This window comes from Aquarana catesbeiana, linkage group LG03 (genome assembly GCF_042186555.1).
Source record: "Aquarana catesbeiana isolate 2022-GZ linkage group LG03, ASM4218655v1, whole genome shotgun sequence".
NCBI lineage: Eukaryota > Metazoa > Chordata > Amphibia > Anura > Ranidae > Aquarana > Aquarana catesbeiana.
The window spans coordinates 450,794,891-450,866,979 of record NC_133326.1 but is presented as its reverse complement, the minus strand read 5'-3'; positions in this window follow the sequence as shown (position 1 = coordinate 450,866,979).

Below are 72,089 nucleotides of genomic sequence, written 5' to 3'. Positions count from 1 at the left end.
GGGCATGTGGCCTGGTATGGTTATGATGGGATGCACACTAACTGCCCCCCTCTTTTCCTTAACCGGCCAGGCTCCATATTCGACTAAGGGTCTGGTATGAATTTTGGGTGTTTATACTTTTGTGAAAAAGATACACAAAATGAAAAAATATGCTTTATTTGTAAACAAGTTTGAGGAGCAGACTATTCAAAATGGCATATGGATATTATGATACTGTATATGGATTTTGCAAAAAGTATGCACGCATGCAGAGATTTTAACTTGGAATTTCAGAGTGTTTGCCTTAAAACAATTTCTTAATTCTGCTTTTAATTAAAAAATCTATAAAAACATAAAAACATAAAAACCATTTAAAAAGTTCATACACGGTAATCAGAGTCACAGAGAAAAGATTGGATGTGGGTGCGGCGCTGTTCTGGTGATTTGGCAGTGTGTTGTGACAATGTAATTACATGGTGTTGCAGCCTCTAGTGAGTAAAGGAGGTGAAAATATGTAGAATAACTAATTTCCTAAAAACTTTATCCCGTATAAATGGTTTTACACACAAAAATAGTATATAATGGGACAGATTCTTCAAAAGGTGGTTGGCCCCATGCAGCTCACGTCTACCGCGTGATATTAATATTGGACAAGTATACAATCACAACAAATGTGTCCATTAAGTCATATTGTGCATTACTAAAGTGCATAAGAAAAAAGTGCTGAAGTGAAATAATAAGGGGGGGGGGAGGGGAAAAAACAGGGGGAGAGAAAATAAGTTAATAATAAAGTGACTTGTGTTCAGAACATGTGTTGATTAGAGAGACAATATTGTTTTAAATACTCTTATTGGATGCTGTGCTTGAAAAAAATTGGTCCCCTTTATAAAACAATATTGTTCAAATCAATCTTCTTATTCCAGTGTTCCTTAGTGACAGTGCTGCTTACTCATGCTCCTACTGTGCAAACACTCACCGAATACCATCACCCCTGCAGGGGTAATGCGCGGACACAGTTTTTGCCACTGTGTAGCAGTTCCTGGCAATTCCGGATCGTGTTTTTTAATGTCAACATGAAAAAGAAGGGGTGCCCATAACATAAAAACGTTAAAAAACTTTATTTCAAAAGTAAACAGAATGGTACTCACATTGTAAAAATTCAAGTAAAGCATTCAGGGGAGACAGCGGCCCCTACAGACCACAAAGGGGGTGGAAACCCTTCAGGTTCCCCACCAGGAACCACAACAATGGAGACCCCCGACAAGGGTGGAATCCAAGGGCAACCAGAGACATAGACACAAGACCACAGAACAGAATACAGGAAGAAACACAATGGGAAGAGAGAACAGATCATATATAGCTCTCCAAAAATTGGTAAGAAAATTAAACATCATAAAATTCTTTATAAGGAAAGATAAAGATAAGAGACAAACAGATAAACAAATTTCCTCTTTTAAACATTCAAATTTAAGAAATAACTCTACATTCAATCCTAAAATGCAACAAAATGAAAGCTTCACAGTTTTCAAAAAGATGGTGGAACAAGATCTAAGAAAAATGAAACCAAACAAAATAAAAACTAATATCTGGAATACCATCAAGGAAATTGAGAAAAAAAAGGACATAGTCATCCGGCCGGCTGATAAGGGTGGAGGCCTAGTTATATTAAATAAGAGGGATTACGAATTAGAAATGGAGAAATTACTGAAAACACCAAACACATACAAAAAATTAAAGGGTAACCCGAAAGGTGACTATGAGAAAAAATTGAAATCATATACCCAAAGTGGAGAAAAAAGAGGAATTCTAACTAAAAAGGAAGCAAAGTACCTAGTCCCTGAAGCAGCAAAAACTCCAGTCATCTACTATGTCCCCAAAATTCATAAAAACTAAACAAATCCCCCCGGTAGACCCATAATAAGTGGCATAGATTCACTGTTCTCCAGATTAGGAGCATATTTAGACAGTTACTTACAACAGTGTTTCTCAACTCCAGTCCTCAAGGCGCCCCAACAGGTCATGTTTTCAGGATTTCCCTCAGATAAAACAGCTGTGGTAGTTACTAAGGCAGTGAAACTGATCAAATCACCTGTGCAAAATAATGGAAAGCCTGAAAACACGACCTGTTGGGGCGCCTTGAGGACTGGAGTTGAGAAACACTGACTTACAACCACTGGTGGTGGAGGGTAAATCCTATCTGAAGAATAGCAGGCAATTGATCGCGGAATTGAGCAATTATAAAATACACAAAGAGGACATCCTTGTAACTATTGACGTAAACGCTCTATATACGAACATCATACAAAAAGACGGCCTAAGCAGTGTGGAATGGGCATTACATCTACAAACCGACCTGAAAGGAGAACAAATCAAGTAAATCTTAGACAGACTAGAATTGGCCATGAGCCACAATAATTTTTGGCACAAAGGAGATTTCTACACCCAAGTAAAGGGAGTAGCCATGGGGCTAAGTATGCCCCCAGTGTAGCCAATTTGGTCTTCAACAGGTGGGAGGAAGAACAAATCTATAGTATAAATAGAAAAAATTTGAAGATGTACCGTCAATATATAGACAACATTGTCATAGTCTGGGGCGGCACAGAAGAGGAGTTACAATCTTTTTTCGACTAAATAAATCACAATATCTATGGGCTCACGTTTTCTGGAAACTGGAGTAAGCAAAGCATAGATTACCTTAATTTACAGGTTTATAAAAATAAAGGATATCTAAATACTAGAACGTTCTTCAAGACCACGGATAAAAATGGTTACATTCCAACCAGCAGTTGCCATCATCCACATTGGATTGGGAACATCCCAAAAGGACAACTTATGCGAATATATAGAAATTGTAGCAACCCAAATGATTATGAGGAACAAGCAGATATTATAATTAACAGGTTCATGGAGAAAGGGTATAACAAGAAAGAACTAACGATACTAAAGGAGAAAGTGAAAAGCATGGACAGCAAACGTTAATAGAAGAAAAACCGGACCATCATAGAAAAGAAAAAAATAAGAATTTGGATATGGCATTTCTAACAGGATATAATAGACAATATAAAACAATGGAATCCATAATAAAAAAAACATTGGCCTATTTTGCAATCAGATAAAATTCTAAATTCCGTACTACCAAAAAGACCAATCTTCATTTATAGGAAGGCCCCATCTCTCAGAAATAAGTTAGTGCATAATGCACTTGACCCACCAAAACAGATCAAAATAGTAAAAAATTTAAAAAGATTTTACAAATGTGGGAAGTGCCTACCATGTAGGGTCAGCAAGAGAACTAATAAAAAAATAACAAAATTCAGGTCAACATCTGATGGAAAGGAATATAACATCAAGGAACTAATAACCTGCAAAAACACCCATGTTACCTATATGTTAGAGTGTCCGTGCCATAAACAATATATTGGAAGAACAACTAGACAGTTACACGTCAGAATCAGAGAACACATCACCAATATAAAAAATGGATTCAACAAACAGTGTCTGGAGACATTTTAGAGACTATCATAACAAAGACGCAACCTGTATGGTCTTTTATGCTATTGATAAAATAAAGGGACACTGGAGAGGTGACAACAAAAGAACCAAGATCTCGCAAAATGAATCTAAGTGGATATGCCAGTTAGATACCCTCCAACCAACAGGAATGAACATCGATGTAGACCTAAATTGTTTCCTCACCAATTTCTAGCACTAGCTGTACGTTAGGCAACTATTATACATCACCACAATAACAATTTATCCAATAAACATTTGATATAATATTTTTTGGGGGCTTTATGATTATATCACATTCGACCCACACAACAGTTTCCAGTATATCTTAAGACTGCACACAGAAAACGTCGGGAATAACATCCTTATGGGTCTTATAAATACATCACATTTGATTCTTATGATGGAGTTTATTATATCTCATCGGTATATATTATATGTTATCAATTCCAAACTTATATATTAGTTATCCTGTTTCACTCCTCTAATTATTTGACCCACACAATAATTTTAGTATATCATAAAGCTGAATACAGAAAATGCGGTTATTAACATCTTCTAGGGGCTTATGAATACGTCACATTCGACCCATATAATGAAATGTAGCACATCTCACTGGTGCCTATTATACGTTTTCAACTTCAACTCATACATAATTTTTCTATTATGCTCCACCCTTTTGACTCTTCTCCTCTAACATAATACCTTACAAAAGCCATATAACCCAAAGTAAACTCCAGTACCATCAATAAATTCCATAGATTACATTAACAGGAATGTGAGCAACAATGAGTTATATGCCCTTCGGGACCACGCCTATTGTGGATCACACAGGGGAATGGTTCTGATGGTTTTAACAATATATTACATCTGACCCACTTTTTTGACAAACCCATTAAAATCTGGTCTTAAATATATACCCTTTCTGTGAGGGTTATATATTTTTATGTACCAAGAGAAGATATCTTGGTAAATAAATACCTGTGCAGTGCCCGCATAATACTTGAGGACACAACTCATGATTTTTTGCCCATATTAAATTTGAACAGAAACCGCTAATATTGGCTGACTTTATTATATTTAATATAAACCAGGCAAAATAACTCTCCTTTCATTTTTCCTTTTATCTAATAACACTTTATGCAATACCTCCTTCTCCCTTATATAGAATTCTTATGGATTTAGAATCTCCCAAGTTTAGTACTAACCTCCCATCAGAAGCAATTTAGATATCCACACACCATTCATTTTAGATATAAGTACCTTCATATTTTACATATACTGGTAATTGTAACATTTTATTTTTATTTTTATTTTAACATTACACAAGTATTTAACAATTAAGGTCTTGTATTGGATTTAATGTGATTTTAGTTAATTTTACGTATATTACTTTTTCTTCTTAATTTTATATGTTGTTGTGCAAACCGTTGAAACAATAGATCCTGGTTGTGATATGCGGTAACTTATTCACATCTGCCTTGCGCGAATAAGTATATTATTTTTTGATTATTTTATGATTAAATTAAAAAACAAATTAGCGGTGTCACCAACCCGGATACAAGTAACAAGCTTGCGGTGTCACCAATCCGGACACAAGCCTAAACCACATTTAGGGGAAACGAACTTGGATAACCGCAGTAGATAGTGAATTGGCACAGACTTCGGTCTGCAACAATCACAGGCAAAATGGCCGCCAAGTAGCATGCTCCCGTAGACGTCCAATGATGAAACACATAGGGCGTGGCCTGATCAACGTCTTGCATCACCTCCAAACAAACGAGCACAGGACTTTCTGACGGTTCAAACTTTGGGGACATAGTAGATGACTGGAGTTTTTGCTGCTTCAGGGACTAGGTACTTTGCTTCCTTTTTAGTTAGAATGTGTTTGGTGTTTTCAGTAATTTCTCCATTTCTAATTCGTTATCCCTCTTATTTAATTTAAATAGGCCTCCGCCCTTATCAGCCGGCCGGATGACTGTCCTTTTTTTTCTCAATTTCCTTGATGTTATTCCAGATATTAGTTTTTATTTTGTTTGGTTTCATTTTTCTTAGATCTTGTTCCACCATCTTTTTGAAAACTGTGAGGCTTTCATTTTGTTGCATTTTAGGACTGAATGTAGAGTTATTTCTTAAATTTGAATGTTTAAAAGAGGAAATTTGTTTATCTGATGTGTCTTATCTTTATCTTTAATTATAAAGAATTTTTTGATGTTTAATTTTCTTACGAATTTTTGGAGATCTATATATACTTCAAAGGGGTCTAGATTTTTATCCAGGGCATATTTGAGGCCCAAGTCAAGCACCTTCATTTCTTCTTCATTGAAGGTTGCTTCACTTAGATTAAAAATGCCCCCGCCTAATATTCTCTTCTTCTTTTTCTTGGTCCCTCCTCTCTTCCCTCTTGCTCGTTTCCTCTTGCCCATTTCTGTGGTCTGTATGTTTGATCTGTTCTCTCTTCCCATTGTGTTTCTTCCTGTATTCTGTTCTGTGGTCTTGTGTCTATGTCTCTGGTTGCCCTTGGATTCCACCCTTGTCGGGGGTCTCCATTGTTGCGGTTCCTGGTGGGGAACCTGAAGGGTTTTCACCCCCTTTGTGGTCTGTAGGGGCCGTTGTCTCCCCTGAATGCTTTACTTGAATTTTTACAATGTGAGTACCATTCTGTTTACTTATAATAAAGTTTTTAAACGTTTTTACGCTATGGGCACCCCTTCTTTTTCATGTTGAACGATATTAAAAAACACGATCCGGAATTGCCAGGAACTGCTACACAGTGGCAAAAACTGTGACCGTGCAATACCCCTGCAGGGGTGATGGTATTCGGTGAGTGTTTGCACAGTAGGAGCATGAGTAAGCAGCACTGTCACTAAGGAACACTCGAATAAGAAGATTGATTTGAACAATATTGTGTTATCAAGAGGACCAATTTTTTTCAAGCACAGCACCAATTGTGCACCCAATAAGTTTATTTAAAACAATATTGTCTCTCTAACCAACACTTGTTGTTCTGAGCACAAGTCACTTTATTGTTAACTTATTTTCTCTCCCCCTGTTCCCCCCCCTCCTTATTATTTCACTTCAGCACTTTTTTCTTATGCACTTTAGTAATGCACAATATGACTTAATGGACACATTTGTTATGATTGTATACTTGTCCAATATTAATATCACACGGTAGACGTGAGCTGCATGGTGCCAACCACCTTTTGAAGAATCTATCCCCTTATATACTATTTTTGTGTGTAAAACCATTTATACAGGATAAAGTTTTTAGGAAATTAGTTATTCTAAATATTTTCACCTCCTTTACTCACTAGAGGCTGCAACACCATGTAATTACATTGTCACAACACACTGCCAAATCACCAGAACAGCGCCGCACCCACATCCAACCTTTTCTTTATCCCAGCATTTTCCACTCTGGTGGTGATTGCATCTGTGGAGGCAGCAGTTCTGAACTACATTTGTACCTATGTCCATTTCGTGGATTTATAATCTTTTTATTAATCAGAGTCACAGAGCTATCAATACAACCAGGGAGCTAGTCCACACAAACGGGCAATGAGTAACAGGAAGTGCTGCTATTTATGGGCTGCTTGATTGTGCATTGTCCGCAGCTGGCAGCAGGTGGGGCTAGTGAGTCCAAGGCAATGCATCAGGCTGGGAGAACATTGCAACAACGCCAGAGCTCCCCCATGACACAACAGGTAAGGCTGCAGGTGTGGAACCAGGAACATCCCGGTTCAATGACACACAGGTACATGACAGGGCCCTCTGCCCAGTGGACCCCTCCTGGGTCCTAGTGGGGCTTAGTGGGAAAGGATTCATGGAAGTCTCGAATGAAGAGAAGGGGCATGCAAATCTTTGGAATGGTGTGGTATGAAGAGCACTGTGCCAACGGGAGGTAATGGCGAATTCAGTCAAAGGCAAATAATCAGACCAATTGGAGTGTAACAAGTTGACATAATGTCGAAGATAGGTTTCAAGGGTCTGGTTCATGCATTCGGTTTGACCATCTGTTTGTGGGTGATGTGAGGTAGAGAGTGAGAGCGTTGCTCCCAGTTTCTTACAAAATGTTCTCCAGAATCGGGAAACAAACTGGAATCCGCAGTCTGAGACGATATTGGTAGGTATGCCATGATGTCTCACAATATGGGAAAGGAAGAGGGTAGACAGTGCTTCCGCTGCAGGTAATACAGGGAGCGGTACAAAATTAGACATTTTGGAAAAGCAATCCACTATGACCCATATAGCAGTCATACCATCGGATTTGGGTAACTCTGTAATGAAGTCCATAGTCAAATGGGTTCAAGGCTGACGAGGTGCAATAATTGGTTGTAACAGCTCAGTAGGCAATGTGCAAGGTACTTTATTAGCAGCACAAGTTGGACAGGCAGCCACATAGTCGGTAACATAATTTTTCATGTGAGGCCACCAAACATGATGCTGCCGAGTCTTGGTGACACCAGGATGACTGGCTAACACTCAATCATGTGCCCAGAGGACTACAGGCTTTCTGAGGCTGGGGGCTACGAACAGGCAACCTGGTGGTATCTTCAAGCCTTGAGGAGCACGATTCTGGGTTTCATGTAACTGTTGGGAAAGAGATGTAAAGATCTGTGCAACAATTTTGTGAGGTGGTATTATATACTGCTCGGTGGCTCGATCTTCTTCAAAAGAAGCGAACTGTCTGGAAAAAGCATCGGCTTTCTTGTTCTTATGCCCAGGGACATAAGAAAGAACAAAATTAAAATGGGAGAAGAACAGAGCCCATCGAGCTTGACGTGAATTTAAACGTTTCGCAGTCTGAAGATACAGCAGGTTTTTATGGTCAGTCAGGATTAGGGATGAGCTTCGAGTTGAACATGAGTTTGACTCGAACATCGGCTGTTTGATCGTTCGACGAAGATTCGAGCCAAATTCAAGCGGTGCGTCACGGCCCATAGTGCACTGCATCATCACAGTGGTTTGCTGGCTGATGATTGGCCAAGCATGCACTATGACCTCATGCTTTGGCCAATCACAGCGCTGTAAGCAAATAGAGCCATAATTGGCCAAAGGCAGGGTGCCTTTGGCCAATTATGGCTCAGGGGATTAAGTACACGCCCCACACTATATAAGGCCGCCTGCAGCTAGATCTCGCTGAAGACCATTCCTGTTGTTCTCTTCCTAATATACTACAGGCAGTTCATTCAGTTAGCTGCAGTATATTCAGTACTGTATCCTGTGCAGCTAGATCTCGCTGCAGACTATTCCTGTTGTTCTCTTCCTAATATACTACAGGCAGGCAGTTCATTCAGTTAGCTGCAGTATATTCAGTACTGTATCCTGTGCAACTATATCTCGCTGCAGACCGTTCCTGTTGTTCTCTTCCTAATATACTACAGGCAGGCAGTTCATTCAGTTAGCTGCAGTATATTCAGTACTGTATCCTGTGTGGCTAGATCTCGCTGCAGACCGTTCCTGTTGTTCTCTTCCTAATATACTACAGGCAGGCAGTTCATTCAGTTAGCTGTAGTATATTCAGTACTGTATCCTGTGTAGCTAGATCTCACTGCAGACCGTTCCTGTTGTTCTCTTCCTAATATACTACAGGCAGGCAGTTCATTCAGTTAGCTGCAGTATATTCAGTACTGTATCCGGTGCAGCTAGATCTCGCTGCAGACCGTTCCTGTTGTTCTCTTCCTAATATACTACAGGCAGGCAGTTCATTCAGTTAGCTGCCTGCCTGTAGTATCCTGTGCAGCTAGATCTCACTGCAGACCGTTCCTGTTGTTCTCTTCCTAATATACTACAGGCAGGCAGTTCATTCAGTTAGCTGCAGTATATTCAGTACTGTATCCTGTGGAGCTAGATCTCGCTGCAGACCGTTCCTGTTGTTCTCTTCCTAATATACTACAGGCAGGCAGTTCACTCACTTAGCTGCATTATATTCAGTACTGTATCCTGTGCAGCTAGATCTCGCTGCAGACCGTTCCTGTTGTTCTGTTCCTAATATACTACAGGCAGGCAGTTCATTCAGATAGCTGCAGTATATTTAGTACTGTATCCTGTGCAGCTAGATCTCGCTGCAGACCGTTCCTGTTGTTCTGTTCTTAATATACTACAGGCAGGCAGTTCATTCAGTTAGCTGCAGTATATTCAGTACTGTATCCTGTGCAGCTAGATTTTGCTGCAGACTCTTCCTGTTGTTCTGTTCCTAATATACTACAGGCAGGCAGTTCATTCAGTTAGCTGCAGTATAGTCAGTACTGTATCCTGTGCAGCTAGATCTCACTGCAGACTGTTCCTGTTGTTCTCTTCCTAATATACTACAGACAGGCAGTTAATTCAGTTAGCTGCAGTATATTCAGTATATATATACATCCCAGCAGCTACATATCACTGCAGGCCATTCCTGGTGTACCTATTCAAATACATTACAAATACATCAAATACAGTATGTCTGGAAGCCCAACAAGGAGAGGCAGACACTCACAGGCCAGCAGGCTCTGTGTCTACAGCCAACATTGCAGGTCGTGGACACGGTGCATCCTCAGCACGTGGCTGTGGGGCACGCTTGTTCTTTTTTTCGGCAGCTGGCCATGTTGAGCCACAACATGCAGACGAGTTGGTAGAGTGGATGACCAAGCTGTCCTCATCCTCCTCATCCTCTGTCACCCAGGCTCAGAGTACTTTGGCTGCCAATGCAGCTGCCAAAGCGGCCTCCTCTATCGGCTCAATGTCATCAGTCACTCCTTCCCTAATCCCATCATCATGCCCTGAGGAGTCCTCCGAACTGTTCGACTACAGTGTTGGGTACATGCTGTAGGGGGATGCGCAGCATTTTGAAGGCTCCAATGATGGTACCCAGATTGAGGAAGGCAGTAACGTGAGCCCAGAGAGAGGGGGTGCCCAAGAAGGACAACAAACTAGCAGTCATGTTCCCCCAAATGCAGCATACTGCCAGGTTTGCTCCAGTGATGAGGAGGGAGGGGATGATGGGGTCACTGACTCTATGTGGCTGCCTCATAGGAGAGAGGAGGAGGAGGAGGCACATCTCCAACTAGGCAGGATGCCCTCAAGGGGCCAGCTTAAAGGCAGCCAACCGACTGTATTACACCGCAGAGCTCCACATGTGCAGGGCATTTTTCCAAAAGTTCTTTGGCGTGGGCCTTTTTTGAGACGTATGCAGCTGTTTGCAACATATGTCTGAAGCGTATCGAGCGTGGCCAAAACAGCAGCCGCTTGGGCACCACATGCTTGACCAGACATGTGTCGAACTCCCATGCAGTCCATTGGCAAGCGTACTTAAAAGACCCACACCAAAGAACAAGGCAGATCTATCCTTGCTCCTCATCAGCTGGGATCCCCAACCCCACTATACCTACAGTTCTCTCAGAAACCTGCACTGAGAGGAATGAAGGTGTAGAATTAGGTGTGCCAAGTACTTGCGGGCAATCTGCTATCGCTACACCAATGTCCGATTGTAGCAGGCAAATTTCCCTACCCCAGTTGCTAAACTGGCGAAAGAAATTTGGTCCCAGCCATCCACATGCCCAGCGGCTGAATGCTAGCTAAATTGCTAGCACTCCAACTACTGCCTTTTCAGCTGGTAGACTCTGCCCCCTTTTGTGAATTTGTGAAATGTGCGGTACTTCAGTGGCAGGTTCTCAAGCTCCACTTTTTTTCATGGAAGGCGATTCCGGCTCTCTCCCAGCATGTGGAAGGCAATGTCTTGGCCTTGCTGGACAGGGCAGGCAGCTGCTGACTCATGGTCCATGGACAGGGATGTTACCTATCTTTCATGGCGCACTGGGTGACCCTGCTGGCAGCTGGGAAGGATGCAGGACAGGGTGCAGTATTGTTGGAGCTTGTTCCGCCACCATGCCTCCACAATGCTACTAGTGGTGATTCTGACACACCTCTCTCCTCCACCCCCTCCTCTTCTTCTTCCTCCATGGCCTCTTCCTCTATGGATTTGTCCTCAGAACCAGCGGTGCTCCGTAGGCCTTCAAGGGGCTATGCAAGCACTCAGGCAAAAAGATGCCATGCGGTGCTTGAGCTGGTGTGCTTATGGGACAGGAGCCACACTGGGGCAGAGATTCTGTCAGCTCTGAAGGGGCAGGCTCAGAGGTGGTTGACGCCACGCCAGCTTCAGGCAGGAATGGTGGTTTGCGACAATGGCACCAACCTCCTCTCCGCTCTCCGACATTGACACTTCACCCATGTTCCCTGTTTGGCTCATGTCCTTAATTTGGTGGTGCAGCGGTTCTTGTGCAGGTACCCGGGCTTACAGGATCTCCTGAGGCAGGGCAGGAAAGTCTGTGTGCATTTCCACCGGTCATATAATGCCAGTGCTCGGCTGGTTGACCTCCAAAAGGAATACAACCTGCCCAAGACCCACCTAATCTGTGACATACCCACCAGATGGAACTCAACATTGGCCATGCTGCAGCGGCTGCACATGCAGCAGAGGGCCATCAATGAGTACCTGTGCGACTATAGCACCAGGACAGGGTCAGGGGAGCTTGGCTTTTTTCGCCATGCCAGTGGCTCATGATCAAGGATGCATGCACTGTCCTGTCACCATTTGAGGAGGCCATGTGGATGGTGAGCAGTGACAGTGCATGCATCAGTGATACTGTCCCTCTTGTCTACCTGTTGGAGCACACGCTGCATGGAATAATGGATAGGGCACTTGAGGCAGAACAGAAGGAGGAAGAGGAGGATTGTGTCAGCATGGAGGTGGAGCCTAGCACTCAGCATCAGCAGCAGTCTTCAAGGGACCGTTTACAGTCCCCAGAAACCCATAGACTTCTACGTGGCTGGGAGGAGGTGGTTGCGGATCAGGTCGTCCTTAGTGACCCAGAGGACTCTGGACTGAATGCCTCAGCAAACCTACGCTGCATGGCCTCCCTGATCCTGCAAAGCCTGCGAAAGGACCCTTGGATTCGTGGTATCAAGGAGGGGGATCAGCACTGGCTGGCAACCCTCCTTGATCCACGTTACAAGGGTAAGGTTGCAGAACTTATCCAGCCGTCGCAGAGGGAGCAAAGGATGAAACATCTTCGGGAGGCCTTGCAGAAAGGTTTGTGCAATGCGTTTCCAGAGCCTGGGAGGTTACAAATTCCTGGTCCTGGACAACGTGTATTCAACTAGAGTATCTGTGAGGGGTTGCAGTGTTGTGGCACCCCCCACCAGTGCCTAAGGCCCAATTTTTATGCCCCTGTTCAACAGGGGCATGTAATTACAATTTTTGCTGTAATATTTTGCAGCAGGACTTGTTCCTGCGCTCAACTAGAGTATCTGTGAGGGGTTGCAGTGTTGTGGCACCACCACCAGTTCCTAAGGCCTAATTTGTCTGCCCCTGTTCAACAGGGGCGTGTAATTACAATTTTTGATCTAATATTTCACAGCAGGGCCCGTTCCTGTGCCCACCAAGAGTAGCTGTGAGGGTTTACAGTGTTGTGGCAACACCAGCACACCACCACCAAAGGCCCAATTTTTCTGACCCTGTTCAACAGGGGCATGTAATTACAATTCTTGATATAATATTTCACAGCAGGGCCCGTTCCAGCACCCACCAAGAGTAACTATGAGGGCTTACAGAGTTCTGGTACCACCAACACCTAAGGCCCAAATTTCTGCAGAGTATATAGGGCAGGCCCCTACTTTCAAACATCCGACTTACAAATGACTCCTACTTACAAATGGAGGGAGACAGACAGCAAAACAAATGTTACAGGGGTGATAACCCTTCCCTATGTTTTCCAGAAAGCTTAAAAATAGATTTTTTGGCTGGAGCTACACTTACAAAATATACCTATTCCAATTTACAAACAGATTCAACTTAAGAACAAACCTACAGTCCCTGTGTTTCTTGGGACCGCCTGTATACTGGTGTTCAGAGTATATAGGGCCTGGGGGGACCACGCCTTTTCTTTTTTTAATTTGGGTGCTGGGTTCCCCTTAATATCCATACAAGACCCAAGGGCCTGGTAATGGGCTGGGGGGTTATCCATGCCGTTTTTCTCAATAATTTTCATCCATATTGCTGGGACCCGACATTACATTACAGCTGCAAGCAGTTTTAAGTGACTTTTATTCCTTTAGAAATGTCATTTTGTGCAGGGACTGTTCTAAACACGGGAAACACGTGCCACTTTACAGGCATACTATAGACACCTCCCAGGCACGATATTTAAAGGAATTCACTTTTATTTTTTCACTTCAAGCATCTTTAAAATCACTGCTCCCGAAAAAACTGCAGTTTTAAAAACTTTTTTTGCATTGATACATGTCCCCTGGGGCAGGACCCGGGTCCCCAAACCCTTTTTAGGACAATAACTTGTATATTAGCCTTTAAAATTCGCACTTTTGATTTCTCACGTTCGAGTCCCATAGACTTTAGCGGTGTTCGAAAGTTTGCGCAAACTTTCAGTCCGATCGCGTGTTCTGGATGCGAACTGAACTGGGGGGTGTTTGGCTCATCTCTAGTCAGGATAGAAAAAGGCTTGGGACCCCATTTCAGAAGATTTTGCCATTCAGACAATGCCAATTTGATAGCCAGTAGTTCTCAATTCCCAACATCATAATTCATTTCCGCTGGAGAAAACTTCAAAGAAAAACACCACTGGATGGATTCTAACAGACTTAGGTTGTCTCTGGGACAGCACGGCACCTGCTCCTACTTCAGAGGCATCAACCTCAACTATGTACTGGAGATCTGGGTTTGGATGCTGAAGAACTGGAGCCTCGCTGAACATGCCTTTTTATTGCTGGAAAGCTGATTCTGCTTCTGGTGGCAACACTTTGCAACTTGTACCTTTCCTATTCATAGCAGTAAGAGGGGCAGCAATGGAGGCAAAACCTTTGATGAAGCGCCTGTAGTAATTTGCAAACCCTAGAAAGCTTTGGAGCCCCCTCAAAGTGGTCAGTTGGGACCATTGCAAGACAACAGAAAGTTTTTGTGGGTCCATTTGGAAACTGACAGCACTTAGGATGTATCCAAGGAAAGGTATGTGGTTTTGATGAAAACTGCATTTCTCAATCTTAGTGTAAAGGTGGTTTTCTCTCAGTCGCTGTTGTTCTGTGCACCAGATGTTTATGTTGATTATTTGTACCTGTGTTGTTAAATTTACATGTAAGATGTGTAATTTACATAAGACAATCATATGTGGTGTGCAGGCTCCATCTAGCATTCTTTTTTGGTATTGCTGCAGTTTTCTGTTTATTTGATTTTCTATATGTGCAGTTAAGGAAGTTGTTAGTAAGCAGGGAATTTTGGGTAGAATCTTCACAGGAAGTGATCCAGCCACCATTCTTTACAAGACATTACAGGAAGCAAGACATATCTTTCTCAATCTATCGCCATCACCCCTTAGAGAACTTACAAAGTAAGTTTTTATTATTTCATCTTGTACTGTATATCGTTGTTTCTGAAATGTATGCAATATTGTACTTATTGAGGTCTATGTCTGTTATTTTGTAGTTTCACCTGGCTTGTTCTAATAAAACTGAGATCAAAGAAATATGGTATCTGAAATTATTGGGACAAGAAGGTTTAGCTATCTGCCCTAGAGACAGAACAGCTGTAATGCTTTGCTTTACATGTGAGATGTGCTCTAGGTGAGTCTCGAAAAAGATTAAAATGTCGTCCAAGTAGATAATCACAAGACTGTTGCTGAAATCATGAAGAATGTCATTCGTGAAACGTTGGAAGACAGCAGGGGCGTTACAGAGTCCAAATGGCATAACCAGATACTCAAAATGTCCCTTGCAGGTGTTAAATGCTGTCTTCCACTCATCTCCCTCTCTAATTCGAATCAAATTATAAGCCCCTCGGAGGTCCAGCTTAGTGAAGATAATGACTCCCTTAAGCATTTAACATTTCTAGAATAAGAGGCAAAGGGTAGGAGTCTTTTACGGTGATCTGATTTAACCCTCTATATAAATCCTGTATAATAATAATAATAATAACCCTCGATAGTCTATGCATGGTCGAAGACCTCCATCATTCTTTTCAACAAAGAAAAAACCTGCTCCTAATGGAGAAGGAGAGGGTCAGATAAAATCTCTCTTCAAATTGTCCTTGACATATTCCTCCATGGACTTTTGTTCAGGCAGTGAAAGGGGATAGGTCCTCTCTTTGGGAAGAGGTGCTCCAGGAATAAGATTAATGTATTTTGCTTGCAAAATACATCTGCAAATCCATGTTAATTATGAGGCAAGGTAAGAGGGACGGCCACGGAAGCCAACAGACAACCAGAAAGTCTTTTGGGTCGAGACAGCAGTTCAGATAACACGAAGGCTCCCAAGAGGTTAGTTCTCCATTTACCCGATTAAAGGAAGGGTTGTGTTGTGGTAACCATGGGTAACCAAGGATAACAGGCAGAAGTGGAGAATCAGTAAGATACAGGACGATTTCCTCTTTGTGGAGTGCGCCTACCTGAAGGGTGATTGTTGTAGTCTTAAACTTTACAAGGCCATCTCCCAACAGTTGTCCATTCGGGGTGGTGATGCTCAGACTTGGGAACAAAAGGCATTGTTGTTTTCCTTAGCAAAAGAGTAATCCGGGAATATGCCAGTGGCTCCAGAATCCACAAAAGCCTCACAAGAGACAAGTTTAGAGGCTGAATGGAAGATTGTGGGTACAGTACTCTTGGTCTTGGAAGTACTTGTAAGCTCTAACCCAGCTCCTCCAACACTGGTTACACCCTGCCTTTTACTGGACAGGAAGGGCAAACAGATAACAAATGTCCTTTAAGTCCACAGTACAATATATACAAAACAATTCTGCGCTGCCGTGTAGAAAGCAAGCAGCTAACACAACCAACAAAGCAAAACAGAGAAAAACACAATAAGTGTAGCGCTATTAAAATGAAAAAACGTCCGGTATGGAAAACGTTAAACCAACAGTTCCAAGTATAAATGGTGTGGAGGACTCATCAATATATACATGGATGGGAAATCTTCAAAGAAACACTTCAAGCAAAGATATATCATCTGAGGTGAAGACAGACACACCACCACCAAATATGAAGAGGCTTACCAGATGGAGTGGACCCAAAGGGGCGTGCGCCGGATTGGGTCGGACAGGCTTAGGTGGTGAGTGGCTAGGGATGGCCCAGGAAGGCGATGGTGGTGGATGGACCCACGCGTTGCTATATCCCTCGAGGCGATGCGAGAACCCAGAAGAGTGTGTGGAACAGACCACACATAGTTATATCCCTCGAAGTGATGTTTGAGAGCCACAGGAAGTTGGTAGAGAATGGAAAAAAAGGAATGGCCATATAGTGTGAATCTGTAGAATAAGACACCTGTCCACAGAAGCAATCAGTTTCCAATCTCTCCACCATGCCCAAGACCAAAGAGCTGTCCAAGGATGTCAGGGACAGTCCACAGTACAAGCATAGGCCCAATGCACGCCTCCTTTGTTTCTCTGACTCTGTTAGGTGGAGATGGTAGACTTCCATGGGTTCCACAGGTGTCTTGGACTCAACTGAAATTTCATGTTCAAGCTGTAGTGGTGCTTGGAAGTTAGGGGCCAAATGGTAAACTGGCCTAGGAAGCTTGTGAGTTCTGAAGCTTGCGAATTCTAAGTCTCTCTTGGCACCTTTCATAATACCGGACATCCAGACAAACACACAGCTCTATGAACTTTTCAAGGTCTTCGGGGGAATCCTTATAGACCAATTCATCCTTAATGTGATCTGTAAGACCTGCACGTAATGCCCTCGAGTCCCAATTAGTCTCAGCAGCCGGAACTCAATAGCATACTGTGCCACAGTCCTGGTACCTTGCTGTAAAGTGAGCACTCAGCTTCAGAAGCTCTATCTGACTTGCCAAATACAGTCTGGGGAGAAGCCAGAAATCTATCAGCATTTTGCAGCACAGGATCATTGTGTTCCAGGTAAGGACAGACTCATGCCAGGGCTTTCCCCTTTAACAATGAAATCACAAAAGTCCCTTTGGCAGATGATGTGCTGAAAGTCCCAGGGTTGTTGCGGAAATGCAAACGACAAACGTTTAAAAAACCTCTGAAGTCCTCAGTATCCCCACCAAATTTTTCAGGCAAGGGAAGTTTGGAAGGCACAGAAGAGGCGGGTTGGATTGGAGCAGGAGTAGGAGCTGGAGTCTGGACAGATGCAGAAAAATCAGGCAAACAAAACTTAAGCATAGTTCAAACAAAGTTCATCTAGCTTAGTGTCCAGAGATGAAAGATGCTGTTCATGAGCTCCAATCAATTGTCCCTGATGCAAAATCGCCTTAACAATCTCAGCAGGGTCTACTGCCATTGTGGCCCATTTGTAATGTAAGGTACCTGTGGTAGGTAGTGTCCAAAGTGGAGCTTGTGTCCTGAGGATTCCGGCAAAAAAGTAGTCAGACAGGTCAGGTCGGCAACAGATCAAGCAAAGCAGTACACAATCGAAATCCAGAGAGTGGTCAGGCAGGCAGAGGTCATACACGAGCTGGCGGTGAAGTACAAAATCAGCAGGCTAGAGAGTGGTCAAGAATTCAGGCAGAAGTTCATACACGGTGTCATGGTTATGCAATAGAGTTTTCTCTGTCAGCTTACCTGTCTCCATGTGTTCATCTCTAGAGACCAGCTGCCTCTCACCTGACTGGTTTTATAACCTCTCCTCTAAGCATGGCCCCACCCCAGGCCCTATCAGGGAACCTTATTTTAACCTGTGCACTGCAGGCCAGCAGGGCCGATCAATCATTGTGTGTTAGCCTCCGTGTGTACTTGCTGTGTTTCCTATGTCTGATTCCTGTTACCGACTTTGGCCTGTTCTCGACTCTCCGTCTGCTTGTTACCCTGACCTTTGGCGTGTTATGTTTATCCTTGTCTGCTAGTCGCCCTGACCTTTGGCTTACCCCTTACTTCCCTGTCGTTCCAGCCTGCTGCCTCCTTCCTCTTCTCCTGTAGTCTACGGTGAGCGTGAGCTGTGAGACCCTGGGGGCCGCGACCTGGAGCCAGACTGCAGCGCAGTCCATCCTCACCACTAGAGGCTCTGGTGAACACCCGCTGGCTCTTAGACTCCGCATCCTGGGGAATCTATGCTCTAGCTCCCACTGGGATCCATGTTAGTTATCCTGTAGACCTGCTTCCTGAACCTTCCAGGGTTCAATCCGCAGCAGTCAGTCCTAGGGTCCACTACCTTAGCGGTGCACTTCTGACTCCTACAGAGTGCATCTGTCACCTGGTCCCAGGTGACCTGACAGTTTGATCAGCCATGGACCTGGCTGATGTGCCGCTACCTGCAGATGATCCGTTACAGGGCTTAGTTCGCAGACTTGAGACCCAGGAATCGCATCAGACCCAAGTGATGCGATTCCTTCAGGATTTGGCATCCCGTTTTGAACAGGTTCAGGCCTCATTAGGACCCCCCGTTCAACAACCTCAACCGCTATCTGCTGCTGCACCTATCGCACCAGTCGCAGCCACACATTCATTACAACTGCCAGCTCCGGCCTGTTTCTATAGGCACTCCAAGGCTTGCAGGGGGTTCCTTAGCCAGTGCACAATTCATTTTGAACTTCAGCCCCAAAACTTCCTGTCCGATTGGGCGAAAGTAGCCTATATTATATCCCTCCTGTCCGGCGAGGCACTAGCTTGGGCTGCCCCTCTGTGGGAACTGAATGATCCAGTGGTTTCTAGCCTGTCTAATTTCTTGAAACTTTTTCGGAATATCTTCGAGGTCTTCGTGTCTCCTCAGCGGCTAGCGCTCTTTTACGTCTTCATCAAGAGTCTGCTTCTGGGGGACAGTATGCTCTTCAGTTCCGTATCCTCACTGCTGAATTGAGCTGGAATAATGAGGCCCTAGTTACAACCTTTTTACATAGCCTCTCTGATAGATTGAAGGATGAATTAGCAGGAAGATCCCTTCCTGCTGATCTGGACGGTGTCATCACCTTGTGTAACCAGATCGATATTCGCTTTCAGGAGAGGGCCCTGGAAAAAAGACGCCAGCACTCCCTGTTCCTTAGGCAGCTTGAGCTCCCAGTCCCTTCTCTTCGATCCAAGGAACACCCCCTGCCCGCTGAGGAACCTATGCAGCTGGGCTGGACCAAGTTGTCTCCTGAAGAACGCGCTAGGCGCAGAACTCTGGGCCTGTGCCTCTATTGGGGACTAAAGGTCATTTTCGTGACACTTGTTCTCTTCATCCGGAAAAACGATCGAGGCTAATACATCTGGAAGGTGGAGTATTAGACTCTGAAGTATCACCTTCACCTTCTCGTCTTCTTCTTTCTGTGTTTCTTCATGTCGGTGCTTCCTCTCGTTCGGTCTCGGCACATCTGGATTCGGGAGCCGCTGGAAATTTCATGGATTGGGAAACTGCATCTTCCATGAGACTTACCCTTTTGCCCCTTTCCAAGCCTTTGGTGGTCTTTGTGATTGATGGCACTGTTCTCCCAGGGGGTCCTATCCGCTTCCAGACCCTCCCTGTTAAGATGTCGGTAGGGACACTCCACCAGGAGTGGATATCCTTCCTTGTCTTACCTAAGGCTTCAACTCCTATCATATTAGGTCTTCCTTGGTTACAGTTCCATTCTCCACACATTGACTGGACTGCTGGACGGATCCTGGCTTGGGGTTCCTCCTGTTCCTCTTCCTGCCTACTCAAGGTTACCCCAAAAGAGAAACTCCCTGTTGTCACCATCCCAGTATCGCCACCTTCCCGCTGCATATAGCGATTTCTGGAATGTCTCCTGCAGTAGTCGGGCTGAGGCACTCTCTGGGTCATGTGGCACTCTGGATGAGGAGCCCACCTGTGAACTTGAGCCGATCATTCACTCCAGTTTGCATGGTCATTTACCTTTGCCTGTTCCTGGAACCCCTTGGACGCACACCCAGGCTGACTCGTCTACCAGTTCCACAGTCACTACGCCCTGTGATGCGATTCTGGTGGTTGCTGCACCTGGCAATGCTGTTCAGTCGGCCTCTGCACCAGTTCAGCCTATGCCCAGTGAAGCTATCCAGCTTGACTTCTGTGACACATCACTTTCTAACCAACCTGGCCTCAGGGATCCACTGACTTCTGCCCAGTCTGATGATCCTGTGCTGGATGTCCAGCTCATCTTTAAGGGTCTGGAGGACCCTGCTCAGACTCCTGATGGTCTTCTTATGCCTTTACCCATGTAGGTAAGGCTGCAGCTGTGGAACCAGGAACATCCCAGTTCAATGACACCAAGGTACATGACATGTATACAGAACAAAAGTCAGTGTATCACTTTGGGAAGACCATGGTGTCAGTACTAGGATCCCTTTAAGACCCAGCAAAACTCACCTGACATAGCCTTTGCCTGGGAAACAGCGACTGGCCAGCTAACCTTTAAATCACCTGTATCAGCACACAATCAGTGCTTGTGATAGAGTTGTTACCTTTGTGTACTACTGCTTGACCCAGCTGATATCTGCTCTGTATATTTTGTGTATGACCCGGCTAGTTTTGACCCTGCTTGCTCGTTTCTGACTGGGTAACGTTTCGGACTTGATTTACCTGTGTATGACCCAGCTTGCCTAGACTACGCTTTGCCTGATTCTACTGTAGTGCCTTCATCTGCAGCGGTGAACTACAAGCACCAGCCAACATCTACCTTCATCTGCAGCGGTGAACTACAAATTCCAGCTGACCTGGTCTGCTTAGACCTGCTCATGGTATGTGCTCTTGTTCCCTGAACTCTTTACATAATCAGCAAACCAGAACTGTTACCTATTACCTGCTTCTAGCCTGACAGATGTCCATATTATGACCATCAAACCACCGCCAATTGTCAGAGGTATAAGTATATAAGTTACATAGTTACATAGTAGGTCAGGTCAAAAAAAGACGCAAGTCCATCAAGTCCAACCTATGTGTGTGATTATATGTCAGTATTACCTTGTATATCCCTATATGTTGTGGTTGTTCAGGTGCTTATCTAACAGTTTCTTGAAACTATCGATGCCCCCCACTGAGACCACCGCCTGTGGAAGGGAATTCCAAATCCTTGCTGCTCTTACAGTAAAGAACCCTTTACGTAGTTTAAGGTTAAGCCTCTTTTCTTCTAATTTTAATGAGTGGCCACGAGTCTTGTTAAACTCCCTTCCACAAACATGTTTTATCCCTATTGTGGGGTCACCAGTATGGTATTTGTAAATTGAAATCATATTCCCTCTCAAGCGTCTCTTCTCCAGAGAGAATAAGTTCAGTGCTCGCAACCTTTCCTTATAACTAATATCTTCCAGACCTTTTATTAGCTTAGTTGCCCTTCTTTGTACTCGCTCCATTTCCAGTACATCCTTCCTGGTGACTGGTGCCCAGAACTGGACAGAATACCCTAGGTGCGGCCAGACCAGAGTCTTGTAGAGTGGGAGAATTAACGTTTTATCTCTGGAATTAATCCCCTTTTTAATGCATGCCAATATTCTGTTCGCTTTGTGTGCAGCAGTCTGGCATTGCATGCCATTGCTGAGCCTATCATCTACTAGGACCTTTTCCATCCTAGATTCCCCCAGAGGTTCTCCCCCCCAGTGTATAGATTGCATTCATATTTTTGCCACCCAAATGCATTATTTTACATTTTCCTACATTGAACCTCATTTGCCATGTAGTTGCCCACCCCATTAATTTTTTCAGATCTTTTTGCAAGGTTTTCACATCCTGCGGAGAAGTTATTGCCCTGCTTAGCTTAGTATCATCCGCAAATACAGAGATTGAACTGGTTACCCCATCCTTCAGGTCGTTTATGAACAAATTAAACAGGATTGGTCCCAGCGCAGAACCCTGGGGGACCCCACTACCCACCCCTGACCATTCCGAGTACTCCCCATTTATCACCACCCTCTGACCTCGCTCTTGTAGCCAGTTTTCAATCCATGTACTCACACTATGGTCTATGCCAATGGACCTTATTTTGTACAGTAAACGTTTATGGGGAACTGTGTCAAATGCTTTTGCAAAATCCAGATATACCGCATCTATGGGCCTTCCTTTATCTAGATGGCAACTCACCTCATAGAAGGTTAAAAGATTGGTTTGGCAAGAACAATTCTAAATGAATCCATGCTGATTACTGCTAATGATACCGTTCTCATTACTAAAATCTTGTATATAGTCCCTTATCATCCCCTCCAAGAGTTTACATACTATTGATGTTAGGCTAACTGGTCTGTAATTCCCAGGGATGTATTTTGGGCCCTTTTTAAATATTGGTGCTACATTGGCTTTTCTCCAATCAGCTGGTACCATTCCAGTCAGTAGACTGTCAGTAGAAATTAGGAACAATGGTCTGACAATTACTTGACTGAGTTCCCTAAGTACTCTCGGGTGCAAGCCATCTGGTCTTGGTGATTTATTAATGTTAAGTTTCCCAAGTCTAATTTTAATTCTGTCCTCTGTTAACCATGGAGGTGCTTCCTGTGATGTGTCATGAGGATAAACACTGCAGTTTTGGTTACCTAAGCTCCCCCGATTAATTCAATACCTTCACCATCTCCCCATTCTTTGTAACCAGATATCCTTCCTCATTCTTTATGGGGCCAGTATGGTCTGTCCTCCCTTTTTTTACTGTTTACATACTTAAAGAGGTTGTAAACCCGCTTTAAAGAATCGTAAAAAAAAAAACCTGCAAGACAAAGGCATAATGAGCTAGTATGCATAGCATACTAACTCATTATGAATTACTTACCTGAGATCGAACCCCCCGCAGCGATCCTCATTCAGCGCTCCGGCGGCTGACATCTCCCCGGGGGGTTACTTCAACTCCGGCGCTGTGATTGGCTGCGATGATGTCACTCCCACGTCACTCCCGCGCATGCACGCATGCACGCAGGAGCCGCTGGTAGCGGCACAGTGCAACTAAAGCAACAGCACGTACGTGCCTGTCATGACCATCAGTAATACATTCTTGACCTGTCTGTCTTTTACCTGGTCTGTGTATCAGCCTTGAGGCTTGTACTCTCACACCTGCATGCTTAAGTAATCTTCCCTCTGTGTGGCTCCACCCTAGCCTCAACAGGAACCAATATTTAACACCGTATTCTCCAAGCCTGCCTTGCCGTGCAATATTCTGTGTTTGGCTTCCTGTTTGCCGTGTGCTCTAAGTTTGTCTCTGTCTCTGTTACCGATCTTGGCGTGTTCCCGACTATTCCTGTCTGCTTGTGACCCTGACCTTTGGCGCGTTCTCGACTATCCATGTTTGCCTGTGACCCTGACTTTTGGCGTGTTCTCTGTTATCCTTGTCTGCTAGTCGACCCGACATTTCGCTACCTCCTTACTATTCCTTGCTGTCCTGGGCTGCTGTTTCCTCTCCATCCTCCTGTAGCCTACCGTGAGCGTGAGCTGGGAGACCCTGGGGGCCGTGACCTGGGCCAGTTGCAGCCCAGTCCATCCTCACCACTAGAGGCTCTGGTGAACACCAACTGGCTCTTAGACTCTGCGCCCTGGGGAATATATGCTCTAACTCACTGTGGGATTCGTGTTGGTGCTCCAGGGGACCTGCCTTCCTGAACCACCCCGAGTTCCATCTGCAGCAGTCAGCCTTAGGGTCCACTATCATAGCGGTGCACTCCTGACCCCAACGGGGTGCATCTGTCACCTGGATACAGGTGACCTGACAGTTTGCAGAGCCATGGACCCATCTGATGTGTCGCTACCTGCCGATGATAAGCTGCAGGGCATAGTCCACAGATTCGAGACCCAGGAATCTAATCAGACCCAGGTGATGCGATTTCTTCAGGATCTGGCTTCCCGCTTTAAACAACTTCAAGCCTCCTTAGGCTCCCCGGTTCCACAACCACAATTGGCTGCCGTATCAGCTCCGCTTACAGTTGCAGCCGCTAACCCTTTGCACTTACCAGCTCCGTCCCGTTACTTTGGGGATTCCAAGGCCTGCAGAGGGTTCCTTAGCCAGTGTACTATTTATTTCGAACTCCAACCCCAAAACTTCAAGTCTGATCGGGCAAAGGTAGCCTATATTATTTCTCTCCTGTCCGGCAAGGCTTTAGCTTGGGCTGCCCCTATGTGGGAGAGGAAAGACCCAGTGGTTTCCAGCCTCTCTAATTTTCTGAAACTCTTCCGGAATATCTTTGAGGAACCAAATCATGTCTCTTCATCGGCCAGCACCCTCTTACGTCTCCGCCAAGAGTCTGCTTCTATGGGACAGTATGCTCTTCGTTTCCGCATACTGACGGCTGAGCTGAGCTGGAACAATGAGGCCTTAGTCGCAACCTTTCTGCATGGCCTTTCTGATAGAGTGAAGGACGAATTAGCAGGAAGAACCATCCCCACTGATCTGGACGAAGTTATCTCCCTGTGTAACCAGATAGATATTCGTTTTCAGGAAAGGATCTTAGAAAAGCGACGCCAGCACTCCTCGGTCCTTAGTCAGCCCGAGCTCCCCTCTTTTCGTCCTGTGGAGCATCTCCTGGCAACTAAGGAACCCATGCAGCTGGGCCAGACCAGGCCATCCCCCGAGGAACGTGCTAGGTGCAGAACTCTGGGCCTGTGTCTCTGCTGTGGGGGCAAAGGTCATTTTCGTGACACATGCTCATTTCGTCCAGGAAAAGCTCGGGTAATACATCTGGAAGGTGGAGTAATGGACCCAGAAAGTCATCTTCTCGTCTCCTTCTTTCGGTGTTTCTTCATGTTGGTGTTTCCTCCCACTCGGCCTTGGCTTATCTGGATTCGGGAGCCGCTGGCAACTTTATGGACTGGAGAACTGCATCTTCCATGAACCTTACCTTTTAACCCCTCACCACTCCATTCGTGGTCTCGGCTAATGATGGCACTGTTCTTCAAGGGGGGCCTATCCGCTTCCAGACCCCTGCTGTTAAGATGTCGGTAGGGATACTCCACCAGGAGTGGATATCCTTTCTTATCCTTCCTAAGGTCTCAACCCCTATCGTATTGGGGCTTCCTTGGTGGCAGCTCCACTCTCCACACATTGACTGGACTTCTGGGCAGATCCTGGCTTGGGGTCCCTCCTGTTTCTCTTCCTGCCTACTCAAGGTTGCCCCTAAGGGGAGACTTCCCGTGGCTACCACCTCAGTATCCTCTGCCCTTCCAACTGCATATAGCGATTTCCGGGATGTGTTCTGTAAAAAGTCAGCTGAGGTGCTTCCTCCTCACAGGTCCTTTGACTGTACCTTGTTCCCGGAGCAGCTTTACCCAGGGGTCGTACCTACCCTCTGTCCATCTCAGAGACCCAGGCCATGTCTGAGTATGTTGCAGAAAATCTAGGAAAAGGATTCATCCGGAAATCCTCATTGCCTGCAGGAGCAGGGTTCTTTTTTGTTGCCAAAAAGGATGGTACCCTAAGACCCTGCATTGACTACCGAGGCCTAAACGCAGTAACGATCAAAAATTGATACCCTCTACCCCTAATATCGGAACTATTTGACAGGTTGAAAGGTGCCTCCATTTTTACCAAGTTGGATCTCAGGGGTGCATACAATTTGATCCAAATACGGGAAGGGGATCAATGGAAAACTGCGTTTAACACTAGAGATGGGCATTACGAGTACTTGGTCATGCCCTTTGGTTTGTGTAACGCCCCAGCGGTGTTCCAAAACTTTATTAACGAAATCTTCAGGGATCTGCTTTACCAATTTGTTGTCATCTACCTGGATGACATTCTCATCTTTTCAGATAGTCTGTCGGTTCACAGAGACCATGTCCGGATTGTACTTCAGCGCCTTTGAGAAAATAATCTGTACGCCAAGCTGGAGAAATGTTCTTTTGAATGTTCTGAAGTCCTGTTTCTGGGATTCTTCGTCTCTAACTTCGGTCTTCGTATGGATCCTGGGAAGGTCTCGGCCATTACCAACTGGCCTCTTCCTGCCGGCCTCAAGGCCACGCAGAGCTTTCTTGGGTTCACTAATTATTACAGGCAGTTAGGAATTACTCCTCTATTGCTGAGCCCATTATCGCCTTGACCAAGAAGGGTGCTAATGCCAAGGAGTGGTCCCCCGAAGCTGTCTGTGCCTTTCATGATTTGAAACAGGCCTTCATTTCTGGACCTTTGTTGAGGCGACCTGACCCAAGGGATCCATTTTTTATTGAAGTGGACACTAACTGGGGTGGGAGCTGTGCTTCTTCAATCCTTTGGGAAAAAACGTCTACCATGTGCATTTTTCTCCAGAAAATTTTCTCAGGCAGAGAAGAATTACGCTATTGGTGATCGGGAACTTCTTGCGATTAAATTGGCGTTGGAGGAGTGGCGTCATCTCTTGGAGGGTTCCCCACATTCCATAACAATTTTCACTGACCATAAAAATCTGCAGTACTTACAGAATGCCAAACGATTGAATCCCAGACAAGCCAGGTGGAGTCTCTTGTTTTCCCGTTTTAACTTCACCATTACATTCAAACCTGGTTCCTGCAACAGTCGGGCTGATACACTCTCTAGATCTTTTGACATTCAGGATGAGGAGCCTACCATTGAACCTGAGCCAATTATCCCTACTTCATGCATCCTTGCCCATTCAACCACCCTGAAGTCAAAAATTCATCCTGGCAGGACCCTTGTCCCCACTGAGCTAAGAGCTAAGATCCTTCGTTGGGGACATGACTCCAAGGTGGCAGGTCATGCTGGGTTTCTTCGATCCTTCCTCCTCATCAGTCGTCACTACTGGTGGCCTACTCTCCGTTCGGATGTCAAAGACTATGTTAAAGCTTGTCATGTCTGTGCCCAGTCTAAGTCCTCCACGCAGGCTCCTGCTGGTCTTCTCATGCCCTTACCCATTCCCAAGGAGCCCTGGTCTCACATAGCCATGGACTTCATCACCGATCTTCCACCTTCTGAGAAGAATACGGTCATTTGGGTGGTAATTGATCGATTCTCCAAGATGACCTATTTTGTTCCTCTTCCTGGTCTCCCTTCTGCTCCTGCCTTGGTTCCCATTTTCGTACAAGAGATTTTCCTTCTTCATGGTGTCCCTTCCCATGTAATTTCAGACAGGGGTGTTCAGTTTACTTCTCGCTTTTGGAGAGCCTTTTGCCAATCCCTCAACAATACCTTGGATTTTACCTCTTCTTACCATCCCCAATCCAATGGCCAGACTGAAAGGGTTAATCAGGAGTTGGAGGTCTTTCTCCGTACCTTGGTCTCGGCTCATCACGATGATTGGGTCTCATTACTCCCGTGGGCAGAGTTCTCCCACAACAATCATGTCAATGTCAGTTCTCAGAAGACACCCTTTGTCACTGTTTATGGAAGACATCCTCAGCTCCCTCTTCCTATGACCTGTTCTTCTGACATCCCAGCTTTGGCTACTGTTCAGGAATCATTCAATTCCTTGTGGGCTGACGTTCATGATTCCCTCCAGAAAGCTGCCAACAAGTTCAAAAGTTTTGCTGACCGTCGCAGGCATAAGCCGCCTTCTCTACAGCCAGGAGACAAAGTCTGGCTTTCTACCAGGAACATCAGACTCCGGGTTCCTTCTGTCAAGTTTGCCCCGAGATTCATTGGTCCTTACAATATAATTTCTAAGCTGAATCCTGTTTGTTTTAAACTCCAGATCCCTAAAAGCCTCAGGATCTCAAACTCCTTTCATGTATCCCTTCTGAAACCTTTAGTTTTCAATAAGTTCTCTCGACCTCTCCCTACCTTGGCTCCAGTCTCTGAATATGATCAGGAGTACGAGGTTAGTCAAATTTTGGATTCTCGCTTCTATAAAGGTGTCCTTCAGTATCTCGTTTCGGTCCTGAGGAGAGATCTTGGATTTCTGCATCTGAAGTCTTCGCACCTCATCTTCTGAGGAAGTTCCATTTGAAGTTCCCCTCCAAGCCTGGTCCAAAGTGGGGGAGGGGGAGGCCTCGTAAGAGGGGGGTACTGTCATGACCTTGCAGTAATACATTCATGACCTGTCTGTCTCTTACCTGATCTGTGTATGAGCCTTGAGGCTTGTACTCTCACACCTGCATGCTTAAAGCGGAGCTCCGCCGAAATTTTTTTTTTTTAAAAGTCAGCAGCTACAAATACTGCAGCTGCTGACTTTTAAAACATGGACACTTACCTGTCCAGGGTGCCCGCGATGTCGGCACCCGAGGCCGAACCGTCTCTCGGTCCTCGGGTGCTGCTGCCTCCATCTTCGGTAAGGGAATCAGGAAGTGAAGCCGTGCGGCTTCACTTCCCGGTTCCCTACTGCGCATGCGCGAGTCGCGCAGCGCAATACGGCTGGTCCCTGCTGTCTCTGGGACCCGTGTGTTTCCCAGCAGACAGCGGGGAGGAAACATGAAGTGGCGTAAATAACCACAGATTCTGCAGCTATCTATGCCGGAAGTGGGTACAGATACCTGTAATATACAGGTATCTGCACTCCCCTCCCCCCTGAAAGGTGCCAACTGTGACACCGGAAAGGGGGAGGAATCCGATGAGTGGAAGTTCCACTTTTGGGTGGAACTCCACTTTAAGTAATCATCCCTCTGTGTGGCTCCACCCTAGCCTCAACAGGAACCACTATTTAACACAACACCGTATTCTCCAAGCCTGCCTTGCCGTGCAATATTGTGTGTTTGGCTTCCTGTTTGCCGAGTGCTCTAAGTTTGTCTCTGTTACCGATCTTAGCGTGTTCCCGACTATTCCTGTCTGCTTGTGACCCTGACCTTTGGCGCGTTCTCGACTATCCCTGTTTTCCTGTGACCCTGACTTTTGGCGTGTTCTCTGTTATCCTTGTCTGCTAGTCGCCCCGACATTTGGCTACCTCCTTACTATTCCTTGCTGTCCTGGGCTGCTGTTTGCTCTCCATCCTCCTGTAGCCTACCATGAGTGTGAGCTGGGAGACCCTGGGGGCCGTGACCTGGAGTCAGTTGCAGCCCAGTCCATCCTCACCACTAATGGTTCTGGTGAACACCAACTGGCTCTTAGACTCCGCGCCCTGGGGAATCTATGCTCTAACTCACTGTGGGATCCGTGTTGGTGCTCCAGGGGACCTGCCTTCCTAAACCACCCCGAGTTCCATCTGCAGCAGTCAGCCTTAGGGTCCACTATCATAGCGGTGCACTTCTGACCCCAACGGGGTGCATCTGTCACCTGGATACAGGTGACCTGACAGTGCCCTTGCTTTAGTTTGCTTAAGTGCGCATGTGCCATTGACGTTGGCATGTGCAGATACAGGGATATCTCCTAAACTGTGGAGGTTTAGGAGATATCCAATGTAGCTACAGGTAAGTCTAATTATAGGCTTGTCTGTAGTATAAAGTGATTGTAAATTGTTTACAACCACTTTAAAGAACTTCTTGGGATTTTTTTTGCTCTCCTCCGCTATGTGTCTTTCATGTTCTATCTTAGCCGTCCTTATTGCACCCTTACATTTCTTGTTGCATTCTTTATAAAGTCTGAATGCTGATGATGAGCCCTCAACCTTGTATTTTTTGAAGGTTTTCTCCTTTGCTTTTATATGCATTTTTACATTGGAGTTAAGCCATCCAGGGCTTTTGTTCGCTCTTTTAAATTTATTACCCAATGGGATGCATTGGCTAATGCCCTTATTTAATATAATGTTAAAGCAAACCCATCTCTCCTCCGTGTTCTTTGTTCCTAAGATTTTATCCCAATTTATGCCTTCTAGCAAGGTTCGTAGTTTAGGGAAGTTGACTCTTTTGAAATTCAGTGTCTTTGTATTCCCCTTATGTTTCCTATTTGTGTGATTTATACTGAAGCCAATTGACCTGTGATCGCTGTTGCCTAAATTGCCCCGTATTTCCACATCCGTGATCAGGTTTGTATTGTTGGTAATCAGTAGATCCAGCAATGCTTTATTTCTAGTTGGTGAATCTACCATCTGACCCATAAAATTGTCCTGCAAGACATTCAGGAACTGGCGAGCCTTAGATGAATGCGTGGTTCCCTCCGCCCAGTCTATGTCTGCATAATTAAACTCCCCCATTATGATAACACTTCCCATCCTTACTGCTAATCCAAATTGAGAGGGGATCTGTCTCTCCTCCCTCCCTCCCTCCCTCAGGTTAGGGGGGCTATAGCATATTCCCAGTATTATTTTCCCCTTAGCTTATCCTTTTTGAGCTCTACCCATAAGGATTCTACCTCCTCCCTAGTTCCCTTAGTGATGTCATCTCTCACATTCACATTATTCTTGATATATAGGCATACCCCCCCCCCCTTTTTTAACTTCTCTTTCCTTGTGATAAAGGGTATACCCTTGAATGGTTGCCAGCCAATCAGGAGAGCTGTTGAATCAGGTCTCTGAAATTCCCACAAAATCCAAATCCTCCTCGTACAACAGTATCTCTAGTTCGCCCATCTTGTCCACCAGACTCCTGGCATTGGTGAACATGCCATGAAGTTTAGACCGGTCGCATATTATCCTCTTATTGGGCGTTCCGAGATTGCAACTAGGACTTGCTACTAACTGGGTTTATGTGCTTTGGTCAACCTATCACTAATGCCCCCAATACTACCATCTGGAATATGCTCTGCACTCACTATCTCTACCTCTTGACCCTCCCCCACGTTGCCTAGTTTAAAAACCCCTCTAACTTTTTGGCCATGTTCATTCCTAGCTGATCTGCACCCTCCTCATTTAGGTGCAGTCCATCCCTTCTATAGTACTGGTTATCGACTGAGAAGTCGGCCCAATCCTCCAGGAACCCAAACCCCTCCTTACTACATCAGCTCCTCAGCCACATGTTTCCTTCCCTAATCTCCCTCTGCCTTTCTGGTGTGACTCGATGTACCGGTAGTATTCCTTAGAATACTACCTTGGAGGTCCTTTTCCTCAATTTAGTGCCCAAGTCCCTAAAATCGTTCTTTAGGACACTCCATCTGCCTCTGACTTTGTCATTGGTGCCAACGTGCACCATGACAGCTGGGTCTTCCCCAGCCCCTCCTAGTAATCTGTCCACCAGATCCGAGATGTGACGAACCCGAGCGCCCTGTAGACAACATACAGTTCGGCGCTTCAGGTCTTTGTTACAGATTGCCCTCTCTGTCCTTCTAAGAATTGAGTCCTCTACCACCAGAATCTGTCTTTCCTTTCCCTTCACTTCCCCCCTACTCTCACTGGAGGAGTTCTTCCCCCAGCAGCTAGGAAAGTCTCTCAGCTCCAGCAGTGTTGGTCCCTGAACGTAACTCCAATAAGTAACTCCAATATATTCTAGTAATAAGCTCCAGTCTTTTGAAGTTTGATGTCATTATCTACAGTATAACATCAATTCCTGGTCTTTATAGATCTCCAGTGGTTTGCCTCAATGGCCTGAAATAATCAATCAATTGTCCATTATCACAGTGAGTCTAACAAATGTCAAAGATGCGTGATGTCTGAGCCATTAAGGAGACTTCTAAATAAGACAAAGCTGCTATTAAGGATGGACCAGTGCTGAAGTAACACAATTCTCACAATTCCTAGAGGTCCACACTCTTTTAAGAAGAATTTACATTAGGTTCTAAGGAATATAGTAATGCAGAGGCATCTGAGAAATTAACATCACTGTACATAGCTCCAGTAGTATACTCTGCCTGGAGTTCTATATTAATTAGAACAAATAAAATTAATATGTTAATTAAAAATTCAGGAAATAAGAAATTGAGGTAGAACTCAGACAACTTACTGCAGAAAACACTGCTTGAAGAGTGTTTTAATCAGGTAACCCTGGAAATAATAATTGGAGATATTCTGCTTGGGCAATGGCCACCGCTTTTCAAGTCTACACCAACTCTGTACTAGTTAAACGAGTAACTTCTTTACCAGAGTTGACTGCGAGAGCCACCAGCTGAAAAAAGATGAAGATATGATTTGTATTGATCTGATTAAAGAGGAAGTAAACTTCCTCTGCTGACATTTACCTATAGGTAAGCCTATAATAAGGCTTACCTATAGGTAGTGAAAATATCTCCTAAACATGTAGCGTTTAGGATATACTTACATTACATGCAGTCAGTGACATCACTGACACATGCACTTCCGAGCCCTGTAACCTGAACGGCAGCTCCTGCACGCATGCGCGGGAGTTACGTCATCGCGGCTCCAGCCAATCACAGTGCCGGAGCCCGCAAACCCGGAAGAAACTGCTGGAAAAATGCCAGTCGTCTCAGCAGTGTGCGGGTGCCGTTCCAAGGTAAGTGCCTGATTCTACTGTAGTACCTTCATCTGCAGTGGTGAACTACAAGCACCAGCCAACAGCTACTTTCATCTGCAGCGGTGAACTACGAGGTCCAGCCAACATCTATTTTCATCTGCAGCAGTGAACTATAAGTCCCAGCTGACCTTCTCTGCTTAGACCAGCTCATGGTATGTGCTTTTGTTCCCTGAACTCTTTGCATAATCAGCACACCTGAACTGTTACCTGTTATCTGCTCCTAGCCTTACCTTTGGCCATATTATGACCATCAAACCAGCTCATTATGCCTTTGTCTTACAGGGCTTTTTTTCTTTTTTGTCAGAGTTTAAAACCTCTTTAAAGTGTCAGCATAAGGAATAAAGATAAAGATGTGATTTTTCATGTTCTACGGTAATTAAGGGGCCAGTCAACTAAAAAGTGTAATTTTAGCTAAAGATGGAATCTGATGGGATATCATTTTCTGGCTTCTCATATCTCTTGGGTACTCCATCAATAAGATCTTTTGAAATTAGACTCCAGCTCTGTTCCTGCCAACATGTTAATTTGTTCATAATATTAAACTAAAAATCTAGCTAAATTTTATCTGAGCTGACCCGTCAAGCTAGACACAAATTTTCCTTTTTTTTAGTTCAAACTAAACAATTCTCTGAAATCACTGGTACATAGGCTGTTTATCTCGGAAGTTCTGAATCCAAAAATATCAAAGAATAAGCCAAATGTGACTTCATGTCCTGCCAAATAATACATGTCAGCTTGGAGCCCTGTATATTTATTCTCAAGCTTTAACATCAAAAAGTTTTTCCAAGTGTAGAGAATTAGAGGAGCTTAGGATAAAATGTCACTTCTGTTGGCAATAATGCTCATGGTGAAAATGTTAACAATTTCACAACTAAAGAAACAATGATGTCAATGACTCGTGTTGTAATACTACCATACTTACCCTTTTTTTGAGCTAGTTACAAAACTAAGATAAGAAATGCCTAAAGGCTTTCCTGCCCAGATACACTTTCTATAAAACAATGCCTCAAATTTGCCAATTTGCATCAGATAAAACTGAAGAGTTGTACCCCTGTAGAATTATTAAAATTAATCAAACATACATATAATTCTTTACACCCCAGTTAAAAATACATTTAAAACAAATGCCCACATTGTAAAGATTGCTAACTATCAAAAGTAATATTTATTATATAAATATTAGTAAATAGTATGCCCATTAGGGGTGGGCTGAATGTCCGGACCCCAGTTCAGTTCGCACCAGAACTTTCAAACATTGCAAAAGATCGGGCCCGAATATCGAACCCCATTAAAGTCAATGGGACCCGAACATCAAAAATCAAAAGTGCCCATTTTGAAGGCTTATATGCAAGTAATTGGGCATACAATGGTTATAGGGGTCTGGGTCCTGCCCTGGGGGACATGTATGTATCATTAAAAGAAAAGTTTGTGAAAAACGTAATTTTTAAATGAGCTGTGATTTTTTTATTTTTAAAGTGAAAGCATAAAAATGAAAAATTCCTTCCAATATAGTGCCTGGGGTGTCCCCTTAGTCTACCTGTAAAGTGGCAGATCTGTACAATGTCTAGAATCTGCTGCAGCAATAATTGCATTTATAAAGCCAAAAAAATGACATTTTCCCTGCAAGCTGCCTTTATTTTGCTCAGCAACAGCTGGGGAGCCATTGTGTATGATGAGGCCACAATGTAGTGCACTGGGAACAAGATTAGAGATTTTTTGGATACATTCTGGTGTCACTTTGGATAGAGGTAACGGGTGCGTGAAAATTGGTCTTTGGGTGTCGGTGGCGCCTTCCCACCATAACCCTATAGAGGTAATCTTGATGAAAGCAAGAATTGGCCTTGCCGTAAAAAATTGCAATGATATGAACCTGTCAAACAGGTGCAGAAAAATTGGTCTTTGGGTGTCGGTGGCGCCTTCCCCACCGCAGCCCTATAGAGGTACTCTTGATGAAAGCAAGAACTGGCCTTGCTGTAAAAAATTGCAATGATATGCACCTGTCAAACAGGTGCAGAAAAATTACTCTTTGGGTATCGGGGGTGCCTTTCCACCGTAACTCTATAGAAGTGCTCTTGATGAAGGCAAAAAAAATTGCAATGATATTCACCTGTCAAACAGGTGCTGAAAAATTGGTCTTTGGGTGTTAATTGTGCCCAATACCAAATACATTCTTCCAGATGAAATGATTGAGCACCCTCAAAGCTAGGCAGCCTCAAAGTCCTGCAGAGATTCCACATCCCAAAAAGTCTTAATCAGTGACATCGGCATCAAGGGCTTCACAGCTGGTAATTCAGGACTGATTCATTTTTATAAAAGTCAAACGGAGTCTGTGGATAGATGCGTCATATGATCAGTAATGAAACCTCCTGCAGCACTGAATGCCTGTTCAGAAAGCATGCTGGAAGCAGGGCAGCCCAACAACTCAATAGCATATTGGGCAAGTTCTGGCCAGTGGTCTATTCTCATGACCCAGTAAGTAATTGGATCGTCAGCTGGAAAGCTCTCCATCTCTGTTTTGGCCCCAGTGTGGAAGCTGACATCCCTGGGTGGCGAGGACTAAAAAAAAATCCAAAATGCCTCACTTAGGCGGACGCCTTCTCCAACGTTCCTCTCTTGACCAACAGAAGACTCAAAACTACATTTTCCACGACACTGTAACCTACTGGAGTCAGGAAAAAGTTCAATAAAATCCTCTTTAACATGTCCTCAAGAGATTTTATCTTCTGCACTCTCTGTGGGGACAGGATGAGTTCTGAGACCTTCCCCTTATAACGGTGGTCAAGGAGGGTTGCCAACCAGTAATCATCCTTCTCCTTTATGCCACATATTCTTGGGTCCTTTCGCAGGCTTTGAAGCATGAGGTTGCCCATGTGCCTCAAATTTGCCGAGGCTTGAGAAGCAGACTCCTCGGGGTCACTCTGGATGACAGAATCTGGAACTTCCTCCTCCTAGCCACGTACTACTCCCAAGGGTCCTGGGGTTTGAAAGGCATCGCTTACAGATTGATGCATGTCTTCCTCTTCTTCGTAACCTATGAAAGTGCCAGAATCCTCCTCCTCATCCTCCTCCCCTCCCTCCTCCTGTGTGTTCTGTGACATAGGAATGATGGTGTCTGGATAAAGTGGGCCTTGAGAGGAAAGGAAGTCCTCCTCTTCCTCCTGCTGCTCTCCCTCCAGTGCCCTGTCCATAATGCCATGCAGAGTCTGCTCCAGCAGGAACACAACAGGGATTGTGTGACTGATGCATGCACTGTCACGGCTCACCATCCTTGTGGCCTCCTCAAATAGGGACAATACAGTGCATGCATCCTTAATGATCAATGATCAGCCATTGGCATGTGGAAAAAAAGCAGAGGCGGCCTGAGCCTGTCGTCGTGCCTTACTCGCACAGGTACTAGTTGACGGCCCTCTGCTGCATGTATAGCCGCTGCAGCATTGCCAAAGTCGAGTTCCACCTGATGGGCATGTCACAAACCAAGCGGTTTACGGGCAGGTGGAATTCCCACTGAATTTCAGCCAACCAAGCACTGGCTGTGTATGACTGCCTGAAATGGCTACAGACACTTCTGCCCAGCTTTAGCACATCTTGCAACCCTGGGTACGTATTTAGGAAATGCTGCACCACCAAAATGAGGACATGTGCCAGGCATGGCACATGTGTTAACTTTCCCTGTCTAAGGGCAGACAGGAGGTTTGAGCCATTAAATTAAATATAAATGCAACAGCGCTGCATCAATGTTTAACAAATCCACAAATTGATGAAGTAATGTGCAAAAGAAATTAAATAAAATAAAGTCCAATAATAAAAGTGAAATTTTCTTCTATAAACATGTAGAGAGATGCAAAGTATTCCTTTACTTCACACAGCCTCTATGTGCGTAGTGCTCCAGCCACCGCATGCAGTAATCGCTCACCTCCTTACAAGACCCTGAAAGGGTCAAACACGCCTTGCACTATGTGCAACAATCCCTTCAGGAAAAACCTCACTGGTCCTTGGTGACCTCTATTGGATTCCCAAGACCCAAATAATGGATGGGTGTTCCTTCCACTGTGCTACTTCCTTAGGTCCAATGCGATCCACATTGGCAACAGATAATTTCAACAGTACATGGAAAAAAGAAAGTGCCTCCAATAGTGCAGTATCCTAAGGATTAAAAATGAACCTCTCCAACCCAGCTAGTATACAACTCTCATTTATTTAAAAAGTTAAAAGCATAAATAATACATCATAAGGTCTCACTCGCTTGCGACAAGGTTCCACCGCCAGGCTCCACCTCTACTAGTTTCACCACTTCACATGTGGCTTCATCTGGAGGAATGAGCCAAGCGGGAATGGCGGGGTCAATTTATATTGTAAAAATGAAGAATTTTATAAAATTACCATCAAAGTGGACATCTGTGGCGTCCCTGAGACGCATGCGCATGCACAGTGATATCACATTGTGCCAACAGGAACTCGTGTGCAACTGCGGCACATTGAGATGACAGACTTCCAGTCGCTGCCAATGTAAACAAAGGGCTTCAGTAAAATGGCCGACAAACGTGGACATAATTATCATAAAGCAGAGGTGAAACCATAAGGGAAACGATAATACATCTAGTAAATCATCATGCAGCCTACAAATAATGAGGGATCTCACTAGAGAATATCATAAAATAAAATAAAATATATAAAATGTCTCCAAATGATTACATGGGAGGCAATATTGATACATATAATAAAAATTAAAAAATCAACATGAATATATTATAATAATGAAAATAAAACAAAAAATATTGAAAAAATTCAACATTTTATCTCAACTTAAACAAATTAAGAATAATAAAGATAGTGAATAATATAAGATGGCATTATAATACTAAGGGGATCTATAGATACAGGAATCATAAAATCTCAAAAACAACATTTATAAAATCTTTAAAAATCATTTATAAAATAGTTGATGTCAAACTCAATATTATGTCCAAATGGGTAGAGAGTTTGAATTTCATGTATCCAGAAGGATTCACGTTGGCTCAAGGTATTAACCTTATTAGTACCCCTCCAATGGGGATGGTATTTTTCTATCCCCCAAAACAGCAAGGTGGAGGGGTCTTTATTATGATTAGGGATGAGCCCGATGTTCGAGTCGAGCGTAAGTTCAACTCGAACATCGGGTGTTCGGGTGTTCGCCTGTTTGCCGAATGTTCACCGAATAGCGAACAAATTTGAAAGCCACAAAACAACCTTTAAAAGTCTATGGGAGAAATCAAAAGTGCTAATTTTAAAGGCTTATATGCTTGGTTTACTCATAAAAAGTGTTTGGGGACCTGGGTCCTGCCCCTGGGGACATGTATCAATGCAAAAAAAGTTTTAAAAACAACCATTTTTTCGGGAGCAGTGATTTTAATAATGCTTAAAATGAAACAATAAAAGTGAAATATTCCTTTAAATTTCGTACCTGGGGGGTGTCTATAGTATGCCTGTAAAGTGCCGCATTCTTCCCATGTTTAGAACAGTCCCTGCACAAAATGACATTTCTAAAGGAAAAAAAGTCATTTAAAACTACTCGCGGCTATAATGAATTGTCGGGTCTCGGCAATAGAGATAAAAGTCATTGAAAAAAACGGCATGGGGGTCCCCCCAAAAATCCATACCAGGCCCTTTGGGTCTGGTATGAATATTAAGGGGAACCCTGAACCAAAATTTTAAAAAAATTGCGTGGGGGTCCCCCCAAATTTCATACCAGCCCCTTCAGGTCTGCTATGGATATTAAGGGGAACCCTGTGCCAAATAAAAAAAAATGGTGTAGGGGTCACCCTCAAAATCCATACCAGACCCTTTAGGTCTGGTATGGATTTTAAGGGGAACCCAGCGCCAACATTTTTTTAAAAAATGGCGTGGGGGTCCCCCCAAAAATCCATACCAGACCCTTATCCGAGCACGCAACCTGGCAGGCTGCAGGAAAAGAGGGGGACGAGAGAGCGCCCCCCTCCCCTGAACCATACCAGGCCACATGCCCTCAACATGGGGATGGTGCTTTGGGGTAGCCCCCCAAAGCACCTTGTCCCCATGTTGATGGGGACATGGGCCTCATCCCCACAATCCTTGCCCGGTGGTTGTGGGGGGTCTGCGAGCGGGGGGCTTATCGGAATCTGGAAGCCCCCTTTAACAAGGGGACCCCGAGATCCCGGCCCCCCCTGTTTGAAATGGTAACGGGTACATTGTACCTGTACCATTTCACAAAAAAAGTGTCAAATTTAAAAAAAAACACAAGACACACTTTGGGACAAGTCCTTTATTAAAAAAATAAAAAAATAAAAATGTCCCACGAAGTCCATTCAGCTTCGTCTCACGCTCCGCCGACGGACCGAAAAAAACAAACCCTGCACGCCGCCACCGATCTGCCTTCATGGGAGGCACCCGCCGTAATGACCATCCTCTCAGGTGACAGTTCTTTTATAACTGAGGGCGGGGCCACGCGGTGACGTACCCGGGTGACCCCGCCCCCCTCTGACGCACGGGGACTTCCCAATGACTTCCCTGTGGTGTCATAGGGGGGCGGGGCCACCCGTTTACATGCCCTGGTGACCCCGCCCCCTCTGACACCACGGGGAAGCCATTGGGAAGTCCCCGTGTGTCAGAGTGAGGCGGGGTCACCCGGGTACGTCACCGTTTGGCCCCGCCCTCAGTTATAAAAGAACTGTCACCTGAGAGGACGGTCATTACGGCGGGTGTCTCCCATGAAGGCAGATCGGTGGCAGCGTGCGGGGGGGTTTCGGTCTGTCGGCGGATCGAGAGAAGAAGCTGAATGGACTTCGTGGGATATTTTTATCTAATATGTTTTTGGTATTTTTATCCCTTAATGTTGGGGCTCGTCTGTAAGTGAACTTGGGATAAGATGGTAATACCTGTTTGAGATGTTTATCAGCAATTAGTATGGGCTAATGTTTTTTAAAAACCTTTTCTATCTTTCTATGTTGTACTCCATAGTTAAGAATAACGGGCATGGAATCTTGAAAAGCATTTTGTTTGGGTTTGTCATCTTTTAGAGATGGTCTGTCTATTGCATCCACTATTTCTTTTTGTTTACAAATGTTTTTATTGAAGAAATAAAGACAATTACATGAAAAAATAAAAAGTGAACATTAATCAGCATTGAGAGTGTTATATAGAGCTAGAATCTATGTACATCCAATCATTACTCTGACTAGGGTGCTGAAATCAATATGAATTGTAGGTATCACTCACAATGCTCAAGTTCTTGAAAGTATATAGACTAACTTATTACAAAACGAAAAATTAAAATAAAAACTGCTACTTGTGCAAAAGGCTTTAGAGGAAAAATACTGCATATAAATCAAAGCAAATAACAAATCCCTCTGTTAGAGCTATGTGTGCTTTCCAGTTCCGAGGAGGCAAAACATTCCCCCAAGCCAGCTAAGATGCAGGCCAGGGACCCCATTTGCGCTCAAAGATTCTCATAGAATCCATGAGAGTGTGGTGTATGCGTTCCATCAGTTTTATCGATTCCATGCGGAGAAGCACCTGGGACCATGGAACTGAAGATTTTCGCCAGTTCAGGGCTATTGCCCATTGTATAGCACTAAACAACGTTGTGGACCAATTTTTGCTCAAGGGGTAGAACCTCTGGGAGGTCTACAAATACAATACACATTTGGTATGTCAAGGTGATGCTAGATCCTTTTATTTGGAGTACTTTCATAGCTGTCTGCTGCCAGAGAGAGCCCAGGACCTTACAGCTCCAGAAAGTATGGAGAAGAGTGGCCCTTTCTCCACAGTCTCTGAAACATTTGTCTGGGATGGCAGGGAACATTCTATGAATTCTAACTGGTGTGTAATACCATCTGGTGCGCAGCTTTACCACAGTTTCCTTAATGACCACTGAGCGGGTACATTTATGCATATTAGTGACCCTATCGAGCCAGTTTTCAGCTGAAAACTGATTCAGATTCCCATCCTAGCATCGCTTGGGATTTAGCTTCTGTGCATTGATCATTAAGGTGCATATATAGGGTGGAAATTGTTCCTCTATCCCTGGACCCTTCGTGGCACAAATTTTCAAAGGGTGTTCTAGCTTCATCCCTTATCTGAGTGATGGCCTTTTGGAAGAAGTGGCGGATCTGAAGGTATTTGTAGAAATCTGAGTTAGGTATGGAGTAATTTTGGTGCAAAAGAACAAAACATGGTGCCCTGTAGCAATGAATGCAGCATCACCAGACCTTGTGAGGACCAGTGTGCAAAGTCCATCTCTGCCTGAAAAGCCACAGGGAAATTGGGGTCACCCAAAAAGAATGTCAATAGGGAGGGTTTAGAGAGAAGCCCGAGCTTTTCCTTATACAGGGTCCAGAGGTAAAGGGACTGTGCAACGATTCCATTAAGCTGGGTAATAATTCTCTGGTTTTCTGCATTAGCCCACAGAAGACCCGGTAGGAAATATGGTTTAATTGAAGCCCTCTCAAACTGTAGCCATGGTATGTTAGACGGGGATGTATGCCATTGAGCTAGTTGTATCAGCCTAGCTGCTAAGTAATATTTCCATAAGTTTGGGCAACCCAGGCCCCCTTTGTTTTGGGACCTATACATCAGTGATCCATGCATGGTTGTTTACCCTGCCAGATAAATTTTAGTAGATCTGCTTGTGTGGCTTGTATGGTGGATCTGGATACATACAGTACTAAGGCTCTAAAGAAGAAGAATAATTTCGGGTGGACCAACATCTTGACTGCCTGTATTCGACCTAAAAAGGAGATGTGATATAAGGACCATTGGGAGAGCAGTTATTTAATGTTGGAGAAAGCCTGAGGGTAATTTTGCATGTATATTTGTTTAAGGGATGGTTCTAGACAAATTCCCAAGTATTGTAAGGAATCCATGTTCCAGGAAAACTCAAAACTGTCCCTGAGGGATGTCAACAAGGAGTGCGGTATGTTGATAGGCATAGTTACGCATTTAGAGGGGTTCACGCCCAGTCCAGATATGTGGCTAAAGGTGTCCAAGGTTGTGAGTAGATTAGGCAATGAGATTAATGGGTCAGTTAGGAAAAGAAGGACGTCATCCGCATATAAACTCAATTTAAATTCCTGATTGTTGCTACAATATCCTCTAATGTTGGGGTTGCTGTTGATATGCCAGGCCAGGGGTTTAATTGCAAGGGTGAATAAAAGAGGGGATAGAGGACAGCCCTGTCTAGTTCTCCTCCCCAGGTAAAAGTATTCAGATGAACAGCCGGGAAGTTTAATTCGGGTTCGAGGTTGGCGATACAGAGCCCGAAACCCGCTCACAAATTCTCCCTGGATCCCAAATTTGGATAATAGAAGCCTAACACAAAGACAGATGCTGTAGCGACGTATGTGTACCGCGTGGCCACGCCTTACGCGTTTCGTCATCAAGACGAAAGAAAGGGTGCGCCTCAGATGACGTCTTGATGACGAAACACGTAAGGCATGGCCATGCGGTACACATACGTCACTCCAGCATCTGCCTTTGTGTTAGGCTTCCGGTTTTTGGTAGTCGGGCCGTGGAACGCACGCCGCTACCACTCGATTGTTGCGGCCATCGCCCTGCAGCCAGTCAGCGGAGCACTGTCAGCTCCCAGTTTTATTTTATTTTGTAAGCTGTGTTTTTTCAATAATTTTTTTGGATTTACGCTATGAGGCTCCTCTCTTCTCAAAGTATATGGACACTTTCCGGTGGATACTATTAAAAGAACCACAGTGATACAAGGGGAAAAGAGACCACAGAGTCGGATAGAGGGACATCGATCGTTCAGGATTTCGGTTACTGGATCGATATACACTTGCCCATTACCCCTGCAGGGGTTGGGCGTTCTGGTGAGTGAGGGGACAAGTGGAGGTCCAATCAAAGAAGGTTAACATCAGCTACAGCAAACCTGCTTGGAATTTGGATGCATACACCATCTGCTCACAGGGATTTCCTTCACATTCATAGGACAAATTTTATTGGACAATATATAAAAAACATTTGTTTGGTTGCACGGAGTATTACCACATATAACTTTCACTATACAATTCACATACTTTTTTATATATATTTTTTTGTTTGGTGTATATTACTTTTGTGATTTTCAAGCTACTACCAGAGGATTTTTTTTTTTCTGTCATTTTCAGATGTCACGTTTACTTGAGGGATTTTTAATGGGGATATAATTGTGGTTTTAGCTTCACTTTTATGTGTTTTTAATTTTATATTTCACATATTACTTTGGTAATTTTCTAGCAGAGGATTTTTGTACATTTAATATTTCATATGACACACACATTTTAACAAATATTTCTCACTGCACTTTTCACTGTGTTTGTTGATGCACTTTAATGCACATAAATTTTCTTATGGTGAGGTATATAGTAATTATTTAATTTGTGAACAGTGCCAATTCCCCTTTCAGAGATTTTTTCTCTCTTTAGGTAGTTTAGCTAGTCTACCTCCACCCCTGGTTTTGCTCTTTCTCCTTCCTTCTCTCCTCCTTTCTTATTTTTCCTTCCGCACTCTCTTTGCTTTTCCCTTCTTACTTTTCCCCCTCTCCCTTTTAATTTTTTTTATCTTTCTATCTTCTTTCCTAGCCCCATCTTCTACTGCTCCTCCCCCTCCTCACCCCCACTAACACACTCTCCTCTTCCCCCCCTATCCCAGCCCCCTTGTCTCAATCTTCCTTCCTCCCTCCCCCTATTACTATCCAACTCCGATACTTCCCTACTGATTGGATCTGCCCCCGCCCTCCGGCTGTATATCCCCATCAGCTCCCAGCAACCCTCATAATCTATATTGAAGAACAGCGGCCCTGACACAATTCTCTCGCATCGTCATGCAGAATAAGTCACCAGCCATGCCATCCCTGACATTGAAGTGCATATCCCTTAATGTAAAAGGTCTTAACCTACCTGAAAAAAGGTCTCAAGTCATGTCATCCCTCACCAAACACAAAGCACACTTCATTTTTTACAAGAGACCCACTTCCGCTCGGATGCTATACCTAATATCTAATCACATATACCGCTCTGCGATACATGCTACCAATCCTGAATCCAAGACCAAAGGAGTATCTATATTAATCTCCAAACACGCAAACTTCCACTTATCTGATTCTCTCATAGACCCAGGCGGTAGATTTATTTTTCTCAAGGGCTCATACGCCTCAAAATCAATTACATTGGCTAATATATATTGTCCCAATGACCACCAGGTTGCTTTCTATAGAAAAATCTGCAACCTTTTAGCCTTCTTCCAGAAAGGTATAGTGCTCCTGGGTGGCGATTTCAACTTCCCTTTGAACCCTGTACTGGATTCTTCCACAGGAACCTTTACCCTAACATATAAAGCTCTGCACCAGATCAAATTACAGTTCCAAAGCTTAACTCTTCATGACACGTGGCACACTCTGTTTCCCGCATATAAAGATTACCGTATATACTCGAGAAAAAAGTTGATCCGAGTATAAGTCGAGGCCCTAATTTACCACAAAAAAAACTGTGAAAAACTTATTGACTCGAGTATAAGACTAGGGTGGGAAATGCAGCAGCTACCGGTAAATTTCAAAAATAAAAATAGATACCAATAATGTTTTTGAATATTTATTTTAAAGAAAAACAGTAAACTAGCTCTGTAAGCGGAAAAGAGGGTCAATAAAAACCTTAGCTCAATCAGCAACGAAGCTAAAACACAAGAGTTAAAATCCTTCAAAACGGGATTCCTCTTCATCATCTGTATGTCCAAACAGAGCTTCAGCATTAGCTGGTGTGAGGTTATCAGCTTGGACATTGTCATCATCACTGAGTTCGCCGTCATCACCGTCACTGCTGTCGTTCTCAAACAAAGCGCTGTCTTCACTGCCATCCATAGCATTACTAATGCCACATTTCTTGAAGGCGCGTTGCACCATGTCCTCTGGAATCTCTTCCCATGCATCACGAACCCACGTTGCTATCAATTCTATGTCGGGCTTCATCAGATTTCCACCTTTTGTCAGTCGGGCTTGACCAGATGACATCCATTCATACCTCATCTTTCGCACACGGTCTTTGAAAGGTTTATTTAAACACACATCTAGCGGCAATACAGATGTAAGCCCACCTGGAATAACGGCCAAAGTAACTTGAGAAGATTTTGCCAATTTTTTTATGTCATCATGTGTGGGCTCTGAACATATCCCAAACTAACAATGATGGTTTTTTCTTTAAGGCTGCTCCTGGTCGTCCGTTCCAAATTTCTTCCAGACATTTTTTTGTTCCGTCTTCATCCATCCAGCCTTTAATATGTGCGCGCACTGTAATTCGTGGTGGGAATTCGACCTTTTTAGCAAGGTCTTTCTTTTAAAAATAATGACAGGCTGCAGCTTGGTTCCATTAGCCAAACATGACAGAACAACTGTGAAATGTTTTTTTTCATTGCCTGTGGTTCTGAGAAAAATAGTTTTGGCTCCCAAACTTGCCACAGTTCTGTTGCTTGGAAGATCAAAGGTCATAGGTGTTTCATCCATATTTCCAATATCTCCCAGGTCATAGTTATGGATCCTTCTTTGTTTTATGATGAATGAATGGAATGACATCACTTTTTCATCAAGGTATTTTGGCAACTTCTGTGAAATCTTTGTTCTTTGCCGCAAACATAGGCCAAACCTTTTCATGTACACCATCCTGCTGACGCAACAAAATTTTCAATGCCTGGTGCTTTTAATTTGTCATCTTTAGCCATTTGAAGGGCACGTAAGCGAATTCCCATGCGTGTTACGCAGTAACCATTTTGACGACACTCCATAACCCATTTATGCAATTCAGTCTCTAGAGCCCCATATGAAGTTGTTAAACCACGTCAAGCTTTTTTATCCTTTGGAATCTTTTCCAAGTCAGCTTTCATTTTCCGCCAGTCCCTCACTAGTTTTTCACTAACACAAAATTCCCTACTTGCAATACAGTTATTGCTTTCTTCTGCTCTTGACACAACCTTAAGTTTGAAACCAGCTTCGTATGAACTGCGTTTTTGTTTTGGTCCAGGATTACCGGTAGAAGTATTGGGATCCATTTCTAACAGGATAAAAAAAAAAGACTTGTATAGTTTGAGGCCTAATGCAGGCTGATGATAATACAGAATGTGATGACATGACTGTTTGCATAGAGCAGTCTGTGTTAGGGCTCATAATATACATTCTACCAGTGTCCATGAAATGCAGCCTGCCAGTGCTCATTATATACAGCCTTCCAGTGTCCATTATGCCGGTATATAGCCTGCCAGTGTCCATTATATACAGCCTGCCAGTGTCCATTATATACAGCCTGCCAGTGCCCATTATACCGGTATATAGCCTGCCAGTGCCCATTATATATACGGTAGCCATTGTAAATCTGGTCCCAATACACACAACCTGGTCCCAGTACACACAGCCTGGTCCCAATACACTATCAATAATCTGGTCCCAATACACACAACCTGGTCCCAATACACTATCAATAATCTGGTCCTAGATCTGGTATATATATATATATATATATATATATATATATATATATATATATATATATATATATATATATATATATATATATATATATATATATATATATATATCATAACATAACATATGGTACTGGTACTATATATGGTGCTGGAGTGGAGTACTGTTATTTCACTCACCGCATGTGAGATTGCGCTGTGTCAGATGCAGCCGCCGCGGTAGCGATGTCCCGCCTCCTATGACATACGGCACAGTGATTCCTAGCATTGAAACACTGTGCTGTCTGTCACAAGAGGAGGCGGGACATCGCTAAGTGGCTGGCGATGTAAAATGGCATGGGAGGGAGGGGTAACACAAGGTGGGACATCTGACACAGCATTAGGGGAGGGGAACCTAGCAGGGGCGCCGGGCCATTCACGAGCGCCACCCAGCGGCACGGCCCCGCCCCCTTTTCTCCTCCATTTCATGCATTTCTTATTCACTGACTCGAGTATAAGTCGAGGTGGCTTTTTTCAGCCCAAAAAATGAGCTGACAAATTCGACTTATACTCGAGTATATACGGTACACCTTTTACTCAGCCCCACATTAAAAATATTCTAGGTTTGACTATTTCTTCCTCTCCCAGTCAGACTTACACTTCCTTCAACAGTCCACCACAGAGCCGATGTTCTTGTCTGATCACCACCCGATCAGTCACACTATCTTTCCCTGAAACCTGCTCTAGAATGAAGATATGGTGCTTGAACCCCTCCCTACTCAAAGACCCCTTATCGATAGACCGCGTACGCACCCGACTTCATCAATACTTCACGGAAAACTCAAATCCGGAAGTCTCCCCAACCTCCCTCTGGGAAGTGCATAAATGCGTGATTTGAGGTGAACTGATTGCCCTTGCTGTGAATGCTAAGAGACAACACCAAGAGACCATTAACGCTCTCATTAGGACAATTAAATCCTTTGAAACATCCCACAAACTAACGCACGCACAGTCCACCTTACAGGACTTAGTTCATACCCACTCCCTCCTGTTAGAGGAGTTGGGCAAACACACTAAAAGACGTTACATTCTTGGCCAGAGGATCTTCTATGAACATGGCAACAAGTGCGGACACCTTCTAGCACGCACGGTCCAAAACTCTAAAATCTCCTCTACAGTACACCATATGCGTAACCCCCGGGGAACTCTTCTGGTTAAAAACAAGGATATTGCTAAAGAATTCGAGAGCTTCTATTCAAAACAATACAATACAATTTACAGTATAATCACACAACCCAGAACACATGTGAAACACGCACCAAACTCATTAAGGACTTCCTCTCCCAGTACAGCCCAAAACCAATAACCCCCCAATAGACACTTGATCTAGAGAGCCCCATTTCGGCTATAGAACTGGAGATGGCCATCAAACAAATGAAAACGGACAAAAGTCCGGGCCCGGACGGTTTTACCCTCCAGTTTTACAAATAATTTGCTGATACCCTCTCTCCCAAACTCTTAGCTACCTTTAATGCCCTATCTGACCCCCAGATTAGACCAGATAGAATGCTAGCAGCACACATTGCCGTAATACTTAAGGAAGGCAAAGACCCCGCACTAGTCGTAAATTATAGACCAATATCCCTTTTTTATGTGGACATTAAAATATACACAAAGATCTTGGCTAATTGATTACTCCCCCTAGTGCCTGGCCTCATCTCCCTGGACCAAGTGGGTTTTGTTCCTGGCAAGGAGGCCAGGGACAACACCATTCGCACATTGAACCTGCACCACTGGCTCACGACTTCCAAATCACAAGGATTTTTCCTCCAACTTGACGTGGAGAAGGCGTTTAACAGGGTGGCCTGGGGCTACATTCGTGAGGTGCTCTTGACTATAAGCCTTGAGACCCGCATGCTATCACACATAATGGCCTTGTACACACATGTGGCCGCAGCAGTGAGGGTCAATGACCACCTGTCGGACGCCTTCCCTATCAGCAATGGCACACGCCAGGGGTGTCCACTCTCACCCCTAATATACAGTGGGGCAAAAAGTATTTTAGTCAGCCACCAATTGTGCAAGTTCTCCCACTTAAAAAGATGAGAGAGGCCTGTAATTGTCATCATAGGTATACCTCAACTATGAGAGACAAAATGTGGAAACAAATCCAGACAATCACATTGTCTGATTTGGAAAGAATTTATTTGCAAATTGGATGGGCCTGAATGTTTCATGGTTTGGACATTCAGCCCTGATTAAAATGATCATCTTACCACGCCTACTATTTCTAATACAATCAGTCCCTTAACCACGTTAAGAGAGAACCCTGACTTACCCCCAGGCGCATCCAACACCTTTTTACAACACGAATGGCCATTTGAGGATGTACTAGCCCTCCAGTTCTACTCCAACGAGACACCCATACCCTTAGGAAAGCTAATAACAATCACTAAGACGTCCTCATTCTCCTTTTGGACTTACAGGCAAGTCCGACACTTTCTTGCGACTCTTACCCATCAAACGAATTGGACAAGACAACTCACACCCTTTGAGTCCCTGTGCCACTGCAAAACACTGCAAAGACACCTAATCTCTCTCCTGTATACCCTCCTCTCAGAGACACCATCTCAGGTTCCAGCTCCCTCACAAGCCTCCTGGAACAGAGACATACAAACACCCCTAACAGAGGATTGGAATACTATCCATGACTACACACACAAAGGCTCGCTAAACATTGCCATTCAAGAAAATGGCTATAAGGTGGTCACCAGATGGTACAGGACTCCTTCATGCCTTCACAAATTCTCTCCTAGTATTCCCAGTACATACTGGAGATGTGGGTCAGGGGAAGGCACTATGCTCCATGTGTGGTGGGATTGTGAGAATCTTCAGCCCATCTGGACGGAGGTCTCATCACACATATCACCACATTTACTCTAGACTTTACCCCGGCCCAGTTCCTCTTATACCATACATCCCTAACCAAAAAGGATTATTACAAATCCTTGGCCATGCATATGGTCAATGCAGCCAGACTTTGTATCCCCAAACATTGGCACTCCACCCGCACTCCAACAATCAGGGAATGGTTTGCAAGCATTTCCAAAATAAAAGAGATGGAGGAACTGATCCATATCTCACAAGACAGAATGCATAAATTTCCAATCCAATCATATGGGCATGCTGGACCTATTTCATTACCACCGATCGGTATCCTCAGTATGTCTCTCAGGATTGATCTGCGATAGCTACAAAAAGCTGCAGGTTGTCTTAGGAATGGTGGCGGGGTTCGGGAATAAACATCCCCTATATACCTTACCCTCCCCCCTCTACCCCCCTTCTACCCTCTACCCTAGTACTTGATCTCCCTTCCCTCTCCTCCCTGCAGATCTCTGCCCCCATTCTTCCCCCTCTTTACCTCCTCTCCCTTCTCTTCTTTTTTACATCTCTGCCTCTTTCCCTCTCTATTTTTTTATCCTATCATTGAGTTTCTCTCTCCTTTTGTACACTAGTTGAGTACATGCATTACGACTTATCTTTCCTATGCCACCACATATGCCCTGTCAGGATACATTACACCCTAGACTCCGATCGGGAGCAAATCAATAAACCTCCTCCTTCCCTCGATCGTGTCGGGGGGGGAGTTGGGGGAGGGGAAAATTGAAAATGAGATCCTCCACCCTCCTACGCTAAATTCCAACCACATACTTCGTTCTTGGTCATTTCATTCCAGGCTGTACTTACATGTTGTATCTTCTAATTAGTACCATTATATCATTCCTGTTTTATGCTGTCATGTGACAACTGTTTTGACTTGTATGTTTATCTTTTCTATACTGAATAAAATCTTTATGGAAAAAAAAAAGATAGTGTCTAAATAAGGCCAGAGAACACTGTCAAAGGCCTTGTTAATGTCTAAGCTCAACATCAAAACCCTGCGCGAGTGCAACTCAGCATCTTGTATAATGTTTGAGGCCAGGCAAATGTTATCAGTTATTTGTCTAGTGGGAATAAAGCCCTTTTGGTCGGGGGATATTAATGTTGTGATTATGGATGCTAAGCGATCTGCTAGTAAGTGACTAAATGTTTTCAAGTCATTGTTAATGACAGATATGGGACGATAGTTTGGGGGAAGGGAATGATCTTTTCCTGGCTTTGGGATCAATTACATGTTAGCCATAAGCATATCAGTTGGGAATGAGTCTCCAGCTAAAACCCAATTAAAAAGTTTTGTCAATTTTGGGGTTAATAGACCTGAAAAATTTGTATAATAGAGGGATGTAAAGCCATCTGGGCCTGGGGCCTTGGAGGGCTTCAATGTGGAAATTATTGCGGCTAACCTCCTCCTCCATACATGGTGCATTTAGAGATTGCAATTGGTCTTCACTAATCTTAGGTAGGGTAATCGTATCTAACCAGGATTGGGGGGGAGGGTGCGCTGGGGGTTTGAGAGTCAGCTAGTAGGGTTTGATAATATGTGGAGAACAGTTGTAACACCTCCCTTGGGTGAGAAGTGAGGTTCCCTTTAGAGTCCCTCAGCTTATACATATGTGTGGGTTGTAAGGATTGTTTCAACTTCCTCGCGAACATGGTCGAAGCCGAATTGCTATACAGCAGAAAGCAAGCCCTGGACCACCTAAGAGATTTTTAAGTTTGCTCCAACAGGAGAGTATCTAGAGCTCTCCTTTTCTGATTAATCTGGTTGTGCAACTCTTGCGTAGGGGTTCGACCATGTTGGTGATAAAGCTTGTCTAGGTCTGCAGTGATGGAGGTAATATCCATGAGCTTCTGGCGTTTGCGCACCGAGGCGAGCTGCATAAGCCGCCGCCAGAGCACGGCCTTGTGTGCTGCCAATAAGGACGTAGGGGAGATCTCTCCAACATTCTTGTGTGTAAAGTATTCTGTGATGTATTTTGCAATCTGGGATAGTGCTATTGGGTCTGTGAGCATGGAGTAATTAATCCGCCAGACTCCCATATCCCGGGAGAGACCCACATGAGAGAAGACACAAGACACCATCTGGTGGTCAGACCACGGGCATGCGTGAATTCTTGCTGAGATGGAGTTAGCTGCCAAGACCGCTATGGAAAATGTGTAGTCCAGCCTGGAGTAGCTGTTGAGGGGGTGGAAATAAAAAGTATATTTTGGGGCCCCCACATTGTGAGCCCTCCAGGTGTCCAAAAGCTGGTGGGTTTTCAGTTGATATTGTAGTGATTTTGGAAAGGCATTGGCAGCTAGCCCTGTGCGACTCATGTCTAGTTCTGAGTGTGCTACTAGATTAAAGTCCCCTCCTATCAGCATATGGGGAGAATGGTATTTATCTAGTATCTGAAAACATTTTTGAAAAAAGGAAGCCTAAGAGTCGTTAGGTGCATACACTGAGGCAATGGTGATGCTTTTTCCCTGAATGTTCCCTTTAACTATCACAAAGCGACTATCTGGGTCCCTATAAGTGTGTTGTACATCAAACATTATTGTATTCCTTATAAAAATAGCGGCTCCTCGCGTCCTGGACTCAAAGGTGGTATAATAACCTTGTTGAAAGGCCCTATCAAAACAGTGCGGGTGATTGTGGGAGGAGAAATGATGCTCCTGAAGAAGGAGAATATCAGCCCCCAATCTCTTGTATAAACGAAAGGCCTTCCTCCTTTTATTTGGGGAGTTAAAGCATTTTTAGGTTGTGGGAAATTACTTTAAGACCCATGTTTTAGTAAAGCGGAGAAGCGTATGGTATTGAATAAGCCCGAGACATGAGGATGACCAGGATTTAAATCTGTAAGTCCGCTCTGCGGTAAACATTTGCCTTAATAGGCAGATGCAATAGACAACACATAAATTATTATACATCAACTTAACCATATACGTGAAGGCCGATATAATATCAAGTAGCATGCGTGTAAAAAATAAGGTGAGCAGCAGTAGAAAAAACAAAAAAAAGAAAAGAAGAAAAAGAAAAAAAGACAAGCAGCAACAGCCGCAAATTCTTGTAATTGTCAGTCGTGTCTGCAAATAGCAGCTTTTTAGCCATGGGAGTCAGGAGAGAAACATTCACCCTGACCAAAAGAAACATCATAACACGGACCAAATGGTCCAAAACTCCAATCAAGTGGCAAAGTTTGTCTTAGCAGTCGGATGACTGCAGTGGGTCCGGTCCTAAAGAAACCAGGGGGGACTGATCCAGAAATCAGACAGTGTCCAGGTGCTTGATCTGACTTGATTGGAGTAGGGGGACGATCAAACGGGTGCAAGAGAACTTCCCCCTGGGGTGGAGACCGATTTAAGGTTACTGTACATGCGAGCAATATAGTGTCTATACCAGCCCATGTGGACCCGATGGGGCCTAGTGTTGGTTGCGGCGATCCCTCCTGGGAAATGGTGTAGCCCATATAGCAGACGAGCGTGGGGTGGAAGGCATTATTGGGTGATCAGCAGCATCCATCAGACCAATCCTACAAGAAGCTACAAAAATTCATTGGAGACTTAAGTGGCATTAGAGCCCTTTCACACTGGGGCGGGCGTCGGCTATTGTAAGCGGCGCGTTACCGTCGGTATGCGGCCGTTAGCGGGGCGGTTTTACCCCCCGCTATCGGCTGAGAAATGGTTAAAAACCACCGCAAAGCTCCTCTGCAGAGGCGCTTTGCCAGCGTTATAGCCGCGCCATCCCATTGATTTCAATGGGCAGGAGCGGTGAAGGAGCGGTATACACTCCGCTCCTTCACCGCTCCGAAGATGCTGCTAGCAGGACTTTTTTTACCGTCCTGCCAGCGCATCGCTCCAGTGTGAAAGCCCTCGGGGCTTTCACACTGGAATGAAAGCAGCTGCACTTTCGGGTCGGTTTTCAGGCGCTTAAGAAAGGTGTACTGAACAAAAAAGAAAGTAGTTATTTGCCTAATACCTGTAGGATCCCTATCATCTATACAGTTCCCAAAATGCATAAAGATAATATGAATCCACCCGGACGTCCCATTGTCAATGGAATCCAATCAGTGGGAGCAAGGATGGGTCAATATTTGGATTACCACCTACAAAATGTTAGCTCAAAAAACCAAAGCATATCTGAGGGACACTAAGCACCTTATCCAACTCTTAGGAGAAATTAAAGTAGACGGTCCTTGTTTAATTCCCTGTACACAATCATCGGTCACCAGCAAGCAATTGAAGCAACACAATGGGCATTAAAACATTTAAGCGAATTACCAAGGAAGCAGCAGGCGTTTCTATTAGAGAGCCTGGATTATTGTTTGTCACACAACTATTTTTGGCACAATGGCATTTATTTTAAACAAATCAAGGGTATAGCCATGGGGGAAAAATTTGCCCCTAGTGTGGCTAATATTTTTATGGCCCAATGGGAAGAAAAATCAATTTATCAAGACACACCAAAGGAGCTTCTCCTATATAAACGATATGCCGATGATGTATTGTATGGAAAGGCAATGAAATTGCTCTAATTCATTATCTAAATAAACTCAATCAGAAAGACCAGAGTATATCATTCAAATGGGAATATGATACAAAGCAAATACATTTTTTGGATCTCACCATATCCGTGACAGAAGGAAAATTTAAAACTAAAACTTTTTTCAAGACGGTTGACTGGAATGGCTATATACCTATGAAGAGTTGCCATTATGCCCCTTGGTTGTTAAATGTGCCAAAAGGACAATTCATGAGGTTGAAGAGAAACTGCACAAATGATGGAGATTATAGAGAGCAGGCAGATCTTATTATCCAGAGATTTCTTGAAAAAGGCTATCAGGAAGATTGCATCATGGATGCAATAGACAGACCATCTCTAATAGATGACAAACCTAAACAGAATGCTTTTCAAGATTCCATACCCGTTATTCTTAACTATGGAGTACAACATAGAAAGATAGAAAAGGTTTTTAAAAAACATCGGCCCATACTAATTGCTGATAAACATCTCAAGCAGGTATTACCATCTTATCCCAAGTTCACTTACAGACGAGCCCCAACATTAAGGGATAAAATTGCCAAAAACATAGTAGATCCCCCCAAAAAGACCAGATTTCTAATTTTTCTCAGGAAAAGGATTCTTTCCATGTAGAGAATGTTATGCCTGTACCAGGACCAAGAGAAAAAATATAAAAAGGGAAAAGTTTCTAGCCACTGTAACGGGAAAAGAATATCAAATAAGGGATTGCATAACAGAGAACAGAGGGAGTAGTGTATGCCCTCCAGTGTCCCTGTCAAATTCAGTACATTGGCCGTACTAAACGACCAATGTGGAAAAGAATTTGAGAACATGTACAAAATATTATTAATGGCTATCCCAAACATAGTATCTCTAAACATTATGCTACCCATCATAATAAAGACCCCTCCACCTTGCTATTTTGGGGGATAGAAAAATACCATCCCCATTGGAGGGGTACTAATAAGGTTAATACCTTGAACCAACGTGAATCCTTCTGAATACATGAACTGCGTTTGACATCAAATGATTATTATGCCATCTTTTATTATTCACTATCTTTATTATTCTTAATTCTTTAAGATGAGATAAATTTAGAATTGTTTCAATATTTTTTGTTTTATTTTTATTATCATAATATATTCATGTTGATTTTTGAATTTTTTATTATATGTATCAATATTGCCTCCCATCCGTGAATGTAATCATTTGGAGACGTTTTATATATTTTATTTTATGATATTCTCTAATGAGATCCCTCATTAATTGTATGCTGCATGATGATTTACTAGATGTATTATCGTTTCCCTTATGGTTTCACCTCTGCTTTATGATAATTATGTCCACGTTTGTCAGCCATTTTACTGAAGCCCTTTGTTTACATTGGCCGCGACCGGAAGTCAGCATTACATGCTGACTTCCGGTTCCTTTCTGGAAGTCTGTCATCTCAATGTGCCGGAGTTGCACACTAGTTCCTGTTGGCGCAATGTGATATCACTGCGCATGCGTGGGCGTCTCAGGAACACCACAGATGTCCGCTTTGATGTTAATTAAAAAAAGTCTTCATTTTTACAATATAAATTTACCCCGCCATTCCCGCTTGGCTCATTCCTCCAGATGAAGCCACTGTAATGGAAATTTGTAAGTTCTGTATATAATTGTATTGTATTTTGTATGTATTGCACACTGCCCTCACTGTGCACACGGCACTAATAATGTTTTCAGTAAATGTTTACATTCTTTCGAGTCCTGATTAGAATAAGCCTGCCTATGTAACGCCCCTTGTTACGATAAACCTACAATTGTAATATTAATGTGATACCTACGTAATCATGTGCATAAAAACCTTCAATTGCGTCATAATAAAGCAGAACAGTTATTTGGAAAGATGCTGAGTGTATCTTTTGTGTCTGTTCCCTACTGCAGTAGTTATTATTAATTTGGAACCACTAATCAATATGAGGATAGGAGATGCCTATCATCAATTTAACCGAGTCAGCATGGCGAGCTTTGCCTTAGGAGGGGATTCCAGGTGACCCTGAGTATCCAAAACGAGGAGCTTGAGACGATCCGGGAATTTCTGATAATCAGCCAACTGAGGTAAGCCTTTTGCTTACATTTGAGTTATCAGACTTCCTTGATCGGTAAGGCATTTTCGGGACAAAGGGTACCTATTTTACTCCCCTTAATCGAACTGTATTGATTGGTGGTTATATGTTATGTTGTCCCTGTCTATTGTCCATCGGAGTGTTATAGATAAGAAAGGGAAGAATAGTGCTGTTCACAGGTATATGTAGTAAATCTGGTAGATAAAGTAGTTTAGAGGCAAGAGGGTATAGGCACATGTAGAGAAGAGAGAAGACTGGCCAGTCATTATGGGCATTGAATTAAGTAAGGGAATGAAGGGTAAGAGACCCTCAAAAATGCCCAGCGCAAGAGGAGCGCTACATATGAACCAAAGGTGCGGTTCCGCCTATACTGAGCCCCTAGATTAATGGTTAGAGTGGACATGGATCCACAATGGGTAACTGGGTTACCAAAGGCCATAGGGACAAAGAATCATGCAGAGTAAACAGCTAGAGAAACAGCTATCTATGTGAGCAGGATGGATCAAGGGTGACATTAACACTAGACAGAAAGGGACATTTTCATGTTAAGTTGTGGGATGAATTTGGGGTCAGGCACTACAACTATTAGAGTCAGAAACAGAGAAATGAGAGTTAAAACAGAATACTTTATATGTTGTCAGAGAGGGAAGATGGGATGAGCACTGTGGCTCCCCGTCTGATCATAGAATCATAGAAGTTAGATGTAAAAGTTATTTGAACAAAATAAGGAAAGCAGAATTTAGGCAGGGAAATATTAATGAGAGTTAAAAGAAATTGAGAGAATGATATGCCTGTGTTGTGTACAAATGGGAAAAATGTAAGCGATTTTAGAGAGATATTGGTGTATGTGTGTGCGAATGCTGGGACCTTTAGTTCTATTGCTTGTGTGTGTCATGTACGCAGATGTGACCCCCTCCTTTGCGCTCTCATGAAAGAAATGTGGCTGGGATGAGAGGTTAGTGATAAGCTGGAAGGACACCATGCCAATTCCAGTTTTTTAGACAAAACATTTATAACAAAATGTGCCAGGTTAACGAATCTAATGGTAAACAATGTGATCACAATTATTTTTTGAATCTGTTTTCCAGACGTAAAATGAAGGTTACATTTAACCGTGTATTACACAAATTGAAAAAAGGGAAATTAAGTAAAATTAAGTAATGAGTATTCATTTCTAATATGAGTTTAACAATTTTATTAATAATATAGATATATTGAAACTGGTTTAGACAACCTTTGGTTGGAAATGAAATTCAGGTTAATGGGGAAATTTGTAATGAATGAGATTAGTTTAGATTAAGATAACAATTTTGTAATTTTACATTTATACAATAAGCCCTTATTGAGAGATAAAAAAAGATTAAGATGAGGTTGTTATTTTGAATAAAGCTGCCATAATATTTAACAAAGCCAAGATGGATGGAATACATAAGAAGTTCTTCTACAAAAATGAAATTTTAAGGTTTTTGATAACAACTTGATGTGCGGTCCATGATGTGAGAGTAATAATAAATAAAATTTAAATATAACAGACCAATCACATCAAGTCCACATACCCTGTTAGCATAGATGCCACCTGCAGCCAGTTGTTTTATAGTTTTTGATGCTTTCTGGTCCATCATACAGATTGTTGATCCTTTTGTTTTATTTATTTTTATTTTTGAAATCCAAAGAAGAATGTGTGGATTGTGAAATGATGTGCCCCTTTTTCTTGTAAGTACAGTGGTATAAGCAGAAGAATATTTTGGATTTATGGGCATCTCTCCATGACCGCAGGGTATTGTTATCATTTATTATAATATTGCCAGGAAGAAGTTGTCTTTTGAAACATGAAACTGGAGTTCTTACACAAACAGCATGATAGAAAACAAGCCATTGTAATATATTTATGCAAGCTGGACCCAGTAATGAAGGGTTCATCCCGATATATCAGAGCTGCAGCTTTTATGCAAAGGTGCTATTAGACAAAGTTAGATATTGTTTTGTTCAAACATTTAATTTTTAATGGTCTGACATTCTGTGCAGCAAATATACAGATAACTAAATGTCTGTCTAATGAAAGGTTTAAAATATGAGTTTGTTTATGTACAAATCTAATAGGGCGTACACACGGTCGGACTTTGTTCAGACATTCCGACAACAAAATCCTAGGATTTTTTCCGATGGATGTTGGCTCAAACTTGTTTTGCCTACACACGGTCGCACAAAGTTGTCGGAATTTCCGATCGCCAAGAACGTGGTGACATACACCACGTACGACGAGACTAGAAAAGGCCGGTTCAGAACCAAGCGCGGCACCCTTTGGGCTCCTTTTGCTAATCTCGTGTTAGTAAAAGTTTGGTGAGAGACGATTCGCGCTTTTTCAGACTCGTGGCTTTCAGATCGTTTTCTGCCGTTCAGTTTGTGCTTGTGGGTTTGTATGCTCTTCAGTGCGTGCAGTCAGTTCGTATCAGAGTTTTCTGTGTGATCTTGCCTGCTCGTTGCTGTTTTTCAGGTCGCTCTTCACAGGCCTTGCTGTTCTTCAGTGCGTTCTGTTACTTCGTTCTGAGCAGCCGACCGTTTTCTAGTCATGTTTCGTATGCGTACTCCTCGTAGAGTTCGTGCTGTGCGGGGGCTTGGTGTTGGGGTCCTGACCTTGACACAAGTCCAGTCCATGAACAGGGTGGGGAGGAGTTCATGGACCAAGAATTGGTTGCTTCAGCGTGACCAGTTCTCTCATATGCCTTTGCTCCGTGAGATCCGTGAGAATAATCCTGATGATTTCAGGAACTTTCTCAGGATGACGGACCCCGTATTTCACCGTTTGTTGGCTTCGCTGACCCCCTATATCAGCAGGCAGGATACCTGCATGAGGCAAGCCATCACTCCGGAGCAGAGGTTGGTCGCTACCTTGCGGTATTTGGCCACAGGGAGAAGTCTGCAGGACTTGAAGTTCTCGACAGGCATCTCCCCCCAGGCTCTGGGGATCATTATCCCAGAGACCTGTTCTGCCATCATACAGGTCCTACAGAAGGAGTATATGAAGGTAAGATTTTTATCCTTTTATATCACATTTTATTGTATTGAATGTTTGCTAATATATTGTATTTCTTTCCTCATTCCCTAATTACCATGATTGTAATATGCTGTGAATGTCCCCTTTGTCCTCATGCATGCTGGATTTTTATGTAATTATTATTTTAGCTCCTTCATACATATTTGCCCTTCAATAACCTCCAGAGCATGGTGTCTCCTGGCCCTATATTCACCTCATGTAGTCACTTAACAAAGTATTTTATCAGCTCCATAGTAGTGCTTTACCCCAAACACCCCCTAAAATGTTTGGAAATGTTATTTTTGATTTAAATTCAGGCAGAGTGGCAGAGGCTTTTTTTTGTGGTGTCCCCAAATAATTTTTTGTAACCCTCCCTCCCTCAACTGCTAAGTCAGCTGATCCCAATTCTCTATCATCAATCATCTATCTGCTGACTTTGCCAAACCCATACACACTATACCCATCTATTTTGTGCTCAGATTTATGGATGAATTCCCCAAAGCATGTAGTGCAAGGGCCTGCCTGTATACTTTCCAATGGTACTGTTTAAAGTTTTTGTATCCTACTATTATCTTGATAGGTAATAGCAGAATGTCCAAATGTCCTCAAATGTGTACAGTGTGTATTTATATCTTTGTATTATGACACTTCTTACCTGTCCAGTGGTCTGCCAATAGTGTAACTAAGGAGGGGCTGTTCCAAGTAATACCCTGTATTTAGACATTCATCTCTCAATGAAGTGAAGAGGGTTACCTATCCAAGAGTTCCCCCCCCCCTATAATGTTAGAAATGGCCCATGAGAGGGGGGGGGGGGAGAATATGATAGGTGTACCTTATACTTTGGCCTTGTTAAATTCCCCTTAATAAATGCTATCTGGAGGTTGCCCCATAATGTTTGTGTCTAATCTGCTTGCCATGTTTCTGTGAAAAAATAGTAATGTTTATTGTTTTTTCCTCAACAGTTTCCTTCCACGCCACAGGAATGGCAGACTGTGGCCTCCCACTTTGCCCAGCGGTGGGACTTTCCTAACTGCGGAGGGGCAATTGATGGGAAACACGTCCACATCGTCCCACCACCCAACTCGGGGTTGTACTATTATAATTACAAGGGGTTTAATAGTATAGTGATGTTGGCGGTGGTGTCGGCTAATTACGACTTTCTGTATGTGGACGTGGGGAAGAATGGCCGGATGTCCGATGGTGGAGTCATCCCCCAGACGGACTACAGTTCTACAGGCGTCTCCAGAATGGCAGCTTGGACTTGCCAGCTCCAGAGGACAATGTGGAAGGTCTCCCATTTGTGTTCGTTGCTGATGAAGCGTTTGCGCTGGGGGACCACCTGATGCGGCCATTCCCGATGAGGACCCTCACCCCGGAACAGAGGGTTTTTAATCACCGGCTGGCCAGAGCCCGAAGAGTGGTGGAGAACACATTTGGAATCCTGGCCAGCTGGTTCCGACTATTTCTGACACCCATCCATATGGCGGAGTATAAATTGAACCATATAATACTGGCGTGCTGTGTTCTCTATAATTTTTTAAGAAAACATTCTGCCAACTATGCTGGCTCAGTTAGGCCTGAGGCCGGAATCCTGCATCCAACAACACTGACGGCGCTTAAAAGCGGCCGTCCTGGCTTGCCCTCCCTGAGTGCCCATGATGTCCGGTTACGATACCTGGAGTTCTTTGCGGGTAGGGGGGCTATCAATATGCCAGACAATATGTGAAGCCTTTTTATAATAAAAAAACAAAAGAAATTCTTGGTGGACATTTACTGCTTGTGTTTGTTTTAGCTGACCCTGACAGAAATGTTTTGAGTGCAGAAAATGTCGTGATTGTGTAACCTTATACAAAGCACTGTTGGCTGTTATTTACTTAATGCAAAAACACATTTCACTACAAGTGCACTTGCAACTGCACTGAACCTGCACTTGTAGTGCAAAGTGGATTTGCCCTTAGGAAATAACCCCCATTTTTGCATAAAACAGCTATTACATCACCCCAAAAGTGTTGTAGTGTTGAGACAATAATCCACACATTCTTAAATAAGCCACTTTTTTATACCTGCACAATCACATGTGCATTTACCAAAGGTTTTTAAAACAAACCAACATGTTTGTTGTATAACAATTTTTGCAGTAGCATTATCAAAAATCGAAATATCAATTTCAGATAAAACAGGCCTGTGTAAAACCAACAAGAAAGCCAAAAAACTTGAACTTACAAAGTTCACATTAGGTAAAACCTGAAGGCTATATCAGACATCAGTATTTAGGAACTAGGTTTGATATAGCGTTCAGATGGGGGACATCACCCCTGGAAAAGCCAAATTTGGAAGATGCACACCAATTTGCGAATGTCAACATGTGCTATCTGCCATCAGGGGGGATCAAGGGACGTGTTTTGGGGGAGCAAGCCCTTCCTCAACACGACTTTATAATTGAGGAAGGGGTTGCACCCCCAAAACGCGTCCATTGATCTCCCGTGATGGCAGATAGCACATGTTGGCACACTGTGTGCATCCTCCAAATTTGGCTTTTCTAAACATTGCAAAAAATTTTAAAATATTGAACCACAATACAAAAAGTGATTTTGTGGGGTTTTAATTTCGCCCCAAAACATCAATGATGTTATTATTTTTTTTAATAACATCATGGATTTTTTGCTGGATGTTTTGCAGTTCGGCATTACACCCCATGATCTCCCCGATCAGGATCTGGGCACTTTCAGAAGTAAAGCGTTGGGGATCCACAACCTCACGATCACCTAAAAAGAGATAAAAAAAAATAAAATAGGTCTCAAAAATCTGCCACCATCCATCTCGTTTACCTGAGCCTGTGGTCGCAGACACTCACCTTTTGTGGTGCCAATCTCCACCACATCTTCTTCTTCCTCCTGCTCTTCTTCATTTGGGGGTATTTCACCTTCTTTCATAGGTGGGGGGTCTGTGGTCTCCTCGGATGGGGGGTGTCCTCCGAGTCTTTTCTCCCCTATGTAAAACAAAAATGGTATAATTAGTACACAGATATTTGATGGCAGAACTAGAAATAGGAAACAGTGCTTGGAAGTGGGGTACAATTGTCTATTTTAGCAGAGTTCCAAGATGTATATTTTTTATTGGCCTTTGTCAAGCTGCAATACTTTACCTGTTTAGTACAAGCTTCACAGATGGAGACCCCCCTATAGTATACACTGGAGCACCTGTGTGGCCCCCCTAATAAAAATGGTGTTCTTGTGTCCCACACTAGTGCTCCAGTGTCCAGATGTGAAAACAGCTGCTCAGTGTCCTCTCCTTACACACAATCTAGTTGGCATTTCATTCTAGTAACAAACCCATCTACACAAACAAATATTTGGCATCCAAGTAAGCCCAAAAAAATGTGTGAAAATGCATATGGCCTAAACAATGGTGTTCTAGAGGCCGAAAGAAAAATGTTGGATACGAACGAATAATGGGCCCATGAACATTAAAGTTGCCCTTTTAAACGTTACAATTAATAAAAGCATATGGAGCAGAACGAACGGAATAAAGACAGAAAGAATAGGAACACAGCACAACTACTTACTTTTTTGCAGCACTCTCCGGATCTTTTGGTACTGCTCTGGCTCTCTCAACTTCAGGTCCGACCACCGCTTCCTGAGCTGATCTTTCGATCTTCGTACCCCGAAATTCCTGTGAAGGCTCTTGATCACTTTAGCAATGATTTTGGCCTTTCGGATGTTGGGGTTGGGGTAAGGCCCATATTTTCCGTCATAGTCGGACTTCCTCATGATGTCGACCATCTCCAACATCTCCCCAAAGGACATATTTGTGGCCTTAAAACGTCTCCTTCTGGATCGGGACGTGCCTGGATCCGGGCTTTCCTCCTCCTCCTCCTCGTTGCTAGAATTAGCATGCACCTGCTGTAACTCCTCCATGTGCTCTTCACCCACTGCGCCGAACGAAAAGGGGCGGGGAATAGACTAGAAAGAACGTCAGGGGCAGGCGGAGTTACACGCATGCGCAGTGTGTATAAAGCGTAACACGCGTGCGTATTACGTACGATCTGTGAGCGGAGGAAGGAGCATTGGACGCGCCGATCATAAGAACGAAGGTAAGAGACAAACTTGTGCCTATACTGGTTCTAGATTGAGGCCTATATTGTAACAAGATTAGGAGAGTTTTGTCTGACATTAGGCTTTGTCTTGTGTTGGGTCTTGCAGTGAACATGGATATCTTAGTGAAAGACAATGACTTTATGTCAGTATTCATAGATATCTTAAGGGAGCTGCCCTGTCTGTGGGAGATTAACCACCCCCATTTCAAGAACCAAGCAAAGAGGAAGGCAGCACTGGTGCAATTGTGTGAAATTGTGAAGCAGGTGATCCCCACGGCAGACATCACCTATTTAAAGATATTAATTGGTTGCCTGAGGAGCACATATCTAAGGGAGTGCAAGAAAGTCCTGGATTCACAGAGATCCGGAGCAGCAGATGACATCTATGTCTCCAGGATGTTGTACTACGACAGGCTGCACTTTCTGGCAGGCCAGACTGAACCCAGGCCATCCCTCTCAAGTCTTCCTTCCACGCTTCCTTCCCCCCCGGATGAGGCTTCTGACGCCCAACCTGGGCCTTCCAGGCAGCAACATGTGGAGGAGCCCAGATTGAGCCAGGTATAGCATTCCTCTAAATATTTCTGCTTGTCCAATCAATGATGTTAACTAGATGTTAGTTGGGAGTACTAATTTAGGATTGGGATTGATGAAGCAACAACTAAAACCATGTCCTTTTTTTCATACACAGGGAAGTCTCAGCCAGGAGGTGGCCGGGCCGAGCCCGCTCGCTGATCTGCAGGTGGAGAAGGGCCAAAAAGTCATGTGTGAGGCGCTCATATCGGAGGCTCTGGAGAAAGGTATGAGGGGCCAAATTACACCTCAGACACACCTTCGCGATGGTCCTCCTCCTCCTCCTGCAGGTCCTCCTCCTCCTCCCTCTCCTCCAGGTCCCCCCAGTCCTCCTCCAGGTCCTCCCAGTCCTCCTCTTCCTGCAGGTCCTCCTCCTCCTCCTCCTCCTCCTCCTCCTCCTCCAGGTCCTACTCCTCCTCCTGCCACATCTCCAACTGCACAGCCACAGCCCGGAATGAAGCGTGGAAGGAAGACCAGACAGTGATTGCCCTGGGTTCAGTCTGGTCAGCCAAAAAATGCAGCCTCTTGTGGTACCACAGCCTGGGGACACAGATGTCATCTGCTGCTATCTGGATCTCTGCGAATTCTGGACCAGACTGCCCTCCCTTACATATGGACTCCTCAGGCCACCAATTTTGATGTTGAAGAATTGATGTCTGCCGTGGGGGTCCCAGGCTTCGCTAATTTCTCATGTTGATCCAGTGTTGCCTCCCTCTTTGTTTGGTTCTGAGCCCTTAATAAAGGATTTTTGTTTGGAATTATACTCTCCTATGTGTTTTACTTCAAAAAGGACAGTTGGTTTGTGAGGATTCAGGTACATTTCAAATATACAATGTGAAATGAACAAGGGACACCAACACCAAACAATCTCCTTGAGATTAAATAATAAAAGATATCAATGGTGTTGGGGTAACTTGACACACAAAACACACCCAAAAATATTCTGGAGTAAAAATAAAAATAACATTGAACAAAGATCAGCCTTGGAAAAAATCCAAACATTAAATAAAAAAAAAGGCTTAAAATCCAAAAAAACAAAAAAAAAATTATAAAACTGTCAGATGTGACAACTAATAACAATATATTCAGGGAATCCCACAAAAAAAAACACAAATCAAACTTTGTGAGAAGTGTGTGTGAATATGAGCAGCAAAACGACTTAATTCTTGTCACATTATAAAGAAGAAGAGAGTGCGCTGTATTAAACCATTTTAAACATTGCAGTGTGACGAAAGTGCTGTATCCATTACCAGAACGAGCTGTCCCGTCTCTGAATTTCTTCTGAGCATGCGTGGCACTTTGTGCGTCGGAACAGGCCACACACGGTCGGAATTGACGCGATCGGATTTTGTTGTCGGAAAATTTTATCTCCTGCTGTCCAACTTTGTGTGTCGGAAAATCCGATGGAAAATGTCCGATGGCGCCCACACACGGTCAGAATTTCCGACAACACGCTCCGATCGGACATTTTCCATCGGAAAATCCGACCGTGTGTACGGGGCATAAAAATGAAAAATGTCTACATTTGAATCCAGCCACCTTATTGCCTCTATTGGAGGAGGCTGGAGACAAAGGAAGACACGTGTGTTAAATTGATGGTGTAGGAATCAGCTGCTGTGAGCCCAGTGCAGGACACACTCCCTGAAGACCCAGATATTACATTTTTTGTAGATTTGAGTATGCAGTTTATCACCCAGAAGGATACTCTGTATTCAAAGTCATTGAATCCTTTTTCCCCAGCTCAAGAAGCAGAGCTCCATGTTTTAGCAAAGCTTGTGAGTTACAAAAAGAGTGTATATTTATATAGATAGTCGAGATATAGAGAGCTTTTGGTTCCATTTAAAGGGCCAGAAGTTTGTTTTTACTTCGGCAGGTAAACCAACCAAGCATGCCAAGTTAATTTGATCGGCTGTTTTCAGCCTTCTAGGTTCTTGCTGAGGTAGCCATATTAACTTTCACACATGGAAGCAGACCAGGTGACTAAGGATGCTGCATAACAGCCCCGGACACTTGATGGGTCTGTGCAACTCACAGATTCCACCCTAGTTCTGGCCCAGTATAGCTGGGATTAATAATTCAACTTTAAGGACCCCAGAATGAGAAGAACAAGTGGTCCACAGGGGGCAACTTCTTATGAAATAGGACTTTGGAAAAAGGTGATCATTTATGTCTGCCAGCCACTCTTTTCCCTCCAGCTTGACACATGGACCGTGTCATCAGTCACAAGCAGTTATGGCTGCCTTAGTAAATGAGCGTGGGATAGAGCCAGGGTTCCCCACAGTTGTTTTTATAACATACCACTTCTTGTTTTACCTGTTACCAAAGGTGTTACCAAAAGCTGAACATCCCTCCCAGAGATTACAAAAAAGATATATCCAGATGCCCAAGTTAGGATCTTACGAGTATTCATTTTGTCTGTATGGACATGTTTTTTGGATGTCCAGTGGCAAATGCTACTGCAAAGGCCACAGTAAAAAGTGTTATCAGAAGTAGTTTGTAAGTACAGCGTGCCAGAAAGTACATAGAGTAACAGAGGAAATCATTTTTTATAGGAGAGTCCTTACTAGAAGTTTTGAGGTTTTATTTTTACACCCCTTACTGTCTACAATGTAGCGGACAAAGTAGAGTAAGAAACTAGAAAACTTTTGCCTGAATGTTTTCTTATATTTTATCAAGCCCCTAAGGGGGATGTTGGACTCTCTCCTTATGGGATTTGGTTTGGGAGTGTGTTTCTCACTTGCTTATATTTTGTCTCAGCAGCTGAAGTCCTTCATTCGGATCTCACAGAGAACGTTGCTGATCTTTTAAGGTTTTTTTGAAAAACTCATTTATGTGTTTTCTCCCCAATTCCAGATCCTAAAAGTTTGGAAGGATCTAAAACTAAAGCCAGGTGACTTGTGGATTGTTAAGAGACATTTATATATAAGGAAATGTTTGGAGACTCGATACAGCGTCTATTTCATGTACAGTTTTTGCAAAACTTGAAGGAAAAGTCACCTGGATCCACACCAGACACTGCAAAAATGACTAAATTAAAGAAATCTCTGTGTTTGATTTGTTTCCCTCTTGTGATCACAGTCTAGGGTACTTTTTGATTAAATTACTTTAATTGTAAGGGATATATATATTTGAAAAGTAGTTTAGCCATGTTGAAGTTATATTTTGTCTTTTGTACGTCTTCCATTTTATGTAGAATTGTCTGTGTTCACATATGCTGATACGTCAGCATGCTCACAATTAAGCTAGAAGGCCATTCTGGCCACAGGAGTGTACAGCCAGTACTCTGTAAATATGTCTTATCAATCATTTGTTTTTCACAATGAAAAGTCATTTTGTAATGAAAAAGTTGCTCAGCTATTATTTTCTCCACAATGGAGTTTTTTGCCTCTTTGGCCAGGACTACCTCTACCTAAGCGTGTGGAGGTTCCAGGTTAAAGGTGATAGCAGGTATGGTTAGTGATCAAAATATTGATCAAAAGAGGGGAGACTGTAATGGAAATTGGTAAGTTCTGTATATAATTGTATTGTATTTTGTATGTATTGCACACTGCCCTCACTGTGCACACGGCACTAATAATGTTTTCAGTAAATGTTTACATTCTTTCGAGTCCTGATTAGAATAAGCCTGCCTATGTAACGCCCCTTGTTACAATAAACCTACAATTGTAATATTAATGTGATACCTACGTAATCATGTGCATAAAAACCTTCAATTGCGTCATAATAAAGCAGAACAGTTATTTGGAAAGATGCTGAGTGTATCTTTTGTGTCTGTTCCCTACTGCAGTAGTTATTATTAATTTGGAACCACTAATCAATATGAGGATAGGAGTTGCCTATCATCAATTTAACCGAGTCACCACGTGTGAGGTGGTGAAACTAGTAGAGGTGGAGCCTGGCAGTGGAACCTTGTTGCAAATGAGTTAGACCTTATGATGTGTCATTTATGCTTTTAACTTTTTAAATAAACGTGAGTTGTATACTAGCTGGGGTGGAGAGGTTCATTTTTAATCTCTAGGATACTGCACTATTGGGGGCACTTTCTTTTTTTTGCACTGTTGAAATTATCGGTTGCCAATGTGGATCGCATTGGACCTAAGTTGGAAGTAGCACAGTGGAAGGAACACCCATCAGATTTGTACCATTATCTGGGTCTTGAGAGTCCAATAGAGGTCATCAAGGACCAGCAAGGTTTTTCCTGAAGGGATTGTTGCACATAGTGCAAAGTCTGTTTGACCCTTTCAGGGTCTTGTAAGGAGGTGAGCGATTACTGCATGCAGTGGCGGAAGCACTATGCGCATAGAGACTGTGTGAAGTAAAGAAATACTTTGCATCTCTTTGCATGTTTATAGAAGAAAATGTCACTTTTATTACTGGACTTTATTTTATTTTATTTCGTTTGCACATCACTTTCATCAATTTGTGGATTTGTTAAACATTGATGCAGCGCTGTCACATTTATATTCCATTTACTGTCTTTATTGTGGGAGCACTTTTAGTGACAGCAGCAGCATATTTGGTTGTTTATATTAATTCTTGTTATAGCATAATAGTGCACAACTACTTCACTTTTGATTTAGGTGTGAGCCATTATCACATACCACCATTCCTGGCTCCAGCTGGCGTGGTGTGAACCACCTCTGGGCCTGTCCCTGCAGAGCTGAAAGAATCTCTGCTCCACTGTGGTTCCTGTCCCTTAAACACACCAGCTGAAGCACTGCATGGCACCTTTTAGCCTGACTCATGGAAAAGCCTTTTGAATGCTTAGGGGGTACCTGATGTTTATAGGACAATTCTGCAGAGGAGGGCATGGAGGAGGAGGGGATAGAGCTCACAGGTCTGACATCATCACCACCAGCTGTATGGAGATGTGGGGGCACAACAAGCTGCAGCACCGAGCCCTGTCCTGCATCCTTTTGAGTTGAAAGCAGCGTTACCCAGTGTGCTGTGAACTAAATATATCGTCCCTGCCCATGCTTGCTGGACCACATGTCAGCAGTAAGGTGGATTTTATGGCTGATTGCCTTGCCCAATGATGCCAGAATATTCCCTTCCACGTGATGGCAGAGAGATGGAACAACCTTACGTGAAAAGTAGTAGCAACTGGGAACCTTCCATTGTGATACAGCACAGCACCTGGGACACCCTGTACTCTACCATCATCCCTGTCAGTGGAGGCTGCTGAGAGGTAATGACTTGGTATAGCGGGGCAGACTGAAGTGAGTAAGGAGGAGGAAGAGGGACAGATTTTTGCCCCTTTTGTGTGGCTTTTAGGTGCTCTTGCCAACAGGCTATGTGGTTTGACGTTAAATGCCTTGTTAAGCATGTGGTACCCAAATGGTTGGTGTTTTTTCCACGTTTGATGTGACTGAGACACAGTTTGCAGATAGAAACAGTGCGATCTGCTGCAGATGTGCTGAAAAAGGTCCAGACGGCTGAGCTTTGGGGAGTGGGCCGGGAGAAAATAGCTGCAGAATGTGATGGAATAGGTGGCTGCTCTCTACTCTTTCTTAATGTCGGCATCCTTGGGGTTGTGCCGCCTCACCTTCAGTTTCCTCCTCTACTCTATCTGGCACCCAAGTCGCATCAGTGACCTCATCAACATCATCATCATCATCTCCATCTCCTCCATCTTCATCATTACCACTGAAGACAACTTGGCAATACGCTGCGGCTTGGGAAACATGAATGGCAATTTGTCTACCAGTGTTCCTTCCTCTCTCTAGGCTCATGTTCCTGTCATCCTCAACCTCAGAACCAACATCTGAATCGGGTAATGGCTGGGCATCATCAAGGAGCTAGTGGCTGATGCTGTGGTCAAATACCTCAGCTGACTCCTCAATGGCTGATGTTGGGGCTAAGGCAGGAATAGATGTGGACAAGGAGGCAGGTTTATCCACTCTGGAAACTGCAGGGGACTGCACACTTGTCTCTGCTTGCGTGACAGAGGATGAGGAAGGTTTAGTAAGCCATTCCACCACCTCTTCTGCATGCTGTGGCTGAATAGCATGGGCAAACTCACTAAACAGAGGAAATGTTGCCCTGCCTGAGGACTGACCACCACATCCACCTTTGCGTGTGGACACATTTGTTGCTGGCCCCCTTACAGTGCCAAGGGAATGTCTACTTATAAGCAAATGTAAAGAAGAAGTTGAAATATGTACGTAGATGCACTTTAATCAATGTAAAGAGGTGTTTGGTGCACTTTAATTTGAGTACTCACACTACACAGACACACTCCACGGATACACTATAATATACTGCAATATAATGCGACAAACGTACAGTGATGCACAGAACTATATGGCATTAAACTGGCAGTAATGCACACAAAACTATATGGCGTTAAACTGGCAGTAATGCACACAGAAGTAAATGGCGTTAAACTGGCAATAACACTCACAGAACTATATGGCGTTAAACTGGCAGTGACACACAAAATACTATATGGCGTTAAACTGGCAGTAGCACACACAAAACTATATGGCATTAAACTGGCAGTAACGCACACAATACTTAATGACGTTAAACTGGCAGTAACGAGCACAATACTATATGGCGTTAAACTGGCAGTAACGCACAAAATACTATATGGCGTTAAACTGGCAGTAACGCACAAAATACTATATGGCGTTAAACTGGCAGTAACGCACACAGAAGTAAATGGTGTTACCCACTTGCCGACTGCCTAACGTATATATACTTCGGCAGAATGGCACGGGCAGGCAGAATCACGTACCTGTTCGTGATCTGCCTCCCGCGGGCGGGGGGTCCAATCGGACCCCCCCCCGGTGCCAGCGGCGGTCGGCATTTGACTGGGAGCGTCGGGAGGCGAGGGGGAGACCATCCGATCGTGGCCCCCCCCTCGCGATCGCTCCCAGCCAATCGGAATCCTCCCCTGCCTGTGTGTAGTTTCACACAGGCAGAGGATGTGATGTCATCTCTCCTCGGCTTGGCAGTTTCCGTTCCAGCGCCGAGGAGAGAAGACATGTAAGTGCACACAACACAAACACACACAGTAGAACATGCCAGGCATACTTTACACCCCCGATCCCCCCCCGATCGCCCCCCGATCCCCCCCCAATCACCCCCCCCCTGTCACAAACTGTCAGCAAGCAGTATTTTTTTTTTTTTCTGATTACTGCATGGTGTCAGTTTGTGACAGTTACAGTGTTAGGGCAGTGAATATTACCCCCCTTTAGGTCTAGGATACCCCCCTAACCCCCCCTAATAAAGTTTTAACCCCTTGATCACCCCCTGTCACCAGTGTCACTAAGCGATCATTTTTCTGATCGCTGTATTAGTGTCGCTGGTGACGCTAGTTAGGAACGTAAATATTTAGGTTCGCCGTCAGCGTTTTATAGTGACAGGGACCCCCATATACTACCTAATAAATGTTTTAACCCCTTGATTGCCCCCTAGTTAACCCTTTCACCACTGATCACCGTATAACCGTTACGGGTGACGCTGGTTAGTTCGTTTATTTTTTATAGTGTCAGGGGACCCGCCGTTTATTACCTAATAAAGGTTTAGCCCCCTGATCGCCCGGCGGTGATATGCGTCGCCCCAGGCAGCGTCAGATTAGCGCCAGTACCGCTAACACCCACGCACGCAGCATACGCCTCCCTTAGTGGTATAGTATCTGTACGGATCAATATCTGATCCGATCAGATCTATACTAGTGTCCCCAGCAGTTTAGGGTTCCCAAAAAACGCAGTGTTAGCGGGATCAGCCCAGATACCCGCTAGCACCTGCGTTCTTCCCCTCCGCCCGGCCCAGCCCAAGTGCAGTATCGATCGATCACTGTCACTTACAAAACACTAAACGCATAACTGCAGCGTTCACAGAGTCAGGCCTGATCCCTGCGATCGCTAACAGTTTTTTTGGTAGCGTTTTGGTGAACTGGCAAGCACCAGCCCCAGGCAGCGTCAGGTTAGCGCCAGTACCGCTAACACCCACGCACGCACCGTACACCTCCCTTAGTGGTATAGTATCTGATCGGATCAATATCTGATCTGATCAGATCTATACTAGCGTCCCCAGCAGTTTAGGGTTCCCACAAACGCAGTGTTAGCGGGATCAGCCCAGATACCTGCTAGCACCTGCGTTTTGCCCCTCCGCCCGGCCCAGCCCACCCAAGTGCAGTATCGATCGATCACTGACACTTACAAAACACTAAACGCATAACTGCAGCGTTCGCAGAGTCAGGCCTGATCCCTGCGATCGCTAACAGTTTTTTTGGTAGCGTTTTGGTGAACTGGCAAGCGCCAGCCCCAGGCAGCATCAGGTTAGCGCCAGTACCGCTAACACCCACGCACACACCGTACACCTCCCTTAGTGGTATAGTATCTGATCGGATCAATATCTGATCTGATCAGATCTATACTAGCGTCCCCAGCAGTTTAGGGTTCCCACAAACACAGTGTTAGCGGGATCAGCCCAGATACCTGCTAGCACCTGCGTTTTGCCCCTCTGCCCGGCCCAGCCCAGCCCAGCCCACCCAAGTGCAGTATCGATCGATCACTGACACTTACAAAACACTAAACGCATAACTGCAGCGTTCGCAGAGTCAGGCCTGATCCCTGCAATCTCTAACAGTTTTTTTGGTAGCGTTTTGGTGAACTGGCAAGCACCAGCAGCCAATTCCCCCCCGGTCGTAGTCAAACCAGCACTGCAGTAACACTTGGTGACATGGCGAGTCCCATAAATGCAGTTCAAGCTGGTGAGGTGGCAAGCACAAGTAGTGTCCCGCTGCCACCAAGAAGACAAACACAGGCCCGTCGTGTCCATAGTGCCCTTCCTGCTGCATTCGCCAATCCTAATTGGGAACCCACCA